The 70,680-nt window shown below is 51.0% G+C and overlaps 3 protein-coding genes across 3 annotated transcripts; 1 reads left to right on the top strand and 2 right to left on the bottom strand.

Moving 5' to 3' along the window:
- Positions 1-2,043: 2,043 nt before the first annotated feature.
- On the bottom strand, positions 2,044-10,337 carry LOC311176432 (chymosin-like; the record flags this gene model as incomplete). The annotated part of the gene is made up of 9 exons (XM_084241953.1): positions 2,044-2,181; positions 2,863-2,961; positions 3,472-3,616; positions 4,123-4,236; positions 5,641-5,840; positions 6,394-6,512; positions 7,213-7,330; positions 8,128-8,278; positions 10,276-10,337. 9 exons carry the CDS (start codon positions 10,335-10,337, stop codon positions 2,044-2,046), a joined length of 1,146 nt encoding a protein of 381 aa, XP_084098079.1.
- A 12,343-nt stretch (positions 10,338-22,680) lies between these two features.
- On the bottom strand, positions 22,681-26,510 carry PROK1 (prokineticin 1; the record flags this gene model as incomplete). The annotated part of the gene is made up of 3 exons (XM_084243514.1): positions 22,681-22,800; positions 24,330-24,455; positions 26,439-26,510. 3 exons carry the CDS (start codon positions 26,508-26,510, stop codon positions 22,681-22,683), a joined length of 318 nt encoding a protein of 105 aa, XP_084099640.1.
- A 26,457-nt stretch (positions 26,511-52,967) lies between these two features.
- Positions 52,968-56,439, top strand: LAMTOR5 (late endosomal/lysosomal adaptor, MAPK and MTOR activator 5; the record flags this gene model as incomplete). The annotated part of the gene is made up of 4 exons (XM_084241619.1): positions 52,968-53,002; positions 53,830-53,891; positions 55,659-55,776; positions 56,379-56,439. The coding sequence occupies 4 exons, from the start codon at positions 52,968-52,970 to the stop codon at positions 56,437-56,439; spliced, it is 276 nt and encodes a 91-aa protein (XP_084097745.1).
- Between the last annotated feature and the right edge of the window lie 14,241 nt (positions 56,440-70,680).

The following is a 70,680-nucleotide window of genomic DNA, read 5'->3' as shown; positions in this document are numbered from 1 at the left end:
CAGGAAAAGACCAGCAGCAAGCAGGGGCTCTCCAGGCCCTCCTGGCTGACGTGTTGTTTCAATCCACAGTATCTGACAAGGGCATTCCCGGGACATCAAAATGAGAGGCACGCCATGTCTGCCTCAGGAAGCCCCGGGCCCACGAGGGAGGCTAAGAAATCAGTGTTAGAATAATAAGCACCACGCCAAGGAGTGCTCTGAGCATGCGGGAGGGCACCAGACCCAGCCTGCTCAGCGGCACCCTGAGGAGATTTGGAAGTGAGGCTTGAAGGACAATTTAAAGTCAGCCAACAGGTTTGGGTGTAGAGAACATTCCAGGCAGAACGCTCTCTGCAGCAAGGAGAAAGCCCAGGCACAGGACATGAGGCTGCCCACGTCCCAGGGCCCCAGGAGTCACCCACCATGTCTACCCTCTCACGACAAGGGTGGCCACCAGGGCCAGGTGGCCAGGACGGGGGGCACTTCATCCCCCTCTTTGTAGAAGTCATCATATTTAGATTCTCTATGTTATCTCCAACTGAGGTTTGGATGTTTAAAATATAATTTGCTAATTGTAAACCCTTGAAATATAACAGTTTTCATAAGCCTGCACGGCAATTTTTTTTAATCTACAAGAAAACTAAAAATAATGAAAGTGGCCCAGTTCTGTCTCGTTCTTGGCAAACAGGCGGGACTGGGCTCGGAGAAGAAAGGCAAGATGTAGAGAAGCCACCCAGGGCTGGAATGGACACCCAGGGCCCTCCCGGCGCTGCTGCTCCTCCCTGCCCAGCAGCCTGGAGCCTCCCTGGCCAGAGCTGGCCCCTCAGCCACAGGACAGGCCCGGGAAAGCCGTGCGGCTGCCCCCAGCCAGGCCCCTCATCTTGGTTGTCGAGCACAGCTAAGAATCATGCCCCCGAGATGAACCTGTCAACAGACCCATCTTCCGTCTCCTGCTAGAAGAAGCCCTGACACGCACATGCACATGCACACACGCACGCACACACGCGCACACACTCCTCTTTGTAAAGACCTGTCTCCTCTGTGAAGGCTCTTTGCTGCTTCGTCCTCTGCTCAGCTGTTGGCAGGGTAAGCCCGCAAGCCAATAAGACAAGGGTAGGACTAGCTGGTGACACCCCCACCCCGTCCACGGCCTCCTGAGCGTTCACCTGCTACAGAAGAGTGACGCTGTGGTGGGGGTGGAGCCGGGCAAGAATGGCTGTGACCTGACCGAAGCCCTGGCCCCTGTTAGGAAGAGAAACAAGTGTGAAGGGAAAGGCCACAGGGCCCCGGGGGCTAATGTGGGGCTCCAGCCAGCGCTGCCCAGAGACCTGCGGGGGGCTCTCAGCACTGTGGGCCCGCAGGTGGCCCACCTGGCCCCTAAGCATCCTCAGGGTAGCTTCATTGCATTTCCTGCATGGCCTCTCTCCACCCCAGGGGAGCAGGAGTCAGGGAGCAGAAGGGTCTGTCCTCTGGCATCTGGACCCAGAGCCTCTGAGAGCCGGGGAGGTGATGATGGCGTCCTCTAGGCATGGGGCCGCTCTCCTGGTGCGGGAGGGCCAAGCTGGCGCCTCTGAGAGTGAGGATGGGACTCAGGTGTGCTTCCTCCCCAGGATGGCAATCCCGGGCCCACTGTCTTCCTCCTCAGCCTACTCCACTATCTGCCTTCTCCAGCTGGCAGCGAGATCCTTCGCTGGATGGGCCTTTCCCGCCATCTGTCCAGTGTTCTCTGCCCAGCCCCACACCTCCCAGTGCTCACTCCTGAGGTACAAGTCACCCCGACTCTCTCCTTTCCCAGAGAGTCGGACAGTGGGCCACAGGACACATCTCTGTTTACCAAGCTTGCAATGGCCAGTTCCCTTGTGAAAGTCTCCACCTCGCCTGTGTCCCCAAACTTCCCCTCCCCGCGTGATCCTACAGCAGGTGGCAGGCATGCCCACCCCACAACGGTGCGGGGGTTTCTGCCCCCCCAAAAAAGACTCAGGTCTGCAGAGATGTGGTGTTTATTGAGACCCATCTGCTTGAAAACCTGATTTAAGCCCTCAAGGCCCCTGGGCAGCGGCGCCTTCAGACAGCCTTGGCCAGCCCCACGCGGTTGTTGGCCCTGTCGAAAACGCTGTAGTACTCCCGCATGAAGACATCCCCCAGGATCCACTGCTGGGAAACACCATCCTCCTCGAAGCCGCTGCTGCAGAAGCCCTGGTCCTGGGGAAGACCAGACGGAGGTGAAGGGGCTCCTCCCTCTCCCCATTACTCTCATTGGTTATTCTGTGTCACCCCTGAAATCCCCTTCAAAAGTAAGCAAAGTATCACATCTATCTCACTCAATAGATGATGAAATTGAGATTGCAAAAATAAAATGATTTAATCCAAGATCACCCCATGGGTTCCCGTCACCCCACTCTCCCCCACTTGTCCTCACGGTGTTTCCCTCTCCTGCTCCGGCACCTACTACCCTGGGGTCAATTTTGAGTGCTCAAGTTTAGGCTAAAACTGAGGCCAGCAGATCAGTGGGGTCAAAGGCTGGGTCCCCACAAAGCCCTGAGAAATGCTAAGACCAAGCTCTAGGCCCTGGATTGGGAGCTACAGCGGATGAGCCCCCCCATCCCTACCCCGCCAGCTGTGGCCCTGCCCACCCCACCCCTCATCCCACCCCACCCCTCATCCCTCCCTCAGACTTCTGGGCACTGTCCTCCCATCTGCCTCCTCCCTTCCAGGGTGATACGGTAGCGGCCAAGGACAACACAGCCTCCCTCAGAAGGGCCAGCTGGTCTACCTGTGCGTCCTGCGTTCTCCCTCTATTCTGTGCCACTTCTTATCACCAGTCACCCCAAAAAAGAGGAGGGGTGCTAGGTGAGCCCAGAGCTCCTCTCCTGAGACACGTACCTGACTGGTGTAGGCAGAGGGGGGCAAAGGGTACTTTCTGCCATTGATCTCAAAGACCACCGTGGGCATGATGCTCAGTATCCCACAGTCGATGTCAAACTAAAGAACAGAGGGCGCACCTCTCAGATGGGACTGCAAGGCACAGAGAAGCTTCCGGGCAGGGTACCCTCCTCCAAACCTGAGTGGAGCGCCAGACCCTAGAGAGGCTCCCCAGCGGGGTATGTCCCCAAGAATCACATTGAAGGGGACAGTGTGTCCACTAACGCAAGGACAGACAAAGAGGGATAAGCCTTGGTGTTTCCCACCAAACCCAGCCAGAGCCGCCAAGGACACCAGGAGCACTTAGGCAGCAGGGAGGAAGGGTTGCCCCACAGGGAAAGGAGGAGCAAGAGGGCAGGGCAAAGCTCAGCCAAGCCCGGGAGGCATGACCTCCTGGGTGAGGCCTGGGAGCTCCAGTAGCAACTGTGGGCCAAAGCCAAAGGTCGCCGAAAAGGCCTCCCAAGAAATCCCACTTACGGTCACCATTTCCCTGTGTCATTTCTCCTGCATGCACTGGGGCCCCCTCTTTCAGGGGCCTCTGGGGAGGTGAGGGTACACGCCTGCCCTCACCTGGCCATACTGGCCCTGGGTGGCTCCAATGGCCAGCTGGATGTTGAGGATGTCACTGGTGGGCCCGGCCAGCAGGGAGGTGCCCGTGTCCAGGATGGCCTGACAGCCGCCGTGGCAGGCCACCACCACGCCATCGATGGTGACGCTAGAGCAGGGAGACAGGGTGGCCTGGCGTCAGACCTCGCGTCAAGCAGGAGGCTGAGGGCGCACTAACCACCTCAAGATCTGGCTTCACGTCTTCTCCCTGCTGTTTACTCGCTGCGTGTCTTGGGTGAGTAGCCAAGCTCCCTGTACTGAGACTTCTCGTCTGTTCAAGGGCTGGTCGTGAGGTTCAAACTCAACTTCAGCGAATTATAAACTGAGGGTAATGACACCCACCTTGCAGGGCTTAGTGAGACGTAAACAAGACAGTCAGCCTCTCCCAGCATAGTGCTGGCAGCAGGGGCTTGATTAGCGCCACTGTTTATTAACAAAGCGCGGGTGACTGCAGGCTTCTCGCTGAAAAGGCCTTTGGTCTGGCCGTGTCTGAGCCAGACGCTGATGTGCTGTCACGCTCTGGCTGCCACGCCGTGGCCCTGCCCAGGGAGAGCCTCGTGGGCTGACATCCCCACACTCCAGTCGGCCTCAGACCCGCAGCTGCCGCTCACCCACCTGTCCACGGTGAACTGCCAGTACTCCTGCACCGTCACGGGCACCCAGTGCAGGGTGCCGGTGTAGTAGGACGGGTTGACAGCCCCCAGCGTGAGCATGCTCCCCTGGCCGTTTCTGAAACCAAGGGAAAGTGTTCGCAGCCTCTAAACCCCCATTCTGTGATAGGGTGTGGTTGCCCCACTAGAGAGCAGATGTGATGATGCCCTCCTCAGCCCCCACCTGCCCCCTGAGTTCAGATGAGCTCTCCTGCCTCCCCAATACCCCGGCCTTTTCTCCGAGCACCCAGTTTCGCCCTGAATGTGTGAGGGAGGCCTGAAGGAAGCTGCCACTGTCACCTGACTGCCAGGCTCTGCTCAAGCCACCCCTGGAGTCCCCACTGTCTCCCTATGCCCCCACCTCCACTACCCAGGGCTTTCTGCTTTGGCCCTTGGGCTACAAATCGAAGAGGGGCGTTCGACAGGCTCCACACACTTCGGATTAAAACTGCCACCCCAGCCCAACCCTGCTTCCTCCTGGGCCCCCACCAGGAGGCACTGGCACACGAGTGTTATCTGCTGCTCTGCGCTCCAGACCTCCTCAGGCCGCCCGTGTCATCCAGGTTCTAGCTCCAGCTGTCCCCTCTGCCTAACCAAGCTGTCCTCGTCTCAGCTGGCGGGCCCCCACGTGTGCCTCGGCGGGCCACCCTCCACGCAGTGCCATTAAAGCGGGCTTCTGTGTAGTGCTAAGCCTGCAGCACTCCTAGTTCTCCCCGCAACGTGTGCCCTGACCACGACTGCCGAGTCCCAGCTGTGTATGTAAGCCAGTGCGGTTTCCCCTGCCAACGGGTTAGCTCCCAATTTGTCTTGTTTGCCTGGGTAGCCCCAAATCCCGGCACAGACCCTACACCTGAGAAGGGCCAGTGAGCATCTCTTGAATAAGTGAATGAATGAATGAATGAATGCGCCAATTTACCCCTGGCCTGGCTCCCCTGACCTCAGCCACCCAGCCCCTTCTTCCCATCCTGTCCCCACCCATCTGTCCACGCTGAGCTGCTCAGCACAGGGGCGGACAGACAGGCAGGAGCACTGGACTAAGAGTCAGGAGCCCTGGGCTCCAGCCGCGGCTTGGCCACCGGTTCCCAGAGTGATTGTCCCTTCCAAGCCTCAGTGTCCGCCACAGTGAAAGGAGAAATTTAAACCCCTTTACGCTCTGCTCTAAAAGTCTGTGACTCTCAGCAGCGTCAACAGTTGACTCCCGAGTCCTGCCTCCCTGGAGAAAAAGCAGTGAAAGACTCCTATGCAGATGGATCAGGTTTCGTTTTTTACATGCCAGAAATGAAGACAAATTTGGCCAGGGATCTCTGGCTGCACCAGTGACTCTGTTGGGGGGCTCAGGACAAGAGGTGGGCTGTGCCTGGAGACAAGGAGAGGGCTGCCTCGGCTGAGGCGGCTACCCTCGGGCTGCAGAGTGGCCCTGGGGCGGACACCTTCAGTCCTTGCCAGGCCGCAGACGGCCAGCCTTGGCCGGGTGTAGCCCCACCTGCTCATGTAGACCGAGAACAGGTCCTGGGCCACCAGACCCTGGCTCATCATGTTGTCGAACACGGGCACCGAGTACTCGGAGGCAAGAGACGGGTAGGCCAGGCCCAGAATCCCATCGAACTCGGAGTAGCTGAAGATGTCACCAGGTTCCTGGATGCTCAGGCCCACGGTCTGGTTGGGGTCCACGATGTTGGAGACCTGCAAGAGAGGCAGGCTGACCTCCACCTGGGTCCCTGCAGCCCCAGCAAAAAGTCCCAGGTCAGAAGCCAGATCGGTGCCAGCCTCTGCTGCCCACCCCTTCCTATAGGAATTTCTTTAAACTGAAGGGAGAAACCTGCCCCTCCCCAGCCCAGGGCTGTGGTTTGGAAGGCCAGTTCCAATGAGGCAAAGGGGGAGGGGCGGCGAGCCAGGACACAGACCGCGGCCTCGATGTGCAGAAATTGGGAAGGGAGCCCCATGGGAGGGCTGGCCCGGGACACCGAACCAACCACGGCCAAGGACAGGCGAGAAAATAATTGGAAAGAGGGAAACCTGGACCCAGAGAAGTTCCTCTGCCAGGGCTCTGAGGGATGACCTGGGAGGAGAGGACTGGAGGAGAGACGCCCACAGCTGCTGCTGCCTCAGCCTCACGGCCCTTTCAGAATCCAAACCACCAGGCCACCCGGGGCAGGACCCAAAGGGCGGTCAGTGCTGGCCAGAGAGCCTGTTGGGAGCAGCCGGCAAGGGGGGGGGAGGCCCAGATCCCACTCACGGAGACGGTGTCGTAGCCCAGGAAGCCCTGCATGCTGCCCCTGCCGTACTGGACGGACAGTGGCCTGCCTGTGTTCTGGAAGGTGGAGGACTTGAACGGGTTGAACCGGCGGTGGCTTTCTGGAAGACAGACCCAGGGTTAGTGGGCCCTGCAGAATGTTCTCGCCACCTGGCAATGGCGGCCGGGGCTGAACCTTCCCCGGCCGTGGGAGAACAAGGTCTGCGCAATGGCCAGCCTCTCTTCTGACAGTAAGAACCTGCTCTCGAGGACCCGACTCTGTGACTCCCAGTGCGACCTGTGAGGCCAGGGGGAAGGTGGGGGAAGGGAAGGGAGGAGAGAAAGCGTGGGTCACCCCTGTGGTTTCCAAGGACAATCACTTGCACCAGCTGAGTCATTCCAGGCAAGCGCCTCTCTCCCTGAATCTGGTTTTCCCGTCCGAAGATGAGATTTTTAAAAAAAAAGCATCCACCTCCCAGAATTGTAAGAGCAACAAGGATTTTCATATGTCAGCTGCTGATCACGAGGAGCAGATGCTTTCACTTTATTCTCCGGCCCCTGGCGCGCTGCGGCTTCACTTTACAGACAGGAAAACTGAGGTGCCTCTTGCCCCTGCCCCTTTAGGAGGGTCCCTCACTCCCAGCTGGTCCTTCATGTGTCAGGCCGCGCGGCCCGCAGCAGTCTGGCCAGCTGGAAGGGCTGGGACGCAGCGGGGAGGCTGGGATGCCAAAGCAGGCTGCTGGTGCCCCCGCCCCTCCACGCTGGCCCCCTGACGGCTGCTGCAGAGCGGCCCCGGCTCTGAGCGGGGAGGGGCCCACTCACGGCAGGCATCGCTCTCGCAGTAGATGGAGGGCACCCAGAAGTCCGAGGAGCCCGTGTCAAACACCACGGTGAACTCCTGGGGCGGCGTCCCAATGTGGATCTTCCCGAAGTACTGACTCTGCGGACAGACGGACAGACAGCGCTGGTCGGGGTGGGGGAACAGCCTGGAGTGAGGGGCAGCATGTGGCACGGAGCCTGCTCTGTCTGGGAGGCTCCTGCTTTCTGCCCAGGGTCTGGGCGGTGGAGGAGGCAGATGAGGGGAGGGTCTTCCTCTCCAGCCCCCAGGCTCTCCCCACCGCACCCCAGCTAGGCCCTGCCGTCCCTCCCACAAGCCCTGCAACCATGCTGGACGCGGCCCCAGACGCCGACATTAGACCCAAGCTCGAGTCCTGGGCTACCAGCGCTGGGGACCCCAGCCCTCCCCCAGCTGTCCTGCCACACATCCCCGCCAGCTCCCATGTGGTAGAACTAGGGCTAGGGCGGGGTGAGGGCGGCCTAGATAGGGAAACGAGAGCACAGAGGAGACAGAAAGGCCAGTTTACTGCCAAGAGTGACAGCTGAGAGCCAGGATCCTGGGAGGCAGAGGGCACAAGGGCATTCCTGCTGCGTCCTGGCACCAGCGGCCCATCCCTGGCATGGGGGCCTGGGCCGGCAAAGGTAGGGGTCAGTTTGGATCTAGGAGCAGGTCACATCGCCTGTGGGATCTGGCAGGAAGGTCACGTAGCCTAGACCTTGCAGAGGTGACATTCGGAAGGGAACACAGGCAGGAGCACAGGCGGGAGCACAGGCGGGAGCACAGGCAGAAACAAGCACTGCGGAGCCGCAGCGGACAGACAGGCGGCCTAAAAGAGGGCAGGACGTGGGCATCACACTCTGCTTGGGCATCAGCACTGGAAGCCGGGGAGTGCCACTCACATCCAGGTAGTTGGTCAGGGGCTCGCTGGCCACCTCCCCATAGTTGGAGTACTTCCTGCTGAAGGCGACCTGGTGTGTCCTCAGGAAGTCCTCCAGGAGCCCACGCTCCTTCAGGCTCTTTCTCAGTGACTTCCCCTTGTGCAGAGGGAGCCTGGGGAGATGGGGGAGAACAAACAGGTGGGCCCCCCCCCCCACCGACCCAGGGCTGCTCAGCCTCTGAGAAGGGTCCAGAGGCTCTGGGCACTATAAACCACCCCCTTGTTTTTTTTAAAAAAAAATCATAACCCGAAGTAAAAAACATTTTACATCAATTCGCAAGTCAATGCCCACCCTTACTAAATGCAGCACATGCTGGTATTTCTCATTCCTCTCCCTGTTTTTAACGCTGGTGGTGACTCAGTACATGCATTTCATGACTTGCTAATGACTTTCGCAACACTGAGGCTGGAGGGACACTTGGCACATTACCATTCGGTCTTCAAATCTTGCTGTGTGCCTACTATGTGCTGGACACCACCTAGGGCTGCGCCTCAGCCCTGCCTTTGACTAGCCGAGTGGCTTCATCCCTCTGCCTGTCAGTTCACTGTGTTGTGCATTGGGAATGCAGCTGGGTGATTCCCAGCGTCCCTTCCAGCTCTAGGAAGCGCGCAGTCTGCTCTGCAGGGCTGACTTCAGGATAACTGGAGACGGCACATGTGATAGGGATTTGAGAGTAATCAAATGACAGCAGTTTTAAGACCCCAAAAGCAAATGGGTGCACATCCATTGCATGCTGTGCACATCCCGAGGGGAGCCCATGTGGAACAGCCTCGTAGGTGACCTATGGCCCCCAAGTGCTGCCCACCCCAGGCCTCCCGCATGCCTTCAGCTGGGACCTGACTTATAAATAAAAGGCCCTTTGGACATTTCTCAGCCTTTGTCTCTGATGATAGTAAAGGATTTAAGGCCCTAGGGAATGAGGCTGACCAAGTGCCGGGACCACACCCACAGCTGCCCTCTTCTGCAGCCCAGGTCCGGGTCCCAGGTCCCAGCGCTGCCTGCTTGCTCCAGCTTAGGATCTCCTCGCTAAAAGCCCAGGGACTCTCACAGCGGTGACAGTGGCCCTGCTGAGCTGTCCTATTGCAGCTCAAGGCCCAGAGCGGCCCCCTCCCAGGGACGCCAGCAGGCAGCATCACGAGCAGTGCAATGCCCACACTGAGAACTGGGGGAGCAGCCCTACATGGGGACCCCAGCCACATGAAAACCTCCCCTCTGGCCCCACCTCTGCCTCCAGTCTCTGCTGCGAGGCTGCCAGGTGCCTGGGATTTGGAGGCCTCGCTTTCAGGACCACAGACGCTCTGACTTGGTGAAGGGCGCCCAGACCCCTTTCCAGAGCTCCAACTTCCCAGGCACAGACTCAGGCTTGACAGACCTGGACCCTGGGCCCCTGGAGGTATTGCAATGTTGTGGCAAGAGTGCAAGACCCCTTGGGACCGAGTTCTAGATCCTTCATTACTAACCACGTGGACACAGGCAGCCCAGGGAGCCTCCCCGAACAACCATTTCCTTGTCTGTAATGTGCAGATCATAATAGCTGCCTAATCCATGATCATATAGCTGAAGGCCTACTTAAATGTCTGGCACCTAGTAACCAGCAGCTCAAGAAATACCAATTTTTATTTTAGGAGAACCTGAGAATTTCACTCACAGATCTTGGTACAAGAGTTTTGCTGAGCAGATGCACACGTAGCTCTTACAATGTGCCAGGCACTATTCAAAGCACCTCACAAATATTAACTCACACGCTGCTCACGACAACCCCATGAGATGGATACATCTGCTCTCCCAATTGTGTGCTGAGGAACCACTGAGGAGCTGGGGATCAAATTGCAAACAGTTTCACCCCAGAAACCATACCCTTATTCTCCCAGGCCACCCATCTGATGCCCTTTCTTGTTCTCTGCACCCTGAATTATAGGGTACCCTTAGAGGAAAAGTCCCAATGTGCAGAGACAGGGTGGACAGGGGCAGTGATCCTGGGAAGCTGCCCAGCTCCTCTGAAGACCCCCCCACAAGTGCTTGGGGAAGCGAAGGCTGGGAGACCTGGGAGACATCCAGCTAGAGAGGACACAGGGGACGCTCTTCCTTCCCCTGGAGTTGGCTACCCACCTGATGATCTCAGCACCTTGGGAGAGAGCAAGGAACGCGAGAAGAGCCCCCAGACACCTCATCCTGGACCTCGGCCGGTCACGGGGTAGCCAGTACCTGTTCCCACAGCCCTTATAGAGGGCGCGGGTTTCCCTCTGGCAGGAAGCCCGGCTGCAGAGATAACCCCTGACTGTGGGCCTCTCCACCAACACCTTAAGGTAACACCCAGACTATCTAGTGGCCATTCTGATAAGGACGCAAATGTCACTACTCCCGGGACTTCAAAGCTGAGAGCTCACATGCCTGATCTTCAGGCCAGGAAATGTCACACAGGCCTCTCTGATCTGGTTTCCCTTTCAAACAGGGTTTCTTGAGCAAACACAGGTGGGGCCACCTCGAGAAACCTGTCTCATGGGGCTGGCCTCCGATACCAGACACCAGGCAGGACTGACATCTGTGTGGCAAGGGAGGCCTGGTGGTGGGATGGGGGGCAGGAAAGCATGGGCCCAGGACAGAGAGGACTGGCCTGGGCTCCGGTCAGGGGCATCGCTGAGACTCGGGGTTTCTTGTATTCGATTTGAAGGCCCTCGGGAGGCCCATCCACAGGGCAACTGAGAGCTTAATGGGGGGAGGTAGGAAGACAACCAGCTTTTCCCCCCTGCTGTGGCCATGCAAAGCCAGGACACTGCTCCTCCTGGCCCTGCAGCAGGAACCTACTTGGTGCTGGACTTACATGCTCGTGGCACACCCCCTCCCCCAGAACCAGCACAGCAGAGAGAAAAATCACCCTAAATGATACAACTTGTTTCCTATTTTCCACCCAGAGGCCATCCCTGCTCCAGCCAGGGCCCACGTGTCCTGTCTGGTGGCCTCACTGCAGGGTGGCAAGTGTTCCTCATTGGCACAGAACATCATGCAAAATAGACGCTCAATAAACATTCTGTTAAGCAAATGAATGAACGGGTGGTCCTCCCACTGTCCTTTATTATGTCCTGCAGATGAGGACGTGGAGGCTCAGAGGGTTAAAGGACGTGCTGGTAATGAAGGCCTTCATGGCAGGAGCCTCCTAGTCTGTCATATGCACGCTGCCCCACAGGGGCCGGCACACGGTGGGGACTTCATCCTTGTACAGTGTCAGGTCTGGAGGCAGCTCCGCTTCTGGCTCACTCTCCCCAACCCCTAGACACCCCTTGGACACTCCTCCAGGTGTCCAGGTGTGCAGTGGGCCTTCTGCAGCACCTGGGCCAGCAGCGGCCGAGGGCAGCATTGCTCCACTCTGCTCCAGGTCACTGGTGACCCGCCTGACCCGGCGGCAAACACCCCCAGACAATGGGCCCCGGAAGTCAGCCTCAGCCACCTCTTCCCCCCAAAAGCTGAGCCTCAGAGCCAAGAACCAGATCCCCGGCACTGGTTACCTGTGTTTATTCACAAGATTGGGATCGTCCTGACACCTCCAAGGGCATGCTATCAGGAGTGCGGCCCAGATTGCAGGGTGCTGGGGCTGCTTATCCACAGGGGCCAGCCAAGAACTACAAAAAGCCTTTAGAAAAGCCACGATAAGATTTCATCCCCTGCTACCTGGTGCCAGGTGAGAATGTCTCCCCCTTAGATTCCTTGGGGACAAAGGTGGCTGAAACCAAATCCAGGCTGGAGGAGCCCTCTCCTGGATACTCAAACTTACATTCTCCACTCTCACTGGGCAGTAGTGAAGTCAATTGAATTCAATTTCTTTTTTTTTTTAAGATTTATTTATTTACACATACAAGAACTGGGGTACAGGCCAGAGATGCGGGAGGTGAGAGGATTCACCAGAGACAGTGGAGAACAGAACAGGCAGATGGACTGAAATACACTGCTGAGGGGAGCAATGGGTGAGACAGGAGAGGTCTGCTGCACCGTGTGGGTAGCTCCCTGGCTGGGGATTGAACTCATGCTACAGTGGCTTCAGACAGTGTCACAGGTTGCATCCTAACCCCTTGCGCCACCAGGGAGGCCTGAATTCAATTTCTTGAGCATCTCCTAGGTGCTCACACGGGACCCAGATATGGAGGTGATGTCCCCTCGCCTTTTCGGAGCCCACGGCCAGGTGGCAGACTGTCTGGACCTTACCTGTGAGGAGTACTGTGGGACAAAACCCAAAGGCACAGGTCCTCCTGCTGCCCCGGGCTGGCAGGCAGCGAGCACGATTTGGGTAAGTGCATCCCGGGCTTGAACCCTGGTCTGCCACACGCTGGGCTAATCTTGGTCAGTCTCTATGCTTCTCATGCCTCAGTTTCCTCTTCTGAGTAGAGAGTAGAGACAAGACGGTGGAGCTGAGAGGGGCTGGTCCTCATCTGTAAGCATCTCCCACTTGTAGGATTTTTGTGCTGATTATGAGGCCATGTAAGGTGTGTGTTAAACAGCCGCACTCACAAACACGAGCTTTTATTTTTATTCTCCTGGCCTCTAATCATCCCCAAAAGCATATAGAGTAGGTAGAAGTATGCATATTTTACAAATAAAAACAAATGAAGCTTAAAGAGGCCAAGTCATGACCAGCTGCCTCATCAGAACACAGTGTACCTGGATTTCAATGCAGGGCCAGTTTGAGTGCAGAATCCATGAACTTTCCACTTGTGTTTATTCACAAGATTGGGATCATCCTGACACCTTCAAGGGCACGCTATCAGGAGTGCGGCCCAGCTCAGCTCGCCTTCCACACATGAGAAAAGAGTGAGCAAGAGGAGCAGGGGCAGACACCCCCAGGGGCCAGGCGGAAGTAGATGGTTGTCTAAGAAAAATAGCTGAAGGAGCAGCTACTAAATAGCCTCCGTGCTTACTAAACTAAGGGCGAAGCATGAACATACCATGAACCTATATGATTCTGGAGCTTATGTCTCAAATTCTAATTATTAAAAGATATATCAAAAAATTGATATATGAGATTAATTTTTAATTCCCTTCCAAAATTCTCACAACGCAGGCCAACACTGCAGAACAAATTATATGCAGGTCAGATGCAAACTCCAGCCACCTGTAGCAGCAGGTGAGGGGGAGACCCCGATGAATAGGGGGTTCAGGTATGTCAAAACCATCACCACCAACTGGTTACAAATGCTAGTGAGTGCCACCTCGGAACCTAACCCAGGGATGCCAGGGCTCTCCGCTTGCCAAGAATACGGGCAATGCAGATTTGGAGAAAACCAACCAACTTTTAAATAAGGGCAAAGTATTAATTTTTACATTATGTAGATGAGATAAAACAGGCCCCACATGTCAGTCTCTAGGAAGAGTGAGCAGAGTCCAGGCTAAAGAGAAACCTGCCAGGGATTCATCAGCCTGGACCAGCCCAGCACCAGCAGGAGGGACACAGAGGGGGGTCTGCAGGACCCTTGGACATCAGAGGTCACTTTCTTCCATCTGACTTTTGCCTGAAGTTAGGCACACCCAGAGCTCTTTCAGTAACTCCACGCCAACAGGAGGACTGTACAATATCTTACCCATTAATTAAAGAGGGTTTTTTCCTCTGAGTTGAATATATGTTTAAAATATCAAATATTAATCACTAGCCACAATAATTCACAATAATGCTGTCTCCCTCTCAACTTCCAAGTCGACATCTGGCATGGCTGCTTTGAAACTGACACCCGCTCCGTCGCAGGGATTATAAATAGCCCGAGTTAAAATCTTCACCTTGAACTGAAGGGCTGCAGCATGCAATAAAGTCCTGGTGGGTCTATTTGAGATAGTGTTTAAAACATTAAAAAAAGAAGAAAGAGAAGATAGCCAGCATGGAGTAGGGGGGCAAGGTTGACGGAGGGGGCACGCCTGGAAGGGCTTCGCCAGGAGGGGCTCCGGTATGCTTCCTGCTGGTGGGGTGCAGGGCAGGGAAAGGGGTGTCAGCCTCAATCCCCCCTGGCCCACTTCATGGTCAGTCAGAGGTGGGACTGGACACAGCTGTTTCATTCAGCCCTAAGTTCCATACTTGTCCTTTGGGATGGATTTGTGCAGACAGGGGTCTTTATGGAAGGCGGCAGAACCCACTTTGTATTAACAGAAGGAAAATATGCCATCAGCCTGGAGAGCGCTTTCGGGACAGGCGCTCACCCTGTCAGACAAGCCACACTTCTTGCTGTGAGCTCATGGAGCGCCAGGCCCAGGGCCTGCACCATCTGGTTAAATCTTCCCCTGAGCCCCCGGAGGTAAGTTCCAGCAGGAATGTCATTTTTCCAAGGAGGAAATTGAGGTTAGAGAGGCTGCTTCCCCAAAGTCATCCGGCAGCAAATGGTGGGCAGAGTCAGGATTCAAACCCTCAGAGAAGTGAGTTTCTGGGGTCTCCTTGCTGACCCCTTTGTGGCGTTTCCCAAGCTGCCACATCCAGCTTCCCAGGACCTGCCTTGGGGATTTCAGATCCAGCGGCTCTGAATGAAGCACAGGACACCGCTACCGAACCAGTACCCCCGCTGATGCCCCGGCTGGAAGGTTGGGTTGTGCTCCTCACACCGCCCCCCCGCCCCCGTGAGTGGTGGAAACAGACTCTGGGAGCCATCTGACCCCTCAAAGAGCTGGGGTGAGAATCTGAGCATTCAGTGCCGGTGCCATCCAGAAGGATGGGCCCACGAGACTGAAGGGCAGGAGAGCAGCCCGGGGAGGGGCGGAGGCAGGCGGAGGTGGTGGGGCCCGGGTCTGGGAAGGTGGACAGAGATGCTAGGGGCAGCCATGTGGTCCCTTTTCTGATTGTCTCCAGCTCCTCAAGAGCTCGGGGCATCTCTGGGGCAACAAGAAGCCCCTCCTGACCCACATGTTTTGAGGCTGTCCCCCAAGTTGGCCCTGGTCCAGGGCTCCTCGGAAGAAGAGGGTGCTGGCTGCCCAGGAGGGGTGCACAGTCAGCCTTCCACAGGCAGAGCCACCCACAGCTCCCAAAGACAGGAGGTAGATGAGTTTCCTGAGAACAGAATGCTGAAAGAGCACCCCTTAGTCGTGTCACAGCTGCCCTTTGCACTTGGGGTCCTGGGGGGCCATCTGGTGCCCCGGAGGACTCCCTTTGAGAACCAAATGCCCCCATGAGCTCCCATGAGACACTCAAGGAGTCCTTCCTCTGATCCCACATCGTGGGCCCCCCTTCTCGGAGGCCAGTGGGGGCCACAGCAGGCAGGCTGGCAGGGCAGGCAATGCTGGGTTCCTCTTCCTCGCCCTGCAGCATGCAGTCAGGCTGCCTCTGCCCCTGGAGCTATTTACTGAGGTCCCCACCCCCATGGGCTCCAGGAGGGGGCCAGCTCCCGGCAGAGGGGGCCCAGACCCTAACTCCCTAACACCCCCACAGATGCTGAGCATCCCATCTGGAGGGGATGGGCCCTGTCTCCCTTTTCCAGCTGCGCCCCAGATGGGGGCCAGGAGCACACAGGACGTTCTTGGCTCCAGGCGAAGGCCTGAGCAGTGAGCACCGCCTCCTCACCTGCAGGGCCCTCTAGTTCCAGGTGCCCGCCAGCTGCCCGCCCTGCGGAGAGGAAATTACAGCCCTCAGGAGGACCCCCTCTCTCTCCTGCACTACGGCCTTTCTCTTTGTTCATACCCCTTGCCACGTGGCTGACTGGTTCTCCCAGGAACAATCCCACCCCCTTTGAAAGCTAATTCTGGATGCTCGCAGAGCCAGGCAAAGCCCCCCTCCGTACCCCCCTTCTTGGCTGGTCCTTGTTTTAACATTAAGGCCACACTCTAGCTTGACTGGACCTTTGAAACTACCCCCTCTGGCCCTTGCAAAGAAAATTAGAGTTTTTATTTCCTCTAAAGGTGGGGGCGATGGGGTAGACTGTTTCTCCGAATGGGAGGAGTGGAGACCACCCGCGTTTTTATAACTGGAAAGGGGCTCCGTACAGCCCCCTGAATCCTAGGCTTTGGAAGCAGCACTTTTGCAACCCCCTGGGTGCTTCTCTGCACTCCACATTTTGGGAACTGCAGGCTTGTGGTACGATGACATTTCGGGGTGCTGCACACTGGGGGTGGGGTGCAGCCGCCAGCGCGGTGATGCCTGTCTCAGGGGACGTACAAGCTTTGACAGGTTTAATTTGAACACAATCTGAGAAGAGCCAGGACGGCACTCAGAGCCCACTCTCCTTATGCTTTCCCTAGAAAAAAAAAGCTGAAATCACCAGGATTAAGATCATAGCCATATTGAACAAACATTCCGTTTTCCTTTGAAACGGTGACTCACGTGTTTAAGGAGGTATTAAGAGGAGCTTCGATAAGATTTGCATATCTCTGTTCCCAAATGGGAACACTGTTTTATTGAGCTTTGCCTACAGAAACCTGGGCTTCTGAACTTCAGCATTAACAGCACAATCTGGACAAGCTGACTTCTCCCCTACCACGCCTGAGTTCTCGGGGGCTGCAGCCCAAGCAGGAGGAGCAGGCCCTTCTTCCTGGTGGTTTTATTCATTAGCCCATGGAGGAGAGGCCTCCTGGTTACAAGGGCCGGTGAGCCGGTCCCCAGAGCCACTGGCACTGGGCAGAGGGAACTATGGTGAGGGCTTCATAAATAAGCCAAAATGTAAAACACCCCCGCGCCTCCGGTACCTGCTACCCCCAGTCCTTCACACACACGAGCATTTAACCCCCGCAGCAGCCCGAAGAGGCAGCTACTGTTATTACTGTTGCCATTTCACAGGTGGGGAAACTGAGGCACAGAGGGTCGTCACTTGCCCAAAGCCCCTCATTCGTTAGTAGCCCAACCCGGATTCTAACTCGGGCAGCCTCGACAGCCGCTGTACACATTCCATGTCTCTGGAAACAAAAAAAAAAGTCAGCCTAGCAGCTAAATTCATGAAAAACGCCAACCGAGCAAAACAGAATGACAAGAAAATGTCAAGCTGCCTTTCGACAGATTTGTCCTTAGTCTTTGGGGCTTAGTTTTGTGACAGAACTTCACAAGCTCCTCTCTGACTTATCCCTGTCAGAACTGTGCCCACGGCTTCTTACTCATCAGCGTTCCTCTCTGTTTAGACCCAGTGACTCCCCCACACTGTCTTCAGCCCCACTGAAGGCCCTTCTGACCCGGCTAGGCCGATTTCTTGGGCCCCTCACGGGGTGAGGTGCCCCAGGGCTGCCCTCTCTTCTGGACACCCAAGCCTGCACTGTAGGGGCCCACTGGTATCTGTGCTGTAGGGACAGAGAACAGCGGCCCCTGCAGCCACACCCCACAGCCCTGCAGGGTGACGGGCTGTGTCACACGGTTTTCTCAGGCCACAGTAAGTGACGCACGACTGTCTTTAGATGAAGTGAGTCCCGTTGACATGTGAGGTCAGAATCTCCCCAGTAGGCAGAGGCCGAGACTAGCAAGGCTCCAGGATCCAGGGCATAGAGGCCGAGGGCTGTTTTAGACCAGACAGAAGGGAGCCTCCCGATGTGGCTAAGGTCCCCCACTGGCCCTTTCATTATGAACTTTGAGCCCAAAGCCTTGGGGAAAAAGGGAAGCCCAGTCTCTGCCCCCCGCCTACCCACCCCAGACTACTCTCCACAGTGACTATGGCCTTGGGCTTCTGAAGCTAGGAACAGCCCCACCAGGGTGGAACAGCAACAAGCAGGCAGGCCTCAACCTATTTCTACCCAGGGTCAACTGTGCGGGCATGACTCTGAAAGAGACACAAAACATCCCAGAATGAATAGAAGACTTGGCACCAGTTAAATCAGCCACTACACAGGAACTTCCCTGCTCCCGCACTAGCGGGGGGCCATGCCCCCAAGTAGAAAAAATAAAACATTCTCTGCAGGGGACATCCTGGTTGAACTGATGTCTTTTGCACCACACACATGAGGCCTAAGGGGAAGCTATAGGGCCCCATTAGCTCTGAGGGCAGCCTGTTTAAGATGCAACCACCATAAACTGAACCCCTAAACTGCACAGCGCATGGTCCAGTGCTTCCCTATGGCTAGTGATGGACTTCTCTCATAAGCTAAATTGTGGACAGTTGCACATAACATTCTAGAAGTTGTCTGCTGCAGAAAACCATATATTATAGTATAAAAGCCTTATTTGGTACATCATTCTCCCCAACCCCACTAAATAAAGGTTAAGTGAACATGAAGGGCTGCCAAAGCATTTGCCAGCCTGGGTTGCCTTAGTCCTGTCCTGCTCAAGGCAACAATGACCTCCTGGTTTCCTGAGCCAAACCCCAGGAGCTGAGCCCTGGTTTTGGGAAAAACAGGCCACTTTGTCCTTTTGGAGCAGTGCTGACGCCAGGCCAGGCCTCATCCTGGCCTGAGGGGGGCCTTGGCCACATCCTTGAACTGAAGTTGGAGAGCTTTCTTTTATTAACTGTGTGGACTTTAATTTTTGTAACCACTTTATCATGATATAAATCTCATCCCATAACAATCCACACCTGGCTGAGGGGCTGGGCCCAGAGCCTCCCTCTGCCTGCCCTCCTCTCCCTCACTGCTATGACTTGCAGGCCTGGTCCCTCTGAGGTCCGGGGCCTCAGCACCTGGAGGTCAGTCAGCCATGAGTCTGAAACCAGGACTGTGCTCCATGCGCCAGGCAACATGTTAAGATGCACCCTGGGCTGCTTCCAAGATGAAGGGGAAGCTGGCGGAACTAGAGTGATGGCAGGGAGAGGTCAGGGCCTGGAGCTGTGCTGGGCCAGGCCAAGAGGCCAGTACTGGGGAAGTGAGGCCACGGAGGAGAGCCCAGGCTGTATCTGTCCCCAGGCAGCTGCCCGGCCGACCCTACACCATTCAACATGGGGCACAAGCGAGACTTAGGCGCTACCTTGCCTCGCCCAGGTGGAGGCAGACTAGACTTGGGTGCTCCCCCAGAGCAAGCACGAGTTTGTGCCTGAGTGTGCAGGTGTTCTGGACACAGGTGGGGACGGGGTTACATTTGAGTTGACCTTGAGGGATGCAGAGAAGTCACCAGACACCAGAGGGGGAGGAGAGTGTTTCCCACAGAGGGAACAGCCCAGGCAAAGACACACGTGGAATTGTCCACAGCAGTAGACAGTCCTGGGGCAGGAAGCCTGGTGAGGAGGGAGGCCTGGTAGGGAGGGAGGCGGGGGCAGCGGGCGGGCAGGCCCAGGGCCCCAGGGCTTGGCACTCTGTCGAGGGCTGGGCTTCCTCCCTGGCGTTAAAGCCACTGGGAAATTTTTAATGCAGAATGAACAGGGTAAATGTGTCACCTGGAGGAGGACCAGAGGCCACGCAGAGGCGGATTTTGAGGGGGATGCTGGAGGCCGAGAGAATAAGTTGCAAGCGGTGGACGTAGACAGTGGTGGGCAGGTTCAGGGCTTACGCAGACAATGCTAGAGGGACAATTGAGGGATACGTAGGAGGGAAAAACAGAGCTTGAGGGTCGGCTGATGTGGGGATCAGGGAGAAGAGATATTAAGAGAGAGAAAAATCCCAATTGACCTGAACTTCCAACTTGGGTGCCGAGATGACTGGCAGAGAAAATGCAGACCTGGGGAGGCGGGTGGTTCCTCCTGCTGTGTCCTGGGGCCCAAAGGTGGAAGGGAGCATCCCCCTCTCTTATTCTGACCCCCACCAAGCGCCACTGTCCCCCTTTAACCACTAGGTGGCACCAGACTCCATCAGTTGGGGCCAAGCGAGCACCAAGCTGGCTCTCCCTGGTGGGGCCTCCATCCAGACAGGCCTCCTCGTCCGTCGTTTTATTCTCTTAAGATACATTCTTAATATCTTAAGATATTATCTTAAGATAATATGGATATATTATTCTTACAGGTGGATTCTTTTTATAACGAGGAATATATTCCTGATTATAAAGAATTTTCACAAATACAATTTCATCAATCGCCCACCCCCGCCCTGGCCTTCACCCCCTCCTGGCAGCCTCTCCTCTGCTCTTGAGTCTTCGGAAAAACCAGCAGGGAGCTGGGGAAAGGGCCGATGATACAGTCCTCGAGATGCTGCTTGTAAGGGTGATCGGGTGATTTGGCCCCTGACAGGTGTGCAGACAGGCCAGCCCCCGGGTGGGAATGGGAGAGGGTGGGGGCGCCCTGCCCGGTCCCCTCCTCTCTGCAGCACTGAGGTGTGGCCACTGCCTCACCCACAAGGGCCAGGGTTAGGAGGGGCCCACAGGACTGCACCACCTGGCCGTCGTGGGCGCCACCTGGGGACCCACAGGAGGGGGGCACTCGCTGGGCCACTGCATGCAAAGGGAGCTCAGTTTCCACGCCCTGCACCTGGGGAGGAGCAGTAAGAAGGCGCAAAGGCCACGGAGCCAGCAGCAGCGGCTGCAAGGGAGCCGAACAGGAAGATGGTCCCTAGTGGGGTGCAGCCAGGCCGGCCAGATCTTGGAGTAAAGTCCTGAGCACCCAGCAGGCTCGGTGGGGCCAAGGACAGTCAGAACAGCTCCCCTCTTCCCCAGACCCCATCCCAGACCAGTCCTCTTGGAGGCTCCTGAGAAGCAGGAGGTGTTTGATCTTACACTTGGCTTTTCTAGACGGGCCTTGAGGTGACAGGGGGTCTGGCTCGTAGAGAAGCTCTTGGCCCCTGGGTTTGTCATTGGGCAGGGGGACCACCCTGTTACAGATGCAGATCCAGCTCAGGGCCTCACTGGCTCCACCCGGCCGTGGCCTTCCTCAGCAAACACGTCCATCCGTGGCTTCTAGAGCAAGGATTTGACACTAAGCCAAAGGGAGTCAACTGCAGAAAAGGGAGCTGCACCCCATCCAGAGCTCACTGATGGCTCCCTGGCCCTTCCTGCCTCCAGCCCTCAACACATCTGGGCCTCTGGCTCCTGATCCAGAGCCTGCAGAGCTGCCTCCCACCCTTCATTCAAAAATATCCTGGGAGCAGGTAGCGCTCCCTCGTAGCCCCTCCCTGGGAGCGCAAGGGGTTAGGACGCAACCTATGAAGCTGTCCGCAGCCACTGCAGCATGAGTTTGAGCCCTGGCCAGGGAGCTGCCCACATGGCACAGCAGACCCCTCCTGACTTGCCCGCTGCTCCCCTCAGCAGTGTATTTCAGTCAGTCTGCCTGTTCTGCTCCCCACTCTGTCTCTGGTGAATCCTCTCACCCCCTGCACCTCTAGCCTGTGTCCCAGTTCTTGTATGCATAAATAAATCTTAAAAAAAAAATAAAGCTTTAAAAAAAAATACCCTGGGGCCTCCCTAGTGGCGCAGCGGATTGAGTGCAGAACTGTGGGGCTGTCTGCAGCCTCTGCAGCGCGGGTTCGATTCCCGGCCAGACAAGGAGGTGCCCATAGGGTGCGGCAGACCTCTCCTGTCTTGCCTGCTGCTCCCCTCAGCAGTGTATTTCAGTAGATCTCCCTGTTCTGCTCCCCGCTCTGTCTTTGGTGAGTCCTCTCACCCTCCCGTGCCTCTGGCCTGTACCCCAGTTCTTATATGAATGAATGGATCTTTAAAAAAAAAAAAAACAGGGCCTCCTTGGTGGCGCAGCAGTTGAGCGCTGGGTTGCGAAGCTGCCCGCAGCCTCTGCAGCACAGGTTCGATCCCCGGCTGCTCCCTGGCCCCTGAGGAGGGTCCCACACGGCGCGCAGACCTCTCCTGCCGCCCGCTGCTCCCTGGCCCCTGAGGAGGGTCCCACACGGCGCGCAGACCTCTCCTGCCGCCCGCTGCTCCCCTCAGCAGTGTACTTCGGTCCTTCTGCCTGCTCTGCTCCCCGCTCTGGCTCTGGTGAATTCTCTCACCCTCCCATGCTTCTGACTGTACTCAGTGCTTGTATAAATAAATAAAATAAATCTTTAAAAAAATTAAAAAAAAAAAACACACCCTGAAATCCACTGTCTCCAGAGAATGGCCCTAGAGCTAGGAGGGCCAATCCGCGCCCCCCAACCAGACTCAGCCAGTCCTGGCATGCTGCCCTGGAAACCCCCCAGCCACAGGGCAGAAACACCAGGGCCACAGCACCTTGTTCATGCTTTTATTCTGCAGCAGGCAGGTCTGGTCACAACTCGAGTCCTAGATGAGCCTCAGGGCCTGGGTGAGCCTCCGGTGGGGTCCTGATGGGGGGTGCCTAGTGGCACCCAGTCCCAGACAAACTGCTCTAAACTTCCGTAATTCTTGCTCATCCAGACCCTGTGACTCAGGGGTGCAGGGGGAGGGGGCTGTGGTCAGGTTTTGGGGAGAGGGGAGGGCACACGCAGGGAGAGAGGAGGACGGCAGGCCTCCCAGGAGAGGAAGAGTGGACAAGGCAGGGGGAGCAGGGCTCAGACACACCTGCTGTTCCCTGCAGCCTCTCAGGCAGCTGTGCAGGCCACCTCCAGGGCCACAGCTGCAGCTGGGACACCCTCACGTGGCCTGGAGGCCATGTCAGTGGAGGTGCCTGTGTTTGCGTGCTAGGCGGGAGGGAGCCAGCTGGGCTGGGGGGAGGGACAGAGGTGGCAGCTGGGAGGAAACGGGCCATGCAGCAGGAGAGTCCACAGGCCTGGGAGTGCTCAGGAAGAGGCCTGGCGGGTCCTGGGGCCCACAAGCTCTTAAAAGTTGATGTTCTTCAAGTCTGTGGAGCACCGGTACCGGCCATCCGGGCACCTGGTGCACAGCAGGTTGGGTAGGCAGGGGCAGGTGTGGTGCTGGCGTTTTCTGAAGAAGGGGACCTGGGGAGGAAGAAGAGACATGCTATCGTCACCAGAGAGAGGTGGAGCTCTGACAGGGCCCCCCAACACAACACTGACAGCTAACACAGCAGAAAACTGAGGTGCAGAGTGGCTGAGCCACAGACCCAGACCCCACAGCCAATGCGTGAAGGAGCCAGGACCCAACTCAGGCAACCTGGCTCTCAGCACTGTGATCAGGCAAGACACTGCAGTGTCCACCGCCAACCCTGAGACCTCAACACTGCCTACCAGGGGTCCCCTGACTGACCCAGCACGCAGAGCACACACACTCACACACAAAACGCACCTTACGGCTCAACACTGGTGGGTGCGGGGGTAGGGCTGGGCAGGACAGCCCATCTCTGCCCTGTGACTCACCCCCAGAGCAGTGCTGAACCAGGAGTTTCCTCAGGGGGGTCTGAATGGGAGTGCTGGGAGCACAGATGGGGTCAGACTGCCTGGGTTCAAATCCCAGCTCTACCAATTCCCAGCTGAGAGGGCATTCACAGGTTATTTAGCCCACCTGTGCCTCAACTTCACCTGTAAATTTTAAAGAAGTTTAAACTATATATTTGCAAAAAGCACTGAGTCTGAGGAGAGGCCCACAGTAAGCACTCAGCATTACCTTCTATGGCCACTGTTGGCCCTTTGGGAAAATAGAACTGCAGCTGATCTACCTCAGCACCCCGAGGTGACAAGAACTCCTGAGCTGGCCTGTCTTGCCTACCCCTGCACTGCCCCCCCTCCCTGGGGCCTCTGCATCCCCTAGGTGGACCATGTTTGGGTCTAGAGAATGCTCTGAGGACAGGGCTCCTGGGAGCAGGCACATCCACAGAGGAGACTGAGGGGCTCCTGAACCACAGGGAGCTGCCAAAGAAGAGGCTGGGGAACGGGTCTCAAATCCTGGCCCCACAAGCCTGAGGCCTCTCTGCTAGTCCCTTGAGGCCTCGCCGCACCGAGGCCCCACCCCGCCCCACCGAGGTCCCCTAGGCTGAAGTCCAGCAGTTGCATCCACTTGAAGATTCTGGAACAAAGGTCTGTGACCCGTCTGTGCACTCTGGGCCAGGAACTGGCTGTCTGGGGTGGCAGCAGGACGGGGCCTCGGTGCCCAGGGCCCAGAAGAGTGAACGCCTCCTTGCAGTGTTGACCCTAGACTTGGCTTCCTACCCACTAGCCTAGGACTGGCTGGAAGCCCATTTTACAGATTTTATTTCACGTTTTCCTGGAAAGTTCTTGGGAGCAAAGCACATTTGTCAGATCTGAAGAGACTCTAGGGTAATCCACCTACATATGAGGCTACTGGGGGCCAGAACTGCTCTTGCCCAAGAACACTCAGCAAATGACAAGCTGGGGTCTAACAGGCAGTATGATCAGTGCCCCCGTGCCACCCCAGCTACCCCCAGGAGCCAGGAGGCAGTGTCCAGCACCCAGTGTCCAGGGAAGTGTCAGGGTTGGGGCTGAAAACTGCAGTTGCGGGGTGCTTCTGCCCAGGGCTGTGCACCCCCACAGGGCACGAGGCTGAGAAGTACCTTGTGGCTGACGGGGTGGCACTCCTCTCCCTCCTGCCCGAGCGGGGTGCACATCCGCAGCCCACGCAGCCACAGGCTGATGGCACAGCAGGTGCCTGCCCCGCACTGGACATCCCGCTCACAGGCCTGCAGGGAGAGACAGAGGGGCCATTAGTACCCACTAGTGCCACCAGAGAGAAACAAGGAGGGAAGAGGCACTCAGGAGCAGCAGCTGAGGCAGCACCCTTGCCTCAGCCTCACCTGTGCATTGGTTGCCCCTGAGCGGGCAGGGGCCTCAGAGCTCAGCGGGGTCTCAGAGTGGATCTGAGGAACCGGCAAGTAGCTCGGGGGCCCCTCCATGAGGAGGCGGTGCTCCCCGTCTGAGGGGGGAAGACTTGGCTTTTCTAGCAGCAATAAATGCTCAGTGGATGCTGGTGAAACTGAATTAATCTGAATTCCTAGAGGGGAAGGAGAGCCTGAGCCCCGAGGTGGTCAGGGTGCGGTTCTCTGCCCGGCCCGAGGCTGGTACCTTGTGCTCCCCTCACCAAGCTGCCCTGCCCTTGGCTTCACCAGAAGCCCAGCCTCACCTGCAGTGCAGCAGATGTCCCCCCAGTGCTCTGTGCTGGCCAGCCTGACCCCCAAATGGGGATGGGCGGTCTGGGTCGTGCTCCCAGAACAGGGGGTATAGGGAGTGGCCCCACCTGGTTTCTGGAAGGTGCCATTGTAAAGAAGTCCACACAAGCCTCTCTAAATAGAAGCCTGCCTTGAGGACAACAGGGCTGTGACCCTCTAAAGTCTCAAGGGGGACCCCAATGGAGAAGCCTCCAAACTTTCTGCTTCCAGAGAAAGCTTGGCGGCTCTTCTGGGTTTGGTTCCCTCTTTTCCCACCAAGGCCGGGGAGGCCTGACAAGACCGGACTCTGCCCCAGGAGGGGAGCTGGGGGATGTCGAGTCTGCTTGTCACCCAGGGAGGCGCAGGTGCCGGTCACCTGGGCTTGCTGCTCTCCAGCCCAGGGAAAGCACATCTCACACACCAGCCACCCTGACCGCCCGGGGTTAAGGCCACAGAGGTGGGGCACTGCTGTCCTGCTCAGGGAGGAGGGACCATTCAGCCTGAATCAGGTGGCCCCTGCCCAGGGAGAGGGGAGTGTGGAGATGGTAGAACCGCTATTCCCGGGCCTCCCTGGTGGCTTAGGGGTTAAGTCTCAGCGCTGTCACCTCTACAGCCTGAGTTCGATCCCCAGCCAGGGAGCTGACCCACATGGCGAGCAGACCTCTCCTGTCTCACCTGTTGCTCCCCTCAGCAGTGTATTTCAGTCAATCAGCCTGTTTTGGTCCCCACTCTGTCTCTGGTGATCCTCTCACCCCCCCGCATCTCTGGCCTACACTTACCCAGTTCTTGTATGCATAAATAAATAAATAAATTCTTAAAAAAAAAAAAGAAGAATGGTCTTACCACCATGCGCATTGTGGGCTGCATTTGAGGGGGTTCCAGGAAAAGCCAGACTCCCCACAGAGACCACAGCCCGAGTGTCAGGGATTCTAGCCTTGTGGGGCCCGTGCGCTGAGCCCCACTTCTATCTGGTGGGCAACGCTTGCTTTGGGCGCCCGCTGCCCAGTGTTGGTGTCCCTGGTATTTCTACCAAAACTGGGCACGGAGCGAACAAACATAAACATAAAGAGTTTCAAGACACGCTTCTGCAGAGTAAAGAAAGCAGACGTGAGATGTTCCCGAGAAGCCGAGGTGACCGCCGTTAATGAAGTCAACATGTTGTGTAAATCAAACTCGACGCGGGGACCAGCCCCTATATGCAAACCAAAATTTACACAAAAGATAAAATAGGGGGTGCTAATCCACTTTATAAAGGAATCCCTCATTCCACCGGAGGAATCTTCATTTTACCAAGGGACGAAACCTCACAATTTTCAACGCTCTCCCAACACAATGAACATAGGATTTGATTTATGCACAGCTGCTCCAAGGCAAGCCTGGCTGGCAGAGTGAGGTCTAACTAGCATCACATGGAACCCCTCTGTGAAGTCCCGCTGAGGGCTAATTCCCCATGCCGGCAGTTTGCCTCCGGGGTGCCTCCTGGCCCTCCTGCTGTCCCTGAGAGGGTGGGAGACTTACCCCCGTGATCACCGCACCGTCCGACACCGTCACCAGGAGCAGCACCACCGAGACACGCACAGCCCCGCGCATGGTCCCTCGGGTGCGGCGCTGCTTCCGATGCCACCCGCTGCCTCCCGCTCAGCCGCGTGCCTGTGAGCTGGGAAGGCCAGACTCGCCTGCCGCTCTCTCCTCCCAGATTTATATGTCCGATCCCGGCTGCCTGTGGCCGCCAGTCTCCTCTCCCCCCGGCCCATCTCCCTGTTACTCAGATGCTCTCCACGCCAAAGATGAGACCTGAATCCCTAATGGCCTCAAATCACCACCAAAGCCAATAAAAAGAAAGACATCAGTGGACGGACAGTCGCCCTGACTCTCCCAGGAACTCAGATCCTCTCTGTTATATGCATCTCCCTGCACAGTCCTTTGTGCCCCTGGGGCACCCCGTTCTGCCCGCGCAGGGGGAGGGCTTTGGGAATGAGTTAAGGCGTTTACATCATTGCCCTGTATCCTGCACCATGCACCAAGCTCGGCTCCCTTCACCCCAGCCACGGGAGCCGGCTGCGTTCTTGCTGCATGCTCACCGTCCGCTCGGCACAGGGCTGCTCAGAGGACCTGAGTGGGAAAGGCGCTGACCCGGGCCCTCCAGAAGGTTAAAATTCTGAGGGGCAACATGAGGTAGTGAGGAAGCAAAGCCAGGTTTGTGGGAATGGTCCTCCCTGCAGCGCGCAGGAGAGCAGGTGCTCTCTGTCAGGCTCAGGACAGGCTCCTGGTGCAGGAGCGCAGCGCAGAAGTTGAGCCGCACTCAGGTGCCTGCAGAGGTGAGCGCTCAGGCTGGGGTCCAGCTCGGAGGTGCCTGGAACCACGCTGCTGCCTTCCTGCTTCATGGGGTGAGCTTGGGAATGGCTCAGACACCAGCCTCATGGGAAGTCAACTTCAGCGGGGAGCCCCAAGGTCCCAGGATCATTGTCAGACAGCTTCTCTCCATGAGCAGGAGGGCCTTTGTTTCCCAAAGTGCGTTTTGCAATATGTTAATAGCTACTGCACACACGGATACGTGAAAGATTCCCTGCGGTCAAAGCTTCGGGAAATACGACACAAGCTACCCAGCTTGTGGACTGCAGCACCTTGTAGGGACTTTCCTATGCTAGCAAGCATTTGAAACACCAAAGTGGGGCGGGGGGGATGCATTTGGTAGAATTTCCCAAATTTATTCACATTTGCTTTTTCTGGACCCCAGAGGCCACTGCTGGACCCCAGGGGCCACTTCTGGACCCCAGAGGCCACTACTGGACCCCAGAGGCAAGCACTTTGACTCCTGATCCCAGATTGCTCATGAGCGTTAGAACCCTGGAAATAGTTTTGACTCTTCCTCAGCCTCAGTTTTCTCATCTGTAACCCGGGGTGATGGCAGTATGTCCATCAGGGGGCTGTGCAAGATTCTGTCTATTATTTACTCACTGACTCTCCAGGCACACCTCGGAGAGCTTACAAATTCGGTACCAGGTCTCCACATGAAAGGAGTTGCATAGATATTTCTGTTTCCCAGTGCACAGAAAAGTTACACTATACTGCATACAGTATAGTGTAAAAAGTATAGTGTAAAAAAGTTTACACTACTGTAAACTCTACTGTAGTCTAGTAATGAAATGTGACACAGAGACACGAAGTGAGCACACGGTGCTGATAGATTTGCTGGTGCGGGGTCGCCACACACCTTCAACTTGTTAAAAACACATTCTCAGCAAAGTACAATAAAGGGAAGCACAACTAAACGAGGCGTCCTGTACGTCTCCTTATGATTACAGCAGTGCAGCTGCTGTCCCTGGTGGTGCCAGGAGGAAACTTCAGCTCCTGGGGGCAGACAGGTAATAAACAAATAGATTTAATGAAATGCCCGGGTGGACTGAGAGCTAGTAAAAAGGAGGCCAGGGGAGACGACAGAGCATGAAATTGGATGGTATTTTAGATGGGTTGAGAGTCTACAAGACACTCGAGAAAGACTGAAAAGGTGAAAGAGTGAGCTGGGCAGAGTCACCGGGAAAGAGCCAGGGCAAATGTCCTGGGGCAGCACATTCTTGGACAGTTCCAGGAGTGCCGTGAGGAGGGGAGGGGAGAGGAGGGCCGGCACCGGAGTAGGAGCCAGGGCCTTGCCCTGTCAACGTGGTGGCTGGCTGACTGCAAGCGTGACAGGTCCTCAGACGATTTTCAGCAGAGGAGGGACACGGTGTGATTTACACTTTGCAAGGATCTCTCTGGCTACATGTGACGAATTAAGTGAGATGATGTCTGTGAAGTGCCATGCACAAATACTTGGCACATAATGTTTGCTAACTGTTGGCAATATTTGTTATAAAAAGATGAACACTAATTCAAAAGGAAACCTGCAGCACTCCTATGTTTACTGCAGCACTGTTTACAATAGCCAAGCTATGGAAAGAACCTAAATGCTCCCAAACAGATGAGTGGTTCAAGAAGATCACACACACACAATGGAATACTACTCAGCAGTCAAAAAGGATAACTCATGCCACTTGCAGCAACATGGATGGAGCTAGAACAGTTTCATTTATCCTAAATGAAATAAACCAGAACGAGAAAGATAAATACCACATGATGTCACTTCCATGTGGAATATGGAGACATGAAAAAAGGGTCAGACAAAGACAATCCCTACAAGCTGATCACAGATCTGAGGCATCCGGAGGGGCAGGTGGGAGGGGTGACAACAGGGTGGGACGAGAGCAGGATGGCTGTTGGTAGGTGCTTTGGTGGTGAGTGCACTACAGGGACAACACCTGAAGGGGGAGACCCCATACTTCCAAAATGCCAACAACAGTGGAAAACATTGACAAGTCAATAAAAACAAATATTTTTTTAAAAAAGAGCCTATTTACCTGAATATAAAACTCTCCTGCAAAATGACAATCAAAATAATGAGTCTGTACAGCTCACCTGCACACTGAATCTGAGCCAGGTGCACCAAGATACCTCCCCGACCCGGGGGCCTCCTGGAGGAGAAGGCTCAGGGAGCTGTGAGTTGCTCTCAGAAGCGGCCAGTGCTCTGTGTGCCCTGGGCCAATGGCCTCCTCGAAAAGATCCCCAGCAGGGACAGCGTGAGGGAGGGTCTGCTTGTCAAGCCAGCAGGCCTCCCCATTCTGCTCCCATCTCCATTCTCACCCCTTCCTCCCTGCGCCCTACACAAAACTAATAATCCCACACAATTGCGTGCAGAATGGACGCGAGACATACTGTTGCAAACAAAACCAATAACGTTGATTGAAAGCATTTCATTTATCTTGAATGCTGGTGCTTGAAGAAAAGCCAGTTTAATTAGAAGGAAGGCCAGGGAGATGGTGACTTGGTGAAAATCCCAGAAGACCCTTTGGAGAGCTTTAGGGGTGCTTCAGCCAAATAACTCAATGAAGCAAATCGTCATTGATTGCCTTCCATGTGTCAGCAGCAGGCGCTCAGTGATGAGGTCTGATTTCTCTAGAATCCCCCATCCCTGCGTACAGGGGGAGGTCAGCAGTGACCCCGACATGTTTTAGTTCAATCACGGTGCCTTTAATGTGCGGAAAAGGAAAAGAAGAAAAACACCCCAGACCAAGCAGGCAGGAAGCAGAGGTGACAAAAGGAGTCCAAGGCAATGTGAAAGGTGACAAGTGGGGAAATGGTGACCAGTGCTGATGTCATACTGGCTCCCCGTGAGGGAGGGGCGAGCTAGTGAGGTGGTGCTCCGGGATCTTTCCGACTCTTTGTGGGGGTCAGGGGCAGCCTGCTGCTGGGCATTGGGATGCAGGGATTCACGAAGGGCACACCTGACAGCCCGCCTCTACTTCTCTGCTTTCGTGAATGCCAACGTCACCTTCCTGCAGGGGTGTGTCTGTGTGTGTGTCTGTATGTGTGTGTGTGCGTGTGTGTGTGTGTGTGTGTGTGGTGAGTGTCCCAGACCCAGGGCAAAGTCGCAGGGAGGCCCAGGCTCATTCAGCCCCGACCTGGCTGGCTCCCTGGGACGCCTCACCTTCACACTTGGAGAAGTCTGACTCCCACCGGGTGCGAGGCCCCTCCAGCTCACCACAAGGTCTGGCTCGCAAGCTAGACAGTCAGCGCGTGCCAGGCCCGCCGGCTGTGGGCACCTGACCCTCTCCTGGTGATGGCTGAGCGCATGTTAAAAGGTGACCGTGTTACTGCGGTCCCTTGCTGGTGACGAAGGGGGCACAAGCACGCAGACGAGGGGCTCTTAACCTAGAGTCACGCCCCGCTACGGAGCTCATGAACAAAACTCAGAAGATTCACCGAGTTGGGTAGAGAAAGGAATTGCTTCTTTATTCTCACGAACTTCTAAGTGAATTTTACAGTTTCTTCTCTGTGTCGGTCACAAGCACAGAAGCACTCATGCGGCGTGAGTCCTGTCACCAAGAAAAATGACGGGCATTTTAATATCCTTTTATTGAGGCTGCAGATCAGATTTCTGCTCCCGCTGCCTGAGAGCACGGTGTCGGACCCGCCGCCCGGCCGCGCTTACCTTCGTCAAGAAAGAAGCACGTCTATGGCCATAAATTTCTTGCAATATAAAATTTGATAACCGTATTTCAATATAATTGGCTTCCTTTGCGATCTTATATATTTTCTACATTTAGACGCACCTTTCTGAGCAGAATTCAAGGACTTCGGCGGGGCCCGTGGCACAAGAACAGCTGGGAACTGGGGACACTTAGAGAAAGTGAGGTGTGAGGCCACAGGCCCGTGTGGCTCAGAGAGAGAAGCTCAGAGCTGACATGTGTGAGGGGGGTGCCCCAGAGAGCAGCAGCAGCAAACTAAACAGGGAGGCGGTCACGGTCTCTGGGCCAGACCGACGGAGGTGGGGCCCGTCTGGAAACGGGGCACCCTGGAAACTGGCTGCTAATCTGGATCCGGTAGACTCCACCCCGGGGTCCTGGGTCCCGCGACCCAGAGAAAATGTCTCCCCTCGGCGACCCCACCTTCAGAACTCTGGGTCTTAAAACACTGAGGACCCTCTTCCTCCCAGTGCCGAAACCTGAGGCCCCGCTCGAGCTAGCTGACCCCAGCGGTGTGACGGGGTCTCCAGGCTCGGCAAGATCCCTGTACTCTGCCTCCTGGTGAGGTCGGTAGTGAGTGGACACCATTATAATAGCATCTGAGAGAGTCAAGCACAGGAGAGGAAACACCCCAGCACCTGGGCCTGACTGCCCCGTCATCCCAACACAGCTCCAACCCCAGCTGCCTGCCTGCAGCTACTCCTGCCACTCACCCTACTCCCCGCTGCAGCTACTCCTGCCACTCACCCTACACCCTTCTGCAGCTACTCCTGCCACTCACCCTACTCCCCCCTGCAGCTACTCCTGCCACTCACCCTACTCCCCCCTGCAGCTGGACCTTATTCCTCTTCTTTCCTATTCAGTAAGTTTCTAGAAAGAGAGTTTACACTGCCCCTCTCCTGTCTTGTCCCCAACCCACTCCTGCCTGGCCTCTGCTGTCAGCACACCAGCGACATGGTTTTTTTTCCCTGTCACCTGCATCCCTCTAACTGTTAGGGCTGCCCTATAACATAACCACAGTATCGGCAGCATCGGGGCCCAGCCTCACCTGGATAGCACTTTTTCAGCTTTTGGCTCAAGCAGCTGCTCCTTCTTTATATTCATCGCTGCCTTTTCATCACATGGATTCTCTGGCCCTGCCCACTTTCTCCGTCTCCCCCTGGTTCCTCTGCTCCCTTCCATCCCTCAGAGGAGGCTGTTGCTGGGGTTACACACTCTAAGGCCTCTTATCCTTCCACCCAATGAACTTCAAGGCCACCCAGCTGCTGCAGATACCCAATCATGTGCCCATCCCAGGCCCCTCCAGGCTCCTGACCCTACATCCGATAGCCCCTTGGATGTCGCTGGCTCGATACTCTGCTGGCACCCCAATTCCAAACACCCCTTTTCTCTAGGATCCCTTTATCATCCTCACCCCCGAGTGCATTTATATTGTTCAAGCTTCCTATTTGCAAATGACAGGGTCCAGTCTGGCCACCTTGAGCAAAAAGGCAATTTTATGAAGACTATTAAGTGGGGCATTGAATTGTTTGGGATCTTGGGAAACAGGATGGAGCTGAGCACCAGGACCCAGAACCACACCGCAGATTTGCACCAGAAGGAAGCCCCCCCCCCCAAGCCAGACCTCCCTCTGCCATCCAGGGTGGTGGGGGGAGAGGGTTGGGAGGGGGAAGGCTCTTTTTTTGTGTTGCTTCATCCTACCAGGGAAGGCTGCCTGTGCCCTCTGCCAGGCTGGGAAATAACTGGCTCAAAGCCAGCCGAGTGCAGGGAAGAGCTGGACCCTCTGGGCTGCCTGCTGCACAGCCTTCCTCTGAGGCCCTGCTCAGGCACCGGCACCAGCACACGCTCAGCCGGGAGCCTGCGAGTTTCCCGGAGTCCCGAAGCTCCCTGCTCCATCCGTCCAGCCACTCCCCGATAGATTAACCTGGGCGAGGAGCAGCACACCTCTCTGAACCTCCATTTTCTCTCCTAAAAACAAGAATACCCTCCCCCCGGGTGCCCTGTAGCACAGGACGTAACTGCAGAGTCTTAGACCCTGGAGGGGGTTGAAAGCCTCCCCAAAAGACACGTCACCATCCCGCACCAACCTGTGGGCATCACCTGATCGGATAAAGGGTCTTAACAAATGCAACTAAATGAAGGCTCTTGACACGAGATCACCCCGCATCACCCAGTTGCTCCTAAATCCAAGGCCAATTCCCACCGGAGCCCTCCCCATTCAGCTCTAAAATTGAAAAGGAAAAAAAAAAATACATAAAAAATAAATTTTAAAAAATACATAAAGGAAATTGATTTGGCAGAGAGCCAGGGAGGAGACCCAGCAGCTGGCCCAGCAGTTCGTTTTGGGCCTCCAGTCCCTGGCAGGTGTCAGCACAGCACAGGACGGGGCTCACCTCGAAACCCCCAGGCTGGCCTATCAGCCAGTCAGGATGGAAGGAGGGGCCAAGAGGACACTGATAAACCCCACTGTCTCCTCCCACCCCATCATTTCTATCCCACCCCTTTCTCTTCTCCCACTCTGGGGCCCTCCCACCTGGCCCCGGAAAACCAGACACCTGGCTCATTCTTACTCTCCAGTCCAGCCCCCATGCCCTGCCCTTTGGTGGGATCCACACAGAGCTTCATATTTGAGGGACTCTAGGCCACCTGAGCTCCCACTTACCCACTTACCTGTGCTGATGGGCTCTACCTGCACAAGGTCATTTCTCCCCACCAGAGGCCCCAGCGCCTTTTCTGCACTGCAGGAGCTCAGCCTGCATATGCAGTTAGTCCCCACCTAACCCCTGGGAAACCCCTCAACTAGGGGGACAGGGTAAACACTCCAACCTGGAAAGCACTGGAAGAATCCAGCCCCCAACCCAGAGAACATATTCTTTCCTGGGATTCCTTCCTTTCCTCCCTCCTTTTCCCTACTCCTCCCTCCTAGTTTCTGGAATCACCTCCCAAACCCCAGCAACCAAGCTTATGCCTCAGGCTCTGCTTCCAGGGAACCCAAGCCAAGATGCCACTCGACTTCACAGGACTTCATTTTCCTCCTCTACAAAGTAAGGGTTTCAGACACTGCCTCAGGGACTGTCCTGCAAGGAAGGGGGACCTCCCACAGCTAATGAGGTCCAGCCAAGGGCCCCCCGCCCTGTCTAACCGCAGCTCCACCATCAGCTGCCTTATGTATTGGTCTCCAAGTGAGTCCGACTTTTCAGATGACCTGCGCTATGAGTTGTTGGAAAACCACCAGGTGACTGGTCTGGAATTTTCCCTCCAGGTCCTGAAGGTGGGTCCAGAAAGGCAAGCCCAGTGCCAGAGCCAGTCCTGCTAAGGTGGAGCCCTTCTTTCAAGCAACCTTCCCTGGTCTCCTGTCCCAGGACACACTCAGAGCCTCAGCCGGTGTAGTCATGAGATCACATCAACATAAAGTGTGGGGCAAGGGTGAGCCCATGCTGAGTATTTCCAACGACTTTCTGGTTATTCCTAGCTGGGATGGGTTTTTCTTCCAGTAAGATGATCCCCCAGGCACCAGAAACTTCTCTGGTTCATTAACTCATTGGTTCCCCTATAAATGTCAAAGCCCTGCCTCTGTGGGATCCCAGCCATGCCTTTGAAGTGGCAGCGGCCATCAACAGTCCTGGCACCGCCAACTAATGACAGGACAGGGAGGTCTCCAGCACGGAGACAGCCAGACGACATCAGCCTCTTTGCACTAATGACTCCCAGCTAAGCGGGAAGTTCCCCAGAGTTGGCAGACCAGGAGCACAATTGTTAAAAGCAGAAACAAAAAACTTGTACTGGGTCGGGACCCCTTTCCTGAGCAGTTGGAAGGGATTTCCCCCTCTGCACAGGTGAGAAGGGGCTTCTCGGAGAGGATTCCCAGGGGTCAGTACTCACGTCAGCTGCCATCCGTCCAGTCTACACCGGCTTCCTCCCAGGTGTAGTGGGAGTGTGAGCAAAAACAAACAAAAAGGGTCAGGGGAGGCGGCTGGGAGGAAAAACCCTAATCCTGCCCCAGGGTTCTCAGTGGCCTCCTTGCCCCTTGGCTTCACAGCCCCGGAATGGACAGGACGCCCCTCTGAAAACCACAGGCCGTTGGAGCAGCAATGCGGAGCCCCCAGCACAAGACATGGGGCACCCTCGGCCGGGCTCCGGCACAGAGCCCATGAGCGCTGAGGGCAGGACTTGCGGCCTCTGCCCAGCGTGCCTCCTCCTCCCCGCATGCACCCCAGAGTGTGACCTCAGTCACCCACCTTTTCCCCGGCCAGATTCCTCCTGGGCCTCCGTTTCCCAGCACGTGCGGGTCATTACCAAAAGCAGCATCGCGGCCCCCCTGTGAGTCCCAGGCATCTGTCCCCAGCATCTGTCCCCTCGGTTATGTGGGTGACAGCCAATCGCAGGGTCAGCATTATTACAAACACAGTCGGATTGGGAGGTGGGGAAACTGAAAGTATCCTGGGAATAAGTAGACCCCAATTTTTTTGCTGGGGGACAGAGAACTGGGACAGGGGTAGGGAGAGTTGCAGAGATGAACACAGTTTAGTGTCTGGCATTAAAGCTGGATGTAAAAAGGCAGTAGCAAGGGGCCAGACCTAAGAGGTGAGCAGGTTCATGGAGAACCCAAGAGACCCAATTTGAACTTGTAACCAAGTTCAAGGTGACAGGGCCTCTGAAGGGTGTGGAGCAGGAGCAGAGCAGAGGCAGCTGTGCTTTGGAGTGGACAGCAACCCGGGGGTATCCAGTAGGCAGCATCTAGATGGTTGTTATAACAACAAACATGATACTAAAGCTTGGAGTGCAGCATTATACTTGCACATGGGCGCGAGGTCCCAGCCCACTAAACTAGGGGCAAAGCACAGGGCCCTGGGCGCTGAGGAAGATAGACCCCTCGGGGAGCCCCCCCAGAACCATTTATCTCTCAGAAACATGCAGCCAGCGGTCTCTTGCTGGGAGCTCTTCCCCTGGAAAAGCCAGTACAAGCTCCAGGGCTCCTGCTCTCTCTGTGCTTTGCTATTACACCCCCAAAAGATGTACCAGGGGACTGTGATCTATGAGTTGCCAGATGAAAACAAATCATTTGCCAAGTGGCAAAGAGCAGCACAGTGCGAGCTGCAGAATCCCCCAAACCCCACACAGGAGGAACACTTGTGGGGGTTGTGACTGACGATCCATAACTCCCAAGATCACGGTGTTGACGGACCTGCCTGCCCATGAGGCGGGTCGGGGGGCATCCGGGCTCAGCAACAGAACAGGGCTATTCTCTCCACTTGGTGTTGACTGAACGCGACAATAAACGGAAGCTGCTGTGGGAATCCGGCCAGCCTGAGCTTCATATTGGGTGATAAATCTGCGCTGGCCAATTTCCACTAAAATAAGTCAGCTGCATCTTCCGGGAGAACCCCCAGGAACCTCTGGCCCATTTCAGGGGCTCAGCATGCTCTTCTCATCAAAGACACATCCTTCAATTCCTTAATCAACGTTCTTATGTAGGTGATTGATTTAATATTATTCTTGAACGCATGTTCTTTGATGCATTTGAAATATTTCATTAATAAGTAAAAGCAATTAAATTAAAAACAAATCATTCTCAAGGTGGCCGATCGGGGATCTTCTTCAGCACAGGGACATTAGCTGCTTCCCTCTTTTTGCCCCACATAGGATTTAGCAGCTGAATGTGCCTTTCCTTGAGGAGGAGGATCCTGGAGCAGCATGGCTGGATTTTTGACGAGGGGTCTCCGGAAGCATTGAGACTGGGGTCACTGCATGAGCCAAGGACCTGGACCAGCTGCATGGCACTAGGACAGAGCTCTGCCCCTCCCCTGGCCCCAGGAAGAAGGGCTTGGCAGCATGTGACAGTATGAACAGAGATACATTTATTCTTGAATCAGAAAATAACAGCACAGGAAAGACTCCTTGACTTCTCTTTACAAGTTCCTCCCCATTCCCCCTAGCCACCTCCTGCTCTCATTCTTATGGAGAAAACACAAAACAAAAACTTGAAGGCCTCTTAAGTATTCTATCCAATCAGAATCTGACAACAATTCCTGTCTGTGAATATAAACTACCCCAGGATTGACAGAGGCTTTCATTCCACAGACCATTGCTCACAATGGCTTCTTCAAGAAATGTGCTGAGATTGAGTCTGAAGCCATCCTGGGCTCCATGGGAAAGGATGAAGGATGCAGTGATTGATTGGTGATGTCTGCCCTGAGAACAAGGTGGGAAATACTGGCACTCATTCCATTTTATTTTCTAACCAGCAACTCTACTCACTATCCATTTGTACTGAAAATACAAATGAAATAACCACAGGCTTAGGATCAAGAAGGTGATTATACCACCTGGCCATTCCCGAGCAGAGGCTGTGTGTCATGTATGCTTGGAGTCAGGATGATTCCTATAGGTTCAAAGAATTTTCCAAAACAATGAAATACTCTTCAGTTATTTTTGTCGGTTATTTTAGTCTTTACCCTACCAAAGCAGCTCTTTTCAGCTCTGAACAAAATACCTGGCACCTTCACATCTCAAGATCTCAAGGTCAGTGGTTTGGGTGTTAAGGTCAGTGGTTCCCATCATCTCTATACAAGTGCACTTTGACTGTTTCACAGGTCAATAACTTACTCCCTATCGGAAACAGGGACTGAAGTGGCTGCAAAGGCTCAGCCCTCCTATGAGGAAGTGGCTCATCCTCCACACAGACCCCTCTGTTTGGAAACTGACTATGGTGGTGGAGCGGGCCTTGGAGCATCCTGGAAAGGGCACTCTCTCATGAATATGTGTGTGTGTGTCTCTCTCTCTTTCTCTCTCTCCCCCCAAGGGGTTTTGAACAAGACAACAGGTCCACCTGAATAGAGTTTGGCTGATTCACAGACACTCACAAACCAGCTCGTCTGCTGGAAAAGGCTTTGCCTCCCCAGAGGTGCAGCCCAGGAAGCATGTGACTGGACACAGAAAATACCAAGTCGGGTAGACCAGGACTTGGATGAGAGTTAATGAGCATGAGACTGAAGATCATTTATTAATGAGGGGAAATGTCAACATTATATTGCTAAGTGGAAAAAACTGGAAACAAAAAAGTGTTTAATGTAATTCATTTTGCAAGGGGTGGGGGAGGGTGTGCATGCACAGGCACACAGAGAAAAGATAGAAAAGAAAGGAACTGAAATGTTAGCATTTATCCTGGCAGAGAGGAATTGCTAATGACCTTGGGTTTGGCTTTGTTTGTCTGGGTGGTTCTTTTGTCTTCGTATATCTCTAAACTTTCTCAATCTTCTGGATGAGCATATGTTCCTTTTGTAATTGAAAATGAAGTAAATGTTATTTTAAAATGATTATAAGAGGGCAGAAATGAGAAGAACAGCATAGAACCCGATGCTGGGCTGATGCAGAACTGTGCTCACATGCTCGTTCTGTCCCATTTACTGGCCTCCTGAGACAGATGATTTCTCTTCCCTGGGCCTCTCCCTGCATCACCTGAAGAGCAGTACTCACAAGAGAAAGGTGGGCTATTGTGTTCATGCTGGTGAGTTATTGTGTGCAGGGAGCCTGGCAGCCAGCAGCAGAGGGTTATGGTACCAGGAAGAGAGTTTGGTCTCCTCTGTTGAGAGTGAGGGTCTAGAGAGAATGAGAAGCAATCTGGGGACCCCAAGAAATGGTATAGTATTCCCCATCCAAATGCCCAGCTGCACCTCCAACCAGAGCACAGGGGATACAGAAGACCAGAGACCCCGGGGCTCCATCAGCAGGGCCCAGCCCCATATGTGCCCATGACTAATGTGAGCTGATGCTCAAGAGTCTGGAACGGTTGCCAACGCAGGCAGCAGGCAGCTTCTTTCTGAAATGCTGTGTAAGTGCTTTCAAGTGGGGAGGTTTGGTAACCTGGGTCAGAAGGGGGTGGCTAGATGGGTTCCCCTGCAAGTTGGTGAGACCCACAGCCAAGGAAAGTAGCTGGACCTCCACAGCCGAGGCACCCTAGACACAGGGATCCAGGGTTGGGGTGAGCAAGCTCGAGGGCGTTGGGGGACATCGCACACCATGGGAACAACGACAACAGCATCCAGGGTGGCAAGGCAGCGCCTGCCAAGTGGGCAGCCCGTTCCATTCTGCAATGTAAATCTCGCTCCAAAGCACTCAAGTTAATTTCACCAAGAGCTCCCCAGAGCTCCCAACTGGGCACATAATTTCACCTTCTTAATGAGTCACCCAGAGTCCTACTGTCCTCAAAAAAAAAAAAAAAAAAAAAAAGAGGGACAACCAGAATTTGTCAAGAAATTAATTGAAAACAGCAGCAAGAGTCTCATGAATATGTAATAAGATAGTAATCAGCTCTTTTCTCGAAGGCACGCTGGGAAGCCCAGTATTTCCCCTCTGGGGCAGCAGACCCAGACCCAGGGCTTCTGGGAGGAACTGTTCCCACTCTAGCAAAGCTACAAATCAACACGTTTTCATCCACCTGCCCAAGAGGCAGGGCTGCCCACTTCACTTGGCATCAAGTGTGGCTCGTCCGAGAAAAGCAAGGCAAAAATGCATCTGTGCATTGCGTGCACCTGAAAGGTTCTTTCTATTGTTCCTGGGAGGTTTTTTTTTGCATCAAGTCACTCTTTTCTCGTGTGGGTGATGAGACCAAGCTAGAACCCAAGCACCTGCAAGCTGGAAGGAAACCCAGAGGTTCAAATCTCAGTCCTTGTGCCCAGCACTGCAGCCTGGACTTAGGTACAATGTCAACTTTGAGAGGAAGATCATTGAGGCCTGGGAAATCACAGGACTATCTAGGCCCTCCCTGGCGATGCAAGGAGTCAAGCTGCAGCACTAGGAAGCTATCCACAGCTACTGCAGCATGAGTTTGATCCTCGGCCAGGGAGCTACCCACAGGGCACAGCAGACCTCTCCTGACTCGACCACTGCTCCCCTCAGCAGTGTATTTCAGTATATCTGCTTGTTCTGCTCCCCACTTTGTCTCTGGTGAATCCTCTCACCCCCCCCACCTCTGTCCTACACCCCAGTTCTTGTATGCATAAATAAATAAAGCTTTAAAAGAAAGAGAAAATTTCGATCTAAAATGCAACCAGAGGAAATACAGTATCACACATGTGATCTCAGGAAAATACAACTTAAAGACTGGTAAGGACTGAGAGACTGAGGTCTATAAATGCATGCTTTGCAGAAAACAGAAACTTCACAAGGGAAGTTTTGCTCATGGTTTCCAGAAAAAACAAGAAGTGACCAGGCCAGGTGGGTTTTACCAAGTAGGGTGGATGGGGCTTTCTTTGTAGACTGGGCTGGTTTTGTCTGCTTTGGCAATTTTAGGACTGGTCTCTATTTTTTATTTCTAACAGACTCTAACTGTATGTTCCCTCTTCTATTTACATCCCCTGCCCATAAATAAACCCCAAACCCTCAATCGACTTGCCTTTAGCTATAATGGTTTCATGTCCTGAACTACAATTTCTCTGCTATTCCCGAATAAACTCATCATTTTACAATTTTGAGCTTGCCTCAGTTTACCTCTTATTTTAGGTTGACACTGGTTGTTTGCTTTTTTGTAGTCAGGTTCTTCATATATTCTGGATTTCGACCCCTTATCAGATACATGATTTGCAAATGTTTGCTCCTATTTCACGGTTTCCATTTTCATCCTGTTGATAGTGTCCTTGGATACACGGAAGCCTTTCATTTTTGTGGAGTCCAAATTATGTATTTTTTCTTTTGTGGCCTGGGCTCCTGGTGTCACAACCAAGAAGTCCTTGCCAAATCCAATGACATGAAGATTTTCCCTTTTGTTTTCTCCCAAGAGTTTCAGAGTTTGATCTCTTTCTTGTAGCGCTTTGATCCACTTTGAGTTAATTTTTTGTATATGACATAAGAATCCAAGTTTATTGTTTTGCATGTTTCAGTTGCCCTAACACAATCTGTTTGGGGGGAAAAAAAATGCCTTTTTCCCCTCCAATGGTCTTGGCACCCTTGTCAAAGTTCATTTTGACCATATATAAGAGGCTAACCAGTTTTGTTTTGAACCTAGAAGTTTCACTCAAATATTTCCTTTCAAATGCTTATAAAAACCCAGTTCCTCAAAATGCTCTTTGAAGCAGCTTTGCCAACTTACTGGTTCCCTCACTCATGTGTTACTAAATCTTTGACAGGGTTCATTCCATATTTCATGGGGTCATTACTTAACTGTCTGCACACTCATGCACAGAGCGTCATGTCAGGGTGAAGGTCACTCCTGCTTGAGACATTCCAAACCTTTTCACTTTTGAGATCAGCCTTGTGATTAACGGGTGGCGTCTGGGGAGGCGGGATGGGAGGTGCGGGCAGAGCTTTCAGGCCCCTGGACTGGCCGGAAGAATGTTCTCCTTCCTCTCTTATGTGTCTTAGACAACAGAGTGTAATGGTCAACACAGATGGGACACTTTTTTTGCGAGAAAGACTAGGAAAAAAAGCTTTGGACTTCTCTGTCCTCTGTGGCATCTCTTTCACCACAGGTCCCCCCGCTCAGGGCTTCCAGAGACAGGTCTACGCCAAGTCTACCCAGTGCCCCGAGCACCCGCAGCCTCTCTGCCCCTCCCCCACCCCACAGGCTACAAAGACCCCCCCATGCCCACCCACCCACACTGCAGCTTTATCTCCAACTCTGCTGTCAGGCATCACATTTCCTGGCTGGCTCCATCCCACGACCAGGGCATCTATGAAATATCTCCGTGACAGACTCCAAATGTCACCAGCATCAATCATGGGGGTAAACAGCAAACAGGCCCGAGACAGAGCAGCCATCTCTGTCAGCCCCAAAGTGGTATTAATTCGAAAACTTACTCCTGGCCACAGAGGATGAGAAGGAACTGCAGCCCTGCAGTGACCTCTGCTGCGGCGGCTCCTGTCTCTCCAGCCCAGGCTGGGGGTGAGGCCCCTCCCCAGGGTGCTTCTGCCTCCCCTCAACCCCAAGCTGGAGGGAAGGATCAGACTTCAACACCGAGACGTCTGTCCTGAAGCTCTGGGCGCTTCCCCAGGCCTTTCCCACCCAAGGCTGCAGAGTCTCCTCAGGCTCAGTGGCTACAGCTGCCCGCGCTGTGGCCGGATACTGTGGATCGAGTCTGCCCCCCTGGCCTTCTTCCTCTCCACTGGCCCCAGTAACCCAGAGGAGTCTCAGGAGGGCCTAGGCCTGCGCGCTGCTGGGACCCGGGGCCCTCTGCCCCCCCACATCCTGAGCCACAGCTGTGCAGACACCCTGACCCAGGCCCCAGGCACCCCAGCCCCTCGGCCTCAGCGCAGCCTCATCCCCTCTAGGTCAGCAGGGCCCCCCCCAGGGTCTGACCACCGAAGCAGCGAGTGGGGTGGAGAGAACCACGGTGGTCTGGGCCTCCTTTAGGGCTAACTAACCTCCACATACGGTGCATGCTCGAGGCAGGCACAGGGCCCACCAGCCATGTCCGATTTCCCCCTTCACTAGCAGAGGAGCGGCTTCCTGCCTCTCCCACATGTTGCCTCCGCCACTGCCCTGCATAGGCCCAGCCCAGGCCCACCCAGCCTCCTGAGCCTCCACCTCATGCCCTCCCCCTCCCACAGTGGCAGGAAAGAGCAAGTCACTTAACTTCCCTAAACCTCAGTTTCCACATCTGTAAAACAGAGCAATCACAGACTTTGCTGAGTGGTGAATAGAAGACACTTCTCATAGCCCCTGGCAAATAACAAACCTCGGGCCTCCCCAGTGGCGCAGCGGTTGAGCGCTGGGTTGCGAAGCTGCCCGCGGCCTCTGCGGCGCCGGTTCGATCCCCGGCTGCTCCCCGGCCACCGGAGGAGAGTCCCGCATGGCGCGCAGACCTCTCCTGCCGCCCGCTGCTCCCCTCAGCAGTGTACTTCGGTCCTTCTGCCTGCTCTGCTCCCCGCTCTGGCTCTGGTGAATTCTCTCACCCTCCCGCGCTTCTGACTGTACCCAGTGCTTGCATACATACATACATACATACATACATACATAAAAATAAATCTTTAAAAAAAATTTAAAAAATAACAAGCCTCAAGGAGCATTAACTATTTCTTGAGGGTCAGGCAGGAGTTCGCCCTGCTGGTGTGGTTGTGTGTATAGAAAGCAAAGTCTCGGGGAAAGGACAGGGTGGAAAAGGCCAGGGAACTTGCTGCTCATTTCCCCAGACATTGTCTGCTGACGGATGTTTCCTCCAGCTCCTAAAGGAGAGTCATCCTGATTTCATATTCTCGTGTCCGGAAGTGATAAACTGTTACCTCCTAAAGGAAACGCGCTGCCTTCTCCACCTTGAAAGATGGGATTAGATTCATCTGACTCCCCTCTGGAAATTAAAAAGACCAATGGGACATAAGTCTCCTTGCCTCCCGCTGTCTCCGGGGGAAAATGCTGATGGTCCAGAATTAATGTGGCAATCGATTTACTGGGTAGCGTCTAGCGACACGTGGACAAGCCCCCACTGCTGGGAGGGGAGGTGGGGAGAAGCGGCCCTGGGCCACGTTGTGGGCCTGGCTCACAGGCCCGTGTTGTCAACCTGGCTGAGAACAGCAGCGGATGGGGCTGGTGCATCTGTCGGATCCAATCAGAAGGCCCAGTGACCTTGGCGTGCCAAGGCCACAAGCACTTTCAAATTGGATGACCTTGGCCAGTTAGTTGACCTCTCAGACTTCATCCACAAAAGTGAGTTAGGGAGCCCTCACGGACGACTGGATTAAAAGGAAATGAGAAGCTGAATGGCTGTGCTTTGTCAATGTTGATTTTTCTTTTGCTTTTTTTTAAAAAAAGATTTATTTATTTATGCATACAAGAACTGGGGTACAGGCCAGAGGTGTGGGGGGTGAGAGAATTCACCAGGGACAGAGTGGGGAGCAGAACAGGCAGACTGACTGAAATACACTGCTGAGGGGAACAGCGGCGAGACAGGAGAGGTCTGCTGTGCCATGTGGGTCACCTCCCTGGCCGGCTGGGGATCGAACTCATGCTGCAGAGGCTGCGGGTAGCTTGACAGTGCTGTGCTTAACCCCTCACGCCCCCAAGGTGGCCCCCAATGTTGAATTTTCATCTTGAAGAATAAGTACAATGTTCTTGAGTAAGAAATTGGTCAAATGTACAGAGATCTGAGCCAGGGCCTAGGTAGGTGAACTCCGTAGTGGTCAAGTGAGTTAGGAAGCCTGCCCACTCTTCCCCACTGTGGACACCAGTGTTGCCCCTGTTTCTACTAGCCCCCTGGAAGTAGAATAATGCATGGATGAAAGGTTGGAGAGAATCAGCTCCTATAAGATTCCCAAAGGGTGTCCCTTTACTGACACAACAGACATGTATGGAGCCCTGCTCTGTGCCAGGTGCTTTTCCGGGCACATGAACAGTAAAGGCATCACACACAAGTTCTGCAAAAGCCCTGACCCTGAGGGTCTGGTATTTCTCTCTTCACCCACCCGGGCCCCCTCTCTCATCTTCACCCTCCAGAAGTAGCTCTGTCCCTGAAAGGAGGTGAAGGGCAGGTGCCTGCCCCCACTCCCCCGGCCCCACCCCCTTCACCTAGATCAGTGGCTCCAGGCAGGGCCAAGCAGACAGGTTTTTATTGGTAACGATTCTCTTCCCAGAACAGAACATAGGTTTTATTTTCCATTATCTCTAGCTTATTTACTGTGTAGAACAAAAGCTCCTTGAGTGAGGGAGCTCTGTCCAATTTACTACTGCTCCTAGCATAGAATTTAGCAAGATAGGAGTGAGAAATTGATAAAGAAATGGACCTGTAGCTCTGCAGGGAGGCGGCAGCATGGAATCGGTGGACATGCAGACCCTGAGATGCCTTTTGTTGTCCTTATCTCCAGGAGCGCAAGGCAAAGGACTGGCACCCTTGAATTCCATATACACCAGGCCCTTCAGGAAACTGAGCAGAAAGCACCCCAGCCCTTTGCCAGGGAGAGGAAGGAACCCCATAAAGATGCTCTCCACGCTGAAGGAGGGGCTGTGGGTGTCCTACCTGAGAGTTCTCCCTCACACCCAGCAAGAACCTTCTGTCAGGCCTCCCTGGTGGTGCAGCGGTTGAGCACTGGGTTGCGAAGCTGCCCGCAGCCTTTGCAGCGCCTGTTTGATCCCCGGCTGCTCCCCGGTCACCGGAGGAGGGTCCCACATGGTGTGCAGACCTCTCCTGCCGCCCGCTGCTCCCCTCAGCAGTGTACTTCGGTCCTTCTGCCTGCTCTGCTCCCCGCTCTGGCTCTGGTGAATTCTCTCACCCTCCCGTGCTTCTGACTGTACCCAGTGCTTGTATAAATGAATGAGTAAATAAATCTTTAAAAAAAATAAAAACCCTCTGTCAAGACACAGGCAATGCCCACTTGGTGCCCACCTTCTGCTATGTTCAGGGCACTTTCAAAACAGGTACAGAAAGCAGGGGGTATCCTCCTTGGCTCCCTTGTAACCAAAGCCAGTATGTAACCCAGTGTCCATCTCACATTTATCCACATGGACCAGTCCAGAGGCTCTGGGAATGGTCCACTGGCAAAGGCAGCAGCAGAGGGGTCTGGTTTTGGGGCCATCGTGGTTGGATTAGATTCCTGGCGCAGAAGCAGCATTAGTGTGGCAGGCTGGTATGGGCGCAGGTGGCCAGTCCACACGGGCTGGGGCGGCCCGGCTTTCCCCTCATGTGGGGTTTGGAGCTTTGTCACTAGAAGCTTAGATTGAGCTTTGCAGCCCCCCAACAACCGGTCACCATGTCATTTTAAAACTTCCTTTTCAATCAAGTAAGGGTGTTGTAAACCAGTGTCACCTCAATTTTTTAAAAGTCAAAAAAATAGTAAAAACTCAACTTCTTTCTCTATTCCCTAAGTCAGGGCCAGCATCTGCTTGTCACAAGAGCCCTGCATGACAGTCTGGTTCAAATGCGCCTCCGTGAGGGCCCAGCAGCAACAGGAACAGCTCTCATGGGTCCCGGCACGGAGCCAAGGCCTGTGCACGCACCGGTTATGGAATTTTCACACCCATGGTGAGGTACTCACTACTCTTATCTTCAGTGATAGTGGGAAACTGAGATCCCGAGGTGTTTTTTCCAAGGTCTTACAAGAGGGCAAGTAAATGCTGTGCTAGAGATTAAGTTCTTGAAGTTAAACACGGATCCCAGGATAAACGGAAGCAGTCAACCAGAGAGCTTTCTGCTCTGCTCTGCTCTGCTTGGCAGACGTGCAGAATTAGGCAGGTCACTTGCTTTTAGAACATTCCCTTCTTTGAAGGGAGGGCTACTAACTACCTACTAAGTTCACAGACGGTGATACAAATTTATTTTGCTGACCAAGGATTTTTCCAGGACAATGGCGGAGATTATTGGCAATCAAACACGCTGTGACCCCACAAGCATCTCTGAAACCCACCTGGGGCTAAGGGTGTGTGCAGGAGTGGGGTAGGTAGACAGAGAGGCGTCACAAAATCAGCTGCAAACCGGCATTCGACTGAAAGCATCCACGCGTAGGCCTGCATCGCAAATACATTTTAATACAGGTAATTTGTTTTCCGTTCATTTTCAAGCACTTATTTCATTTACACAATTCCAGGGCCAATAAATCTTGGTATTAAGGCCGATTTGATGTGTGATGCAGACAGTCTAATTAAGGGTAGGGTATTTTATCAGCTCCTTTAAATTTTCTTTTCTCTGGTCTACGATTTTTTTATATGGGGTTGATCTTTTTTTTATTCATAAAGGCTTTGTTCCCATTTGTCATGGCTGCATTAACTGGGCATCTAATGAAGACTTGAAGATGGGAATCTGCCTCTCATTTATCTTCAAGAGCAAAATTCATAAAGCAGCAGGGAAATAGCTTGCTGCCCTGGAATTTCTTTAGCCTACCCTGAGTCATGTAAAATATATCCGGCTTGTATCTTTTGGAATTGGGGCTCGGCTCTAAAATTCAGGAGACAGATCCAACATCAACTCTATCCTCTGACAACCTGCGCCCCCATCTGCTGCCCATCTCATGGCCTGGAGGACTTGAAAGGCACTTGTTCTATTCATCCAACCCCTCAGCACACATTTACTGAGAACCTTCTAGAAGTCATACTCAGGGCTATAAAACAGACCCAAAGAAGTCTCAGTCCAATGAGCCTGCCCCCACTGGTGGCCAATGCAAGAAAAAGTTCACAGTGAGGCAAGTATCAGCGTTGGGAGCAAGCCGGAAAGATGACCCATTTTATTCTTTGCCCCTGCCTGAGATGACTCTTCCAACCAGATTTTCTATTAATTAAGAGACACCAAATGTCTGTGACATCATAGACACTGACTTATGGCTTTATGGATAAATGAGTGTATTGATTTCTCATTTCTCAGGGTTGGCACAACAGACTGGGTGCTTCAACAACAAAAATTTATTGGCTCACAGTTTTGGAGGCTGGAAGTCCAAAATCAATGTGTTGGCAGGGCTGGTTCCTTTTGCAGGCAGTTTAGGAAGGATCTGTTCCAGCCTCTCCTCTGGGTACGAAGATGACTATCTTCTCTATCTCTTCACATTGTGTTTTCTCTGTGAGTGTCACTCTGTCCAAACATCCCACTTTTTTTCTTTTTAAAGATTTTATTTACTTTTACACAGAAGAACTGGGGTACAAGCCAGAGGTGCAGAGGGTGAGAGGATTCACCAGAGACAGCAGGGAGCAGAACAGGCAGATCTAATGAAATACACTGCTGAGGGGAGCAGCGGGCAAGATGGGAGAGGTCTGCTGTGCCATGTGGGTAGCTCCCTGGTTGGAGATAGAATCCATCTGCAGTGGCAGCCAATAGCTTCATAGCACTGAGACTTGACTCCTTGTACCACCAGGGAGGCCCCTAACATCCCCTTTGAATAAGGACCCCAGTCATACAGGAGAAGGGCCACCCGAAGACCTCATTTTAACTTGATCACCTCTGTAAAGACCGTGTCTCCAAATAAGGTCATGTTCTGAAGTCCTGGGGGTTAGGACTTCAACACGTGAATTTCGGGGGGGGGGCACAATTCAACCTACAACAATGAATGGCCCTGAACTGGGTTCAAATGAACGTCTTAGCAGCCTCCGGCAGCACAATCTCATTGGAACTTTGGACAGAAGATGAAGCCTCCAAAGTTCAAGTTCTAAATCGACTACTTCCCCAGCCTGAGGTTTCTTCTTTAGAGAATACGAGATCCCGAGCTTTCTCGTGTGTCCAGGATTGTGCTGAAGAAGTGAGAGAAGCGCAGTGTAGTCAGGGGGTTCATGGTGAGGCTCTGCCACCTGCAAGCAGGGTGATCTCAAGCAAGAATTCATCTTCCAGGCCTTGGGGTTTGTGTCACTATAAAGGGGAACCAGTGACAGCAGCAACTTCAAAGAGGTTGTGAGGACTCAGAAGGCCTGTGAACTGGGCCCGTGAACTGTGGAAGGCATCGCTGTTGTGACGACTGGGAGTCAGAGGCCTCGGACTGTCAGAAGGCAGATGCCCACCACCAGGCCCTGTCCCCAGCCTCACAGGGACTGAGATGATTCAGCTGACAAGACTCTTGGGAACCTTGAAATATGCTTTCCCCATCTCCACCTATGCGGGCCCATGTCATTCTGCTCAGTTCTCTCACAATCATTCATTGGGGCTAGGACCTCAGGTGGCTTTTTTTCCTTACTTTCTTTTGTAATTTTTATCCCACAGAACAGTAGAGTGAGACAAATTTAATGGCCTCATTTGGCACAGTTTGACAGCAGCCGGAGGCCGGTAGCCATCAGTCGCCTCTTTACCTTCACCAGATTGTAAGAAATTTGAGGAAACCACCGAGTCTCCTTGCTCAGGTTTAACAAAGTGTATCCATGCCCGCAGGGCCCCAGCCCCTTTTATATCATGTACCTTGTGTAATCCTTCCTACAGCCAGGTGAGTCTTCTGAGGCTCCAAGGTCCAAGGAAGGCAGCTTCCAAGCCGGATTCAACTCTACACCTGTCCCACCCCAAGGCACCTCTCTTGCTCGAGCCTTTCCAAACCGCGCCAACTCGAAAGGCCTGTGCCTCCCTCCTCTGACCTGGGAGCCTCTAGCTTCACCGGGTTTTCCCATGCCCTGGCGCCCCCTGGTGGCACTTGAGGGTCAATTCCCCAGCCAGGCTTGGAGCTCAGCCCACCACAAGCCCTGACCTTAAAATATGCACGCGAGTGCCCAATGGGGGTGGCCCTTCAGCACCCCAGGGAGAGCTAGATCCTCTCCCAGAAATATATGTCTTAAACGGACACCCCCAGGAATATCCTGCTTCTAAAAGGTCAAAAGAGGAATTAGGGTCACTTGGGCTAACAGCAGTGCGATGACCAATTCAACAAAGGTCAGCTTCCCCTTCTGTCTCCCACCTCCCAGACAGGATGTGGGTGCGGCATTCTCTGAGGAACTCCCCCCTCCCATATTCATTTTCCTAGAATGTTTATGGAAGGAGGAGGGAAGGGAGAGGATAAAGGTAGTTCAAGGTCAGGACTTCAAGATACTTCATATTACACAGTCTTTTCCCCAAAAGACCATCAAGATTCTTCAATAAATACTTACAGGATTCCTGTTGTGCTCCCTAATGCAGAAATGGAGAAGACACAATACCTGTCTTTGAAAAGCAAACATATAATAAATTACACTACAGTGAAGCAGGTAATCTAATATGGGTGTCATGAAACTTTGCCCATCACCCAGAAATGGCCATTAGCACTCAGAACTAAGACTGAAGAGTCATCAAGAACACCCCCTCCCCCACCCCAAGAAGGCAGCAGAAAACACCTCCTCCAGCCACCACCCAGCCCCAGCGCTCAAAAGCCACCTGGGAGGGGCCGAAACAGCAAGAGAGGGGGAGGGAGCTGTGCTGTGACAGCCCCCACCGGTGGAGTGGCGAGGATGCCTGGAAGGAAAGGCAGTCACCCTCTTCCTACTTGCTTGGTTCATCAGCTTTTCTGAGAATCTTTTAATCATTGATCTGACTTTGAGACAATCAGATACCAGGGGCTGCACTGGCCAGTACACAGGCTACTGTGTATAGTGTGAACTGAAATGTACTATCAGTATAAAAATATAGACTGGACTTTGAAAATTACAGGAAAGGGCCTCCCTGGTGGCTCAGGGGTTAAAGTCTCAGCCCTATCAAGTTATCCCCTGCCACTGTGGCATGAGTTCAATCCTCAGCCAGGGAGCTGACCCACATGGCTCAGCAGACCTCTCCTGTCTCACCCGCTGCTCCCCTCAGCAGTGTGTTTCAATCTGTTCTGCCTGTTCTGCTCCCCACTCTGTCTCTAGTGAATCCTCTCACCCCTCGCAACTCTGGCCTACACCCCAGTTCTTGTATGAATAAATAAATAAAATAAATCTTGTACGCATAAATAAAAGAAAAAGAAAATGACAGGAAAAAGTTTAATTGATTACATGTTGAAATAACAATTGGGATAACTGAAATATATTCTTGAAACTAATTTCATCTATTAACTTTTCTAATGTTGCTCCATTTTAAATTAAGGATGTGTTTCACATCATGTGTCTGCTGGCAGGCACTGCTGGCCTGGGGGGTGAAAGAGCAGAACAGCCCTAGCCCAGCAAAGTGTTACATCGAAGGTGACCACAAGGGGGCGCTGCTGCAGAGAAGGGCTCACACCCCCTGGACACAGGCGGAGAGCAGGCTGACTCCCCAGTTAATTGGGGCGAAGTTGACTTCAACTAGACAGCCCTAACATTTTGTGAAGCTTTCTTTTAAAGGTAGTTTTGAACTACTTTTTTCTAAAATTTAAATGTTCCCATTCACTTAACATAAATATTTCTCTAGACAAGAGTCCCCAAATTCCTGAATTACAGCACCCACCCTAGGTTTTTAAGGAAGCTGCAAGTTTCACTATCACAGATAGGGAAGTGAAAGGACTCTGAGTTCAAGTTCGGAGGAGCTTTGAGGCTGGACCTCAGCTCAGAAGGTGAGCTGTGAGTAAAACTGGTGGTGGGGCAGCTGGAGAAAAGGAAGACCAGGAGGTGATGGTAGGAGACTCAAGCACAGGGAGCAGGGTATACTTGCGTGGGAAGGGACAGCCCATTTCCAATATGCTACCGCCTTTCTGGGGAACAGTTTGTAAGTCTCAAAAAAACTTAAAAAGCCTTGAAAATGTCCATATTCATTGAGTAATTTTTTAAAGATTTATTTATTTATGCATATAAGCGCCTGGGTACAGACCAGAGGTGTGGGGGGGTGAGAGGATCCACCAGAGACAGAGTGGGGAGCAGAACAGGCAGACGGAGTGAAATACCCCGCTGAGGGGAGCAGTGGGGAGACAGGAGAGGTCTGCTGTGCCATGTGGGCTGTTCCCTGGCCGGCTGGGGATTGAACTCATGCTGCAGAGGCCACTATCGCTTCATAGTGTGGTGCTTAACCCCTTGCACCACCAGGGAGGCCCTTCATTGAATAATTCTATCCTACTTATTTATAAGAAAAAGTTTAAGCTGCATAAATGTTTAGCTACAAAAATTCACCAGCATTTATAATACCACCACACAAAAATCTTTAACTTCACATTAATAAGGGGCTGGACGAGTCATTTAAGGTACAGATATAACATGGAATGTTTCGCAAATACTAGAAAGGATGTAGTTGAACACTAAGGATGTGGAAAGGCATTTATGCTAAATTCTGTGCAAAAGGGCTGTGGCAGATTAATGTCAGGGTGAGACCAGAGGCACGCGAGGGGTGTGCGTGTGAAAGAATTCACCAGAGACAGAGAAGAGAGTAGAAAAGGCAGATTTGTTGAAATATACTGCAGAGAGAAGCAGCCGGCAGGAGAGAAGAGGTCGTCTGCCCCTAGGGAGGATTTGGGGCTCTGCTTTAGAACTTGTCATCACGGTTTTTCATGACCAGGGAATCAGTCTCTCTTTCAGGTTTCCGTGGGCCTCTGCACAGGTGTCCTTCTGGGTTCTATTTGCCGTGTTTTTGCATTTCCTGAGAGCACCCCCCACCCCCTTGGTCGTGTGGACCCGGCCAGGTTCCCTTGGTGACTAAGGATTTCCCTTCCTAATGCGTTTTCTGTCTCCCAGCTTCGTTCAGCTGAGCAAAGTGCAAAATGACTGTTGTAATTTTAATTGATAGCCCGCGAGGTCAGCTACAGAATTGCATGTCCAATATATACGTCGATTTTGCTCAAAAGAGGAAAGAAAGCATTAGAAGTATTCATTTGCGATGCCAATTGGCTGAAGAGATTCTCCAAGAAATTAATAGTCGTCTCTTGACTGAGAGCATGAGTGACTTTTCCTTATTTTTACAACTGCTGTTATGAATTTTTAAAGTTATTTTTAAGTTGTTCTACAGTTGTTCTACAGTTCTGCAGTTCCCTCTACAAGAGCCACCTTCTTCCCCCAGACTTTCCACTGCCTTTGTTAAGACCCCATCACTTTCCCAATACCTGGCTCGGGGTTTTCACTTCGTTGCACCTGCTCCCTTGCTCGCTGCCCCCCCCCCCCCCCGTCTTTGCCCGCCAAGCCCGTGGGCACGTCGCCGTGGCCAGGGGCTGTTCCTGTCCTGGCCCCCCACCTGGCCCCCCACCTGGCCCTGCCCCCACCCTGGCCTGCCCCCGCCCCCCGGCCTGGCCTGGCCCCCCCACCTGGCCCTGCCTCCCCTCGCCTGGCCTGGCCCCCCGCACCTGGCCTGCCCCCCGCACCTGGCCTGTCTACCCCCGCCCCGCCTGCCTGGACCCCGCCTGGCCTGGCCCTGCCTGACCTGCCGACCGTCGCAGAATCTAAAATCCGACCCCAGGTTCCGAGGGGTTGGACTGGAAGACAAAAACCAAACATCCCCGCGACAGGGATCGGCTAGGAGGCGAGGCTCCGAGGCCCGGCCACAGGCCCCCAGCCGGGAGGGGACGAACCCGCGCCGCCCGAGCCGGAGGGGCGCCCCGGGGGTCAGCCCGGGAGGGGGGCGGCTCCCCGCGCGCAACGCGGAACTCGCGCCGCGATGTTTGTCCCTTCGCAGGCGCCGTCCCCGGCGCGCCCGCCCGCGTCACGTGACCCGGCGCCCGGAGGCCTGCGGCTGGGAGGCCGGGACGGGCCGCGGCGGGCGGGATGGAGGCGACCCTGGAGCAGCACCTGGAGGACACGTGAGTAGCGCGGGCCCCCGCCAGCCCGGGGCCGCGGCGGGGCGCTCGGCCGGGAAGGGGGCGCGTGCGGGCCGGGCCGTCCCGGGGGCGCCGCTCGCGCAACAGGCTTGTGGGTGATGGGTGAGGCGGGGGTCCCCCGGCGGGGCCGGGGCTCCGGGCAGGGCTGGGCACCCCACACGCAGAGGCCGCACCGCCCGAGCCCGAGCCCCGCGCCCCGAGCGTAGCCCACGACGTGCAGGAAGTGGGTCTGGACGGGGCGGGGTGACCCGCTGTGCAGAGCCGGGCACTGCAGGGTAAGCGCCCGTCTCCCCTCCCGGGCGGCCGGTGACGCGGTGCTCGAGGTGGGAAACATCCCTTAAGTTTTTCGAATGACTACGTGAGATCAAAATTGTAAAGTTTAAGAAGGCGTACAGTTAAACACCGCCCTCGCACCAGTGGCCGGCTGCTTCCCTTCCTGCCTCCGGGAGACGACAACCCGTTTTGCAAGTTGTTTTAATTAGTGCATGCTCTTGCGTGCATTTTCAACAAAGGGACAGAAATTCTAGAATACTAAAGTGTTTGTGGTCCTCCAAAATCAGAGGTGCCCGACAGAATATTTTCTTATGTTACAGGGGAACCTCCCCTTTTCCTGGGGACCACCCTGTTACAGTAAGAAATTAAATATTTAAACTAATTGCAGTTTAATTTTGGGGCGGTGAGATAATGAAAAAGGGGTTGATAGGCACTGACTTAAAGTACTTACAACATTGCCTGCTACCAGAAAGCCTGTAATTGTGTTAATTCATGTTTCTCTATTTGCTTCATTCCTCCTGCGTCCCTGGATTTAGAATGAAGAATCCTTCCATTGTTGGAGTCCTGTGCACAGATTCACAAGGACTTAATTTGGGCTGTAAGTATCTCGTGTCAACGTTTGGTGGATTATACAGCATTTGTTGCTGACCTGGTGTACTGTTACTTCTAGTTTTCACTTCCTGCCAACCTGCTACTTTCTGGGTACTTCTGTGAGGGGAGAGAGAATATCCACGTAACAAAACTGTAAGACTGAAAACTTTCAATTGGTATTTATGCAGGTAGAACTGTTCCTTGCAGTACTAGCTCTGTAGAAACAGCTGTTTCTATTAAAATAGAGTTGGGAGTCATTTTAATTGGGTCTGGAAAGATTTCAGATGACAGCAGTACCAGGTATTCAATATGTGCCATACGCTGGGACTGCTAAGCTTTATATACAACTATCTCATTTTCACAATGACCCTGTAAGATGGATGGTGCTATTGTTTAGTCCAATATATTTAACAACAATGGAGAAGTAAAAACAGGGACATCAGAGCTGGACATATCTGGATGCAACCTCCTGCTCACCTGTTTGCTAGTGTGAACTTGTCCCAAAAAGAACCTTCCCGAGTCTTAGTTTCTTTACTGGGTTATTGTTTAATAATCTTAAAATTTACTGAGCTCTTACTTTGTGCCAGGCACCATTCTAGGTGCTTTATACCATGATATTTGATTTTCCTAATAACCTGTGATGTAGATAAAGAACAGATTAACTTGCCCAAGGGCCAGCTAGTGCACAGTGAGCTAGGACTTACTTAAGGGTGACTCCAGTGCCTCTTAATCACAACACTAAAATTATGTATTTGTAAAATACTAAGAACAGAACCCAGATATAATGCTCAGTAAATGGTAACAATTACAGATAAAGAAATATAGGGGGGGGAAAAGTAATTTGCTGTTGTCACAACAGCAAACCTAGGACTTCTTAATGTAGGAATTTTTAAAGCTCTGAATTTTGGATGGGAGGGTAACTGAAAGAGGCAAGTTGTATAACTCGGTTATGTTTTATATACAAATCAGTTAGTTGGAAGGAAAAGGGCAGATTTTTTTCCTTTTGAGGTACTTTCCAGATTCGCTAATGGGGAGACCAAAATTCAAGTGCAGAACTCTAAATGATTTTTCAGTAAACATTTAAGGCTCAAAAGATTGCTGTGTGTGTCTCAGGTAATGTTTTTACGTAATAGCTAATCAGTCACTTTTACCTTAGTTTCAGTTAGGCTTGTGTTGCCTTTATATGGCATATATATTGCAAACAGTAGTTGTTCCTTTTCATACCTGAGACCCAAGATTTAGTTAACTAGCTAAGGTTAAGCATTAATAAGAAGTCATTTTGTGTTGCTGTTTGAAAAGAGCCAGTTTTCTAGTGGAAGTAAGTGCTCACAGAATATCCACATACGCTGTTGAGGTGATTTTATAGCTGAACTCCTGAGTAAAGACTTATCTCCTTAATGCTAAGCACAGTAAAAACAAATCATATTTTTCATGAATAGTTTCAACAAGACTTTTTGCCCATTATTGACTTTTTTGTCAATCCCACCTCTGAAGTTCTTGTTTCAGTAACATTCCTGTTAAAATTTTATGACTTTCAGATTGATTTAAATTATAGCTTCCTACATGCTCGGAAAGGTGTTGAGATATGGTGATGGGAATGACTTTACAAATTTAGTGTCAGATTTCCTCATTGCTGGACTCAGCTGAGTATCAGGTCATTTCAACTCAGCACCTAGATCATGAGCTAAACGTTCTTTTGGGGAATCATTCAATGAGGTACTATTCTAGCTTGACTCAAAAACAATCAGGTGACAAGATGTCGTCTGTCTTCTAGGCCGTGGGACCCTGTCAGATGAACATGCTGGGGTGATATCTGTTCTAGCTCAGCAAGCGGCTAAGCTAACCTCAGACCCTACAGATATTCCTGTGGTATGCCTAGAATCAGATAATGGGTAAGTAGATGTCAATAGGTTCCTCCCCCCACCCTTTTTCCCCCAGAAAAATCTGAGAAACCTGACTGGGGCCCTGCATTCATCAGTTATTTCTCATTTAAAGTACTCTGAGGGAGGTTCTTAACCCTGTAGACCACAGGTGCAGATAAACTGATCTGTAAAGCTAATGTGCTTTAAATCAGTGACATTTAAAAGAAGAGTAAGAACTTTCAAGAAAAAAGTAATAAATAGCATTGAGGAAAACTAATCAAAGAACAAAAACTACATCTCTATTAATAGAGACAAGGAAGCTATTCCAAGTGTACTGGGGTAATAGAAAACAGAAACTGTACAGAATGATGTTTTGTAAAAGAAAAAATGTAGTGTAAATATAGTATATAAATGTATATAAATATAGAAAAATACACATGCAAATTTTTAAAACAGAAAATTAGTGGTTGCTTTTCTTTGAGTGGTAGGTTTACAGGATTCATTTCATACATTTTTTTGTATTTACCAAATGTTTTGTTATCATCCTATACTGCTTTTATATATAGTAATGAAAAACTAAACCAAACAGCATCTATAACATTTTACTGAGTGTCTTCCTCTCTGCCTTTCAGGAACATTATGATCCAGAAACATGATGGCATCACAGTGGCAGTGCACAAAATGGCCTCTTGATGACCCAGGTCATCCCTGCAGCAGCCTGCCACAGGCACTAAGCGCTGACATGTGTCAATCATCTTACACAAGTATTCAAGTTCCGGTAGTTAGGCCATCTATTTAATGTACATTGGGCACTTCTAATTTTAGAGTAAGCTGCTTTTTGACACTCTATAAACTATATAAAATGTTAGTGTGATGCTGCAGGGGGCCTTGCTGCCCCAACCATGTAAGACACTGGCAAGCAGCTAAGAAAAAGGGCCTCACACCATGGGGCTGAAGATTTCCAAAGAGCCTCACACTGTGGGGCTGAAGATTAATCTATAACCTATAAGCATCCCTTTGTTTTTTTGTTCTTGGTCATATAAGAAAAAACTTCTCAGAAAGTACATTGGGTAATAAATTATACGTGTAGAATACTGTAAGTAAATGGCACTAAGAAATACCTGCTTAAAAATTAAACATTGTAAATTTGGCCTGCCTGACAATGGGAATGAATTTTGTTATACATGAGCATGCCTGACAAGCAACCCAGGACAATTATAGTAAATCCTTCTTTTGCTTTTTTTTAGAAGTTTCTTAGGAAAGTTTTTAAATGAAGTTAACTGTATTAAGAAGTTTCTTGGTAGAAAACCCTGCTAGCTGATAACCAGAAAGCAGCTGGTCTCCAGCTGAAGGCCACATGAATAGAAGAGTCTTTTGATGCTTAGGCTTTAGCTGATAGGAGTGTACCGACGGCTATTGGCTGTCTTAGGTAATTGTCTAAGCTAAAATAATAAATTTTAGTGTAAGGTTTATTTTTTTTTTTATCTATTAACCTTGAAGGCTACCATCTTGCTGAGACCCACAGGAGCCAGTAGTACATGGGAAAAGAATATACTGATTGTTTCTGCTTTGCTTCTATGATGATGTAATTTTACTTCTTGCTAAAAATGAATAAAGACCTGCTGAGCCCCTCAGTAGAAGAGACTTGCACCTCGTCAGTGTCTCCTGACTACCTCATCCCCTTCCCCTTAGCCCCAAAGTTTCGCCAACGCCGTCTCATCCTTTCAGGGACTCCTGACACGACATTTTGCCAAGGCTGGTCTTCAGCAGTATGAAATATCAGTATGAAAGTATGTTTTGAAGCAGCAGGTCTGGGTTACTTTGTATATAGAATTTTGTTATGCTCAATAAATTTCATGGGAAGAAAACCTGGATCTTTTCTTGGATTCTTTAAACTTTTCTTTTTCAATTAGTGATTTCTAAAAAGACCTTTGCTCCAGCTTCTTTTTCAGAAGCTTCCTAAAATACTTGTATTCTCATAGAAGTGTTAATAGGTATTTTTTAAAAAGTGCATATATCATTAAGTACTTCCCTTATGTCAAGAACTCTACTCTCATTAAGGCCCTATATGGTAGGTACTCTTCTGTTGGTCCCACTTTGTTATTAGTATCTAGATGAAGGGATTAGCAGTCTCCATTTGGACCTAATACTTGAACTCAGAGCCTATACTCTATACCCAGCCCACTACAGTAATTATGTGTAGACAGAAAAATATCTTCTAACCATTACTTGACAGAATTAAAATTTCCAGAATATCATTTATTCAAAAATATTAAGCATCTATAAATATATTATGTAAGGATACAAAGATTTTTGAGTTAGACACAGCTCCAGCCCTTAAACTTGCTAGGATGGATATGTGTGTATGTAGTCTTCACCATACTCACCACTTACTGGAGGTAGAGGTTTTCTTCTGTCTTCCCCACTAGTATAGATGCTTTGAGAACAGGAGTTTTGTCTTAATAATATGTATCTCAACCACTTTGGACAGTCCTAGGACATAGTAGGTACTGATAAATACTTGCTGAATAAATAATACAAGAGTTTTGTGGCTGTGAACTAGGCTTCAGAGAGGATGCCTGCATAAGATGGGGGGTTTCCAGACAGAGCAGTCACAACCCAAAGGAGCGTTTATGCAATACTAAATGCTTTCATTGGGTCTGTGATGCAAGTAAATAAACTGGAAGGTAGGGCAACTTGAATATCTGTTTCCTAAGAATCCTGGGCCTTATCCTGTTGGCAGAATGGGGCTGTATCAAGTGAGTCAATGCTGAGCTTCGAGAACAATCCTAGGTAGCCCGAACTTTTTTTTTCCCCAAGCCAAAAAACTCCCTCTTGGTCTTTTATATATACCCAAGTCCTAGCCCAAAGTTGTAAAAGTCAACTTTTAGTAAGTTTTTACATGTGAGACATGCTAAACAATTTATATGTATTTAGCTCCTTTAATCTCTTAATCTTATGAGATATTATTCCTAGTTTAATTGGAAGAAATAGTTTCAGCAAGATAAATTAACTCAGAATCAAATACGAGACAAAGTGGCAAAAGAATAAAGGAATTAAGATAATTGAAAAAGAACTGGGGCCTCAGAAGCAGTTGACTTAGAGGAAGATTACAGAAAATAGATGGCTGAGTTTGATTTTTGTTAAGAGGAAGAAACAGGAGCAACCCAAAAGCCAGTGGATGGCATAATCAGCCAACTCAATGGCAGAAGGTGAAGCTTTCCAGACGCCATGAACTGGGGCTGCTGGTCTTCACTCAGCTGACACTATTTGCCATTAGGACAGAGGCATCTGGGCACAAACCAGGCAATAAACTTTCCCTTAGATTTCCCTCCTCTCACTTCCTATGTAAATAAATCCTTTTAAATTTCTGCTTGTCAGTATTCTTAAGCATGAGGGGATAACTCCTCTATCCTCTATTTTCCCCCAAGTTTGCCTTCTAGCAGCTTGGCACCTGTCGTGAGGCCAGACACTCAATGGCTGCCCAGCCCAAGGAACACTTCCTTGAGTTCACCACTAGAACTGGGAGGGATTTCTGTTTCTATTTTGGAGAAATTGGGTTTTACTTCAGTAGAGTTTTCTGCATATTTTGATTTAGACATGAGTTAAACCTTTAGGCAGTTCTTTCAAGTTTCGGTTTGAGTCATCTAGTAAAGTCTGATTTTGATTTTTTTTTTTTTAAAGATTTATTTCTGCATACATGAACTGGGGTACAGGCCAGAGGTGCGGGGCGGGGTTGGGGGTGGGGCAGTGAGAGGATTCACCAGAGACAGAGTAGGAAACAGAACAGGCAGCTTGTCTGACAATACACTGCTGAGGGGAGCAGCGGGTGAGACAGGAGAGGTCTGCTGTGCCATGTGGGTCAGCTCCCTGGCCGGGGATCGAACTCATGCCTGCTGCAGTGGCTGCCAATAGCTTCACAGTGCTGCACTTAACCCCTTGGGCCACCAGGGAGGCCCCCTGATTTTGATCTTATGGGAGGTCCTATCAGCATATACAGGGGGCTCATTTCTAACATTTAGGTTAGATTTTTGCTTCAGGGGACTTCTTGGGGGTGGGGGGTGTGCATGCATGCATGCACATTTTTGGTTTGCAAGGAGGTAAGCCTTCTATTCTGGCAAGAGTCTGCTCGGATGAATTGTAGCTGACTGGAATAAATTGAATTGTAAGTTAATGCCTTAGGAAGCAAGTTTTTGCTTTTTTTTTTTTTTTTTTAATATAGCACTGCATGGCCTATGCACACAACAGAGTCGGGGGGTGGGGGGAGAAGAGCCTACTGATGGATCTTGGAACTACCATGTTATTTGCAGTTGAAGAAACTTTATAAAAGCTCAGTAGATGGGACAAACTCTCATATACACAAGCCATTATGTCCCTCCATAAATTATATTTAGGAAAGCCAGAGGCACATTTGATGGCACAAAGGGTGCCCAGGAAAAGGGGAAGTTCCAGGTTCTCTGCCCCTCCCAAGGGAGGGTGAAGCTGAGCAGAGAGAAGCTGGAGAGTAGACTGGAAAAGGAAGGAAGAAGGATGCAGAGGCAGGACACCTGGAGGAGGCATATGGAGCAGAAGACATGTGAAGAAACTGGACTTGCTTCTTGGTCATGGACTGGGTGAAACAGATGTGGGAGAGAGACCTGTGGGGAGATTAACAATAGCAGCTTTATCCTGACTTTGATTCTGTTCTTTCCCTTCCAGACTTGCCTGGCTGTTTCTAACCCTTTCCTATGGGTCTCCACCAGGAGGTGCCTTAGATTTGTGGCAGGCTTTCGGGCCTCAGTGGCCCTGCTTTGGGCCAACCCACAATGGGGTGGGTAACTTCAGGTGCTTGATTTGAAAACTACATTCTTTCCCTTCTCTTTGCTGCACACTAATTGTATTAAAATTCCTTACCAATAGGGCCTCCATGGTGGCGCAGGAGTTAAAGTCTCATCGCTACCACGCTATTGCCAGCCACTGTGGCATGAGTTTGATGCCTGGCCAGGGAGATGACCCAGACCTCTCCTGTCTCGCCCGCTGCTCCCCTCAGCAGTGTATTTCACTAGATCTGCCTGTTCTGCTCCCCACTCTGTCTCTGGTGGATCCTCTCACCGTTCCCCCTCCCCGGTACCTCTGGCTTACACCCCAGTTCTTGTATGCATAAATAAATAAAAACAAACCTTAAAAAAAAAATTCCTTACCATTAAAGGTCTTACGCACTACAGTATGTTTTATCTTGATGTGGCAGATGGCAGAACCTATTTAGTGTGGGCAGGTTTGGGGGTTGTGGGATGCCCCTCTCCCTACCCTGTTACGGGATGTCAATGATGAGGGAATGGAAAGACTAGAACACTACATGAAGTGCTTATTATCAGGACAAAGGAAAGGAATGACTAAGCAAGAATGTTTTGGTAAGATACTAGAACTTCAACAAAAGACCAATGAGGACTCGTTTGAGTTTCTTCAAAGGATTATTCAAAGTTAATGTACTTAGACAGACATGAATCCAGATGCTCCAGAAAATGCTCAATGATTAACAAAATATTCACTGGACAGAGTACCCCAGATGGAAGGAGGAAATAAACCAAGATAGAAGGTGGCAGATATGAGTCCTTCCCAATTGATAATTAGATACAGCCTTTAGAGTTTACAAGGCTGAGAGGAAGAAAAAAGGGAGACTTGAGAGAAAAAAATGTTGGCTAGCATGTAGCCCAATGCAGTCTGTCCTAACAGCGGACAGCGTCACCTGAGTAGAGACCAGGCAGCAAGTGGAAGCCAATTAAAAAAAAAAAAAAAAAAGGAAGAGGACTGTGTTCATCTTATTTTTAAGGTCAACATGGTGGTGGCTCAGCTTCACCCTAGTTTATGGAGTCAGGGGATGGAGTCCAGCAAACCCCATCTCCTACCATCTAGCTGGCTGTGAGTGCTACCCACTGACTTGGAGGTTACTCCCCTGACAATTTTTAGATACGTTGAAACTGAATTTCTGCTAGGACATCCTGGTGATAACCTCAATAGGATGTATTAGATGCTTACTATACACCAGGCTCAGTGCTAAACCTCCTTTAGCCACTTCAAGGAGGTTTAGCCACCCATTACATTTAGAACAAAATCTGAAATTCTACTATGGTCTCCCAAGCCCTACATGATCCAGCTCTTACTAAACCCTAGTGCCACATCTCATGCCACCATCTGACTAACACCATGCCTGGCACAGGGTAGGTAAACTTATTGAATGAAGTGAATAAATGTAGTTTCTTATTTATTCTTCATAACAATGTTGGAGGTAGGGTATAATACACCCAGCTTTATTGATGAGAGTTAAGGCTAGTCCTGGAAAGAGTTCAGGACTGGGAATGGCTGATTTTCTAGTCTGTACAGGGCTGACGCTGAAATAGTACTATATGGAGGGGTCCCAAGACTGCCCCCATGATATGTAAACTTGACTGTGTCACAGCACTTCAGTTAAACATTATCTCCGGGTGTGTCTGACACGGTGATTCTGGATGAAATTAACATTGCGATCAGCAGACTAAATAAAGAAGATTGCCCTCCCCAAAGTGGATGAGCCTTACCCAATACCTTGACAGTCTAAACAAAATGAAAGCCTGAGAAAGAATTCTTTCTCTTTGCCTATCTTCCAGATGGAAAACTGTCTTCTGCCTTGGACTCAAACTGGAATGAATACCCCATCAGTTCTCGGACTGCAAATCTTAGACCTCCATAATCACATGAGCCAATACTTTGTAGTAATAAAATGTTATATATATGTACATAAAATATGTTTATCATATATATTCATATAATGTCTCCATGCTACAGGTTCTGTTTTTTTGGGTACCCAGATTAACACAATACCCAGGATTTGATGGTTCATTAGGATGACTCACAGCACCCAGCATTCAGTTTTACTTACAGTATAATCAGCAAAGGAAAAGGGGCCCAGGGCAAAGCACAGAAGAAACCCAGCATGAGCCTCCAAAAATATTTCAGTGGAGTCACACAGGATGCACCTTACTTAATTCCACTAGCAAGGAGCTGTGACAACACATGTAAATGCTGCCAACTTGGGAAGCTCATTACAGACTCGGTGCCGAAGTTTTTTTAATTGGGGGCTGAACATACAGGCACCTTCTCCCTGGAATTCTCTCAAAACTCTAAATTCCCAGAAGGGAAGCAAGTGCTTGGCATAAACCATGTTATTTTCAGAAATAATTTAGGCACACTGATCTTCTCTTATAATCTAGAGAATGGTGAGAACCCTCCAGAAATCAATTGTCAGATGCAAGCCAAAGGCCAACTTTATAAGCAAATCTTTCAAAGAATAGAAGTCTCAGGTCAGCTATGCTAACTTTTCTGCACAAAGACTGAAGGAGGACAGGGAATAATTCAGCTAAAAGTAAAATCTTTCAATTCTAGATGGTAGTATTAAATTATACTCTAAGTCCTTGAGTGCTAAAAAAATATTTATGGGCTGTGTTTGACAGTGGAGTGAAGGTAATAGTGGGGACTTAGGAAATCATACTGCATTCTTGCTGAATAGCTGTAGGCGCAAGAGTTAGAAGGGCAGAGGTTGAGGGAATTATTTATCTTGTTAAAGACCACAGAAACTTAAAAAAAAAAGGAAAAATTGAGTCTCTCCAAGTCTGATTTCCTACTATGCTTCAGTGTTTCCTGTATAAAAGCTATGTGGCAGGGGGTTCGTGTCTGAGGATTCTGCAGCCCTCCTAACCTCTATGAATAAACTCAATGTCATACTTCAAATCTGACCTAAGCTCCCAGCACCAGAACTCTCAATCAATCTAAACCCCAGCCTCATCTGTGATCAGAATCAGATAGCCCTGCTTTAAAAGAGCAACAAGGGGACACACACACATTTAGCCCTAGAGGTGCTTACTGAAAAAATGCTATGTCAAGTCTGTTAGTAACTACAAACTCTCTGAAAATCCTTCCCTATCTTTGGGTTTTTTCCTCTACTGAAGGTTCATTTGATCCTCACCACCACCACCACCACATAATTGCATAATCTTTTCCACTATTACATTTACATGGCATCTTTTCAAACCAAAGCAGGTTTGCTAGCACTTTAATCAAAAAATACTATACAGTTTGGTTTTAAGAGTTCTCTGTACTTCTTTTAAGAAAGAATGTTCTCAAGTAAGTGCAGATTTTCCAGATAAAAAAAGAAAGACACACTTTGGCCTAAAACACACTCTGGTTTAAACTTGGAATGTTGGTGCTGGGGAGATGAAAGGCAATTTCCTGTTGATTTTTTTTTTTTTTTTTTTGATGTGGCGGGTGGAGCAGAGGAAGGAAATGGAATAAGAAAGTTATCTCAGTAATTTTCCAGGAGACTCAACATTAACCAATTTCAAATAATAATAAGAAAAAAAGTTCCAAATATATATCTTTTATGGGAGGTATTTGGAATTAAGATAACCAAGTATTAAAAGGCAATTAAAATGGGGCCTTGGAACTCCAGATTATTAACCAGGATCAATAGCCAATATACAAATGGTCACACAAAGTGGCTGAACTGACTGAAGATCGCCATTTGTAGCCCAGGGAGTACACCTTCCCAAGGACAGAAAGGCGTATGTTTTCTCCTATAAAATAAACATATCCTGAGGACCTTCCTGAAGAGCTGCAGAACAGCAATCAGGATCTGGGCCACACCCCCTGCTTTGAGCATAAATAAATTGGAGCATATTAAAATTTGAGAGAGTATTTGAGCAAAAATTAACTCAAACTGAACAGTGGTTGGGAGCACTACACTGACAGGACTGGGGGAAGAGACTTTTTTTAGAGAAAAGGAGGGAGTAAATTTTGACTACAACTCAAAACTTATTTGGCTGTGATTGGCTGTCCTTAGGTTTTGATTTTGTAATCTTGAGGCATTTACTTAGACTTAAGACTTGTAATCTTGAGACTTAGACTTTGGTTTGCAGGCCACCAAGGCATTAGAGCCCCCTCAGTGTAAAGGCTTCCTTATTTCCTTAGCTGACTGCCTTGTTGATTTTTGTTTGCTACAATACCAGAGGTGTTAATTGAGGTACAAAAGAATGTATTTGCTATGACACAGACTCCCCCTTATTCAGTTGATAAGTAATCTAAAGCAATTCTATTGATGAAAACTTAGAGTAGAAAAATTTAGGATGGAAGTTTTCACAAGATCAAAATCAGAGGGAGGGGTAGAAAGGATTATCAGCCAGAGGTAGGGTCAGAAAAGATTATCTCTTACATAAAACCAACGCAACCAGACTCCCAGAGCAATTCCACAAAGTAATTCCACCAAAGAGCAATATATAAGGACACCTCTTACTCTGGTGAAACGCAGATCTTGCCTTAAGACTGCCTGCTGGTGTCTATGCAGGTATCTCTCTTAATAAAACTGTCCTTTTAAAATGTAGGCTTCGTCTGTTTGTGTCAATGCAGATGTCTTCTTCCTTAATAAAATTGCCAGGCATTGCTGAATGGGGACTCTACTGAAATCATTCTCATTGGAATCTAAGAACTCACTAACTGGACCCCACACTATTACCTAAAATCCACCTTAGTAAAAAGCCTGGAGAATTCTGTTCTATAGCTAAGGCCTAAGAGCAACAGACTCAGCAACAGCAGTCAGAGTTAAGGAGAATTATTTTCCTGAGAGAAAAAAGTAGTGAAAAGGCAAAAGGATTAAAGCTTGCAGATTAGAGGTGAGGACTTTAACCCATAACCTGCAAAGATCTACCCACCTCAAGATGCTGTCTGTTTCTGAAAGGAATCGCCCAAGTCAATTTTAATTTCAGATCTCCAGTTGGTGAGCAGTTCCAAGAGTCTGGAGGAGTTGTTTTTAACTGAAAGGGCTAGGTCCAAGATTCAAGTCCTTCACGGTTGATAGCTGTCTGGGCAATGAGTAGGAACTAGTACAGTCCCTTCCAATGAGGTTCAAGGACAAAACTACTGATAGCAAATAAGGAGGGGAGAAAATTGTTAGTTTGGAGAGTCACAGTCAGTGGCAGAAACAAACAAAAATATTCAGGACCTAGTCCAGATTACAGGTATATAACATAATCTCAATCACTGAGTACTAGAATCTGATATCCACAAGGTTGTGTTAGTTTTCAACTAAAACATTTTTCTCTACTATCACCCTTTTTTCTATCAAAGATGATCACAATAAAACTAATGTTTGCAAATTAAGTCATTTCACTAAACTTGGCCTGATTATTTATATAAATGCAGCAAGAATAATGATTGACCATTATTGGATTTTCTCATAAGGAATCTCAGATTGAACTTTCACAGAAAGTTCAGGTAAGAATTGCCTTCCTGAAGTTTGCATTTCAGAGCTGACTCTAGATCCCTTGAGTCATCTAAGTAGAAGCAGATAGAGTTCACCAAGTAGAACACCGCATCTCAAAAGCCAAGAAAAAGGACCTAAGTTCCTCCAGAAGGGTTTCTGTTCCTTTACAGTATCTGCAGGCCTTCTGAGATGAATAGGGGAGGTTTTGAGATTGGTAGAAGGAACAATAGGCATTGAGCAACATTTCTGTTCTAATGATTTGTAAGACAAAGTAGTACTGTTGTTTTTAAATCCTCAAACACCTGCAACCTGAATATCAAGAGATCAACTCACCCATCCAATTACATTATCTTCAACTTGGTTCTTTATATTTAGATTTCCAACTAAGAAGTCAAGAGATTCCTATGTTCTAGATTTAGAGGTAGGTTTCTTTGTCAATTAATTGGTAAATCCTTCTGCAGTGACTTCAGAATGTTTTTTCTTGCCCTCTGGGTACATAGTTTAGGGGAGAAGTTAAAAAAAAAAAAAAGGAATGGTCCCCTGTATCCTCTGAGTATTACCTTCCAATTTGGCCACCTTCTGATGATAGAGTTTGTTACAGGCCCTGACCCAAGAGTGAGTCCTTTGCCCTCTAGGGAAAGAATTCACTAGAAAGCTTTAGGTGCCCAGACCAGATGGGTTACATTCCAACTGCAACATGCCAGCCCTCTGCGGCTCTCTCCAGGAAACTGTGAAGTTATTGTCAGTCAGGATCTAAGGCTTTTTGTCTAGCATGGCGCCTTATGGTCAGTGTGGTGGGCCAAACTGTTAGTGTTAACACAGGCATCTCCATACAAGGGGAGGTTCCATGTCCCCTGTCCCACCTAATGAGGGGCAGTTCTGAGCAGCTAGGTGAAGCTATGTAAGAGCAGGTGGACTCAGAGAATACTTGGAGAGACACATAGGGGACACACAGAAGAGACATGTGGAGAAGAGGGGTACACTTGCTTCTTGGGGGACATGGAAGAGACACTTGGGTGAAAGACATGGAGAAGCTGACAGTGGCAGTCATTACTTTGATTTGTGCTTTGAATTGCTCCTTTAATCAGATTTGTCTGGACTCTTTGGTTCCCCACCAGAAGGTGCATTAGATTTGTGGCAAGCTTTCAGGCCTCAGTGGCCCCACTTTGGGCCAACCCTGTTTGGCTGGGCATTTACCCACACAGGGATGGGTAACTTTGAGTGTTTTATTGGGAAATTATTTTCTTCTCTTTCAATGCACACTATTAGTTCTTTCACAATAAGTATGCTTTGTCTTTGTGCACACAGATGGCTAGATCCTGTTAAAGCATGCCAGTTTGGGGGCCCCAGGTACCCCTGCCTGCTAACATATTGGACAGGAATTGCCAGTCCACATTTCAGTCCACTTGCACAAACAGGAGTAAGGACAACTCTTATCCTACTGCCTTACAGCTTCTCTTACCTAGGTTGTCTCACTCTCTTAAAAAACAAAACAAAACAAAACAAAAAAAAACCTTCCAAATATTTTATTAACAGGTTTTACCAGAGACAGACAGTAAATATTCCTGGCAGTACTAAACAACCTATTTTTTTCCCTGCTCTTTGAAGCCAAAACTATCCCTACCAAGTGACTCAAAACCAACAAGCCTTTTATGGCTTAACCATGACACAGGGCAACCCCAATGATGGTGCAACAGATACAATGAACATAGTATAAAATGTTTCCAGAAATGACTCCTCTCTCCCTGCTCTGGGGGACAGGAGAGCAAAGCTATCTATACTGGCTACAAGTCTGACACAAAATCTGATACCTGGGGGTAGAGTCAGTCTCTTCATTTCTACTGTTGACCAAGGGGCCAAATAAAGATTTAGCAATGGTGGGCCTCCCTTGGTGGCGCAGGCGGTTGAGCGCAGCGCTGAGGTTATCTGCAGCCTCTGCAGCATGGGTTTAATCCCAGCCGGCCGGCGAGGGTCCCATATGGGGCGGCAGACCTCTCCTGTCACGCCCGCTGCTCCCCTCAGCAGTGTATTTCAGTCAGTCTGCCTGTTCTGTTCCCTGCTCTGTCTCTGGTGAATCCTTTCACCCTCCCGCGAATCTGGCCTATGCCCCAGGTCTTGTATAAATAAAAATAAATAAATCTTTAAAAAAAAAATGATTTAGCAATGGGCTAACTCTACTCTTTGTATCTCTCTAGCACATTCTTTACAAAGGAAGAGATTAAGCCCTACAGTGCCTTCCCCTATGCATATACAGCATCAGTATATATTTAGGCCTGGACAATGCAGAACTAGAACCCCCAACCTCCCATCAAGAATAATTAACTTTATAACACCAAGGACTCATTATTTTTTCCTATATAAACTAAATTCAAGCTTGTGTTTGTTGGAACAGTTCTCCCACAGTAAAATCTGGGTTTGAATCCTCACTTTGATTACCTTATAAAGCCTTTGTCTATCATTGAAATTTTATTTCCAGTTAACACCATTCTCCCTCACCACCAAGACCCAAAGCCAGTCCCAAAGACAAAGGAAAGACTTAGATGACTCCCCTGAGTTGGTAATGGCGTACAGGACACTAGCTGCAAGTGGAATGCAACCCACTTATCTGTCCAGCCATAACTGGGATTCTCCCAAACTAACAGCTGAGCTGCCTGCACATCTAAAACTGAGAACCTGTGCACCCCAACACAGAAAGCCAAGACAACTTCTCAGGACACAAAATGAGACAACCAAGAAAGCAGCAATAGCTGTTTCTGGGAGAGAAAGAATCTACAACCACTGGGTACCCAAAAGCAAATTCAAGGGCCACAGTTCAGAGATCTAATTCCTACAAATGTGTTTTACTTCCTCCGCCAATCAGAACTTGGAAAGGGACAACATGGAATTTTACCTTTAGGCGCCACACAGAGATCAGAAAGCTGACTTGGTAAAAATTATTACTTTTGTGGGCTTCTGCCAGTTTTCCCAGGACCCCTTCTGCAGGCTTTGCTGTTAGTGGGGGTGTCCCAATGGGTCTCACCTTGCTCACCAGAAACTAGTGGGGGGAAAATAATTTTCCCTCTACCCTTTATAATACAGCCTTTTTCTCTAGAGAGCTTCAAAAATGGATAAACTAGGAAAAGTTCTCTACTTGGCCAATAACATTCAAGATTTTCTTTGGTAAAATTAATATATTTATTTGGCCTTAAAACAAAATTTTATTTACCTAAAGTCTCACGCTGTATCCAGTTACATCCCAGCTCCAGACTTTTTAAGCTGGACAGTCTGACCCTGCAGGGTTTCTGGAATCAGCCCAGGAAGAGAAACGCTCAAATAGTCTGACAGGTTATAACACTAAAGTTGTGGCACTAGGACTGAGGAGTTAGTTACCCATGACCTCCAGGGGCAGTGAGAAAGTGGGGAGCTCAAGGGGTCAGGGAGTAACTCAGACAAGTTGCTCATTGCTCCTGGGACACATGGGAAGGAGGGGGGGGGGTCTCCTTTGGCTGTTTCCTCTTCAGAGGGAGCTGTTCAAAGATAAACTGAGGCATATTAAAAAGTTAGGAATCTGAGAAAAAATTCATTCAAATCAGACACTGCCAAACTGGAAGTAGTTAGGAGTGCTCCATCATGACAGAAACTGATTTTTTTTTTTTTAATAAGAAAATGTGGGAGCAAGGCAAGGAAACAATTGGCTCTAACTAAACGTCTGGTTGGCTTTTTGTGACTGGCTGTCCTCAGGTTTCAATTCCCTAACCCTAAGGCACATACAGTTTAGATTTTCGTTTGCTTTGACAGGCTGTCAAGGCTTTAGAGCCACAGCAGTGTAATGGCCTCCTCATTTAGCAAGTTACGAGAGGATTTTCTCCTTGGTTTATACTCTGAAGCTTGCCTGGGTCTGTGGTGAAAAATTCTACTTTCTGAGTCTGCGTGGGGGAAGGAGGGCCTAGGATGACATCAAATCACAGTCTTTTCTCCTCCCCTCAGGAAGTAAAGTCCACTGGCAGGACAGCCTAAGTTGGCTCTAACTTCCTCGGCTCTTACAATGCTCACTTGTTTTCACAGTGCAACCAGTGAAATGTGTTAGAAAAAGAGTAACATTTTAGAAAACTTTGAAAGTTATTTTTCTTCCTAAATGACCTCATCCTTAGAGAATTCCTTTGCTGAACACATCAAAGGTAAGATGAAAATGGGGTTTGTTTGGGGTTAATTTTGAATGACTGGCATCTCTCCCTCTTGCTCTCCAGGCTATTCCACATGCCCAACTGGCAGAGTCTCCTTTCCCGTAGGAAAAAAACCTCCCTGCCACCCTCACAGTGGGAAATGAAGAATGCCATCCCTCCTGCTCTGAACAGTTATTTTTTCTTTCTTTTTTTTTACTGTTTCTCCTGAATGTGTTTTTTATGTATTTTACTGATCTGTGAAAAGGTAGCAGACTCTTGATACTCCCGAATACTTCTGAGCACATATCTCCTAAGAACAAGAACACCCTCTGCAGAACCACGAGATTGCCATCACAGCCGAGTCCATCGTGCCTACTAGCCAGTCCACCTCCAGCTTCCCTGGTTGTTCCCCTCAACTGTCCTTCACAACTCTTCTTTCAATCCAGAACCCACTTGGGTCACCCACTCATTTTGTTGCCATGTCTATTTTGTCCCTTAAAACATTTCCATTTTAGTGTTTTGTTA

Source organism: Talpa europaea (assembly GCF_964194135.1).
Source record: "Talpa europaea genome assembly, chromosome: 9".
In the NCBI taxonomy this organism is placed as follows: domain Eukaryota; kingdom Metazoa; phylum Chordata; class Mammalia; order Eulipotyphla; family Talpidae; genus Talpa; species Talpa europaea.
This window is presented reverse-complemented; position numbering and strand designations above follow the sequence as displayed.